The sequence below is a fragment of the Oryza brachyantha genome, chromosome 6 (assembly GCF_000231095.2).
Source record: "Oryza brachyantha chromosome 6, ObraRS2, whole genome shotgun sequence".
Lineage (NCBI taxonomy): Eukaryota > Viridiplantae > Streptophyta > Magnoliopsida > Poales > Poaceae > Oryza > Oryza brachyantha.
The window spans coordinates 21,672,682-21,735,756 of record NC_023168.2 but is presented as its reverse complement, the minus strand read 5'-3'; the positions used below and the strand labels follow the sequence as shown (position 1 = coordinate 21,735,756).

At 41.5% G+C, this 63,075-nt stretch overlaps 10 protein-coding genes across 15 annotated transcripts; 6 read left to right on the top strand and 4 right to left on the bottom strand.

Moving 5' to 3' along the window:
* Positions 1-3,058: 3,058 nt before the first annotated feature.
* On the top strand, positions 3,059-3,670 carry LOC102700352 (zinc finger protein 36-like). Its single transcript, XM_040525212.1, has one exon. It carries the CDS (start codon positions 3,059-3,061, stop codon positions 3,668-3,670), a length of 612 nt encoding a protein of 203 aa, XP_040381146.1.
* Positions 3,671-8,916: 5,246 nt separating this feature from the next.
* LOC102700071 (U-box domain-containing protein 15-like) lies at positions 8,917-11,227 on the bottom strand. Its single transcript, XM_040525394.1, has 2 exons — positions 10,309-11,227; positions 8,917-10,194 (listed from the first exon to the last, which is right to left on the bottom strand). The coding sequence occupies exons 1-2, from the start codon at positions 11,158-11,160 to the stop codon at positions 9,151-9,153; spliced, it is 1,896 nt and encodes a 631-aa protein (XP_040381328.1). The 5' UTR covers positions 11,161-11,227; the 3' UTR covers positions 8,917-9,150.
* Positions 11,228-16,076: 4,849 nt separating this feature from the next.
* LOC102703590 (cyclin-B2-2) lies at positions 16,077-19,838 on the top strand. The gene is made up of 12 exons (XM_006656450.3): positions 16,077-16,220; positions 16,918-16,964; positions 17,048-17,177; positions 17,266-17,328; positions 17,407-17,452; positions 17,889-18,017; positions 18,115-18,252; positions 18,341-18,430; positions 18,531-18,752; positions 18,876-18,974; positions 19,075-19,253; positions 19,348-19,838. Exons 2-12 carry the CDS (start codon positions 16,931-16,933, stop codon positions 19,493-19,495), a joined length of 1,278 nt encoding a protein of 425 aa, XP_006656513.1. The 5' UTR covers positions 16,077-16,220; positions 16,918-16,930; the 3' UTR covers positions 19,496-19,838.
* Positions 19,839-21,227: 1,389 nt separating this feature from the next.
* On the top strand, positions 21,228-25,713 carry LOC102703129 (protein LAZ1). 6 transcript variants are annotated; one of them, XM_015838720.2, is made up of 10 exons: positions 21,228-21,394; positions 21,642-21,672; positions 22,536-22,885; positions 22,989-23,045; positions 23,143-23,251; positions 23,332-23,516; positions 23,603-23,691; positions 24,436-24,697; positions 24,810-25,061; positions 25,149-25,713. In XM_015838720.2, the coding sequence occupies exons 3-10, from the start codon at positions 22,736-22,738 to the stop codon at positions 25,482-25,484; spliced, it is 1,440 nt and encodes a 479-aa protein (XP_015694206.1). In that variant the 5' UTR covers positions 21,228-21,394; positions 21,642-21,672; positions 22,536-22,735; the 3' UTR covers positions 25,485-25,713. The 6 variants fall into 6 exon arrangements, with proteins under 6 accessions (XP_015694206.1, XP_015694207.1, XP_015694203.1 ...); XM_015838721.2 differs by having other exon boundaries at positions 21,642-21,686; XM_015838717.2 differs by lacking the exons at positions 21,228-21,394; positions 21,642-21,672 and adding exons at positions 21,703-21,907; positions 22,131-22,144.
* An 891-nt stretch (positions 25,714-26,604) lies between these two features.
* On the top strand, positions 26,605-32,442 carry LOC102702855 (1,4-alpha-glucan-branching enzyme, chloroplastic/amyloplastic). The gene is made up of 14 exons (XM_006656447.3): positions 26,605-26,816; positions 26,929-26,994; positions 27,604-27,811; positions 27,953-28,022; positions 28,402-28,671; positions 28,780-29,686; positions 29,845-29,961; positions 30,118-30,180; positions 30,581-30,688; positions 31,152-31,253; positions 31,418-31,485; positions 31,568-31,649; positions 31,769-31,885; positions 31,968-32,442. Exons 1-14 carry the CDS (start codon positions 26,742-26,744, stop codon positions 32,211-32,213), a joined length of 2,499 nt encoding a protein of 832 aa, XP_006656510.2. The 5' UTR covers positions 26,605-26,741; the 3' UTR covers positions 32,214-32,442.
* A 4,142-nt stretch (positions 32,443-36,584) lies between these two features.
* Positions 36,585-37,788, top strand: LOC102702570 (NAC domain-containing protein 22-like). The gene has a single exon (XM_040525320.1). The coding sequence runs from the start codon at positions 36,714-36,716 to the stop codon at positions 37,518-37,520; it is 807 nt and encodes a 268-aa protein (XP_040381254.1). The 5' UTR covers positions 36,585-36,713; the 3' UTR covers positions 37,521-37,788.
* Positions 37,789-39,582: 1,794 nt separating this feature from the next.
* On the bottom strand, positions 39,583-40,818 carry LOC102699795 (chitinase 1). The gene has a single exon (XM_040525033.1). The coding sequence runs from the start codon at positions 40,796-40,798 to the stop codon at positions 39,833-39,835; it is 966 nt and encodes a 321-aa protein (XP_040380967.1). The 5' UTR covers positions 40,799-40,818; the 3' UTR covers positions 39,583-39,832.
* A 7,254-nt stretch (positions 40,819-48,072) lies between these two features.
* LOC102702294 (ATP-dependent zinc metalloprotease FTSH 1, chloroplastic) lies at positions 48,073-52,005 on the top strand. The gene is made up of 5 exons (XM_006656446.3): positions 48,073-49,349; positions 50,275-50,521; positions 50,613-50,796; positions 50,883-51,054; positions 51,561-52,005. Exons 1-5 carry the CDS (start codon positions 48,117-48,119, stop codon positions 51,780-51,782), a joined length of 2,058 nt encoding a protein of 685 aa, XP_006656509.2. The 5' UTR covers positions 48,073-48,116; the 3' UTR covers positions 51,783-52,005.
* Positions 52,006-52,325: 320 nt separating this feature from the next.
* On the bottom strand, positions 52,326-53,308 carry LOC102699518. The gene has a single exon (XM_006657297.2). It carries the CDS (start codon positions 53,306-53,308, stop codon positions 52,451-52,453), a length of 858 nt encoding a protein of 285 aa, XP_006657360.1. The 3' UTR covers positions 52,326-52,450.
* Positions 53,309-55,703: 2,395 nt separating this feature from the next.
* Positions 55,704-56,717, bottom strand: LOC102702015 (antifreeze protein Maxi-like). Its single transcript, XM_040525599.1, has one exon. The coding sequence runs from the start codon at positions 56,667-56,669 to the stop codon at positions 55,836-55,838; it is 834 nt and encodes a 277-aa protein (XP_040381533.1). The 5' UTR covers positions 56,670-56,717; the 3' UTR covers positions 55,704-55,835.
* Positions 56,718-63,075: the final 6,358 nt, after the last annotated feature.

Sequence of the window (63,075 nt, the reverse complement as noted above, 5' to 3'; positions counted from 1 at the left end):
ATATATATATATATTACAATGAACTGAACATGCCATGTATCCTCTCTATTCACTCCCTACTACTAGTCTCGCTCAAAAAGAAAGTGCCATAAGAATGTAGTTTACTGGTCACCGCTGACCGTGTTGTCTTCATTCTATGTTATCATAGTCAGTTTTTGAACACCTAAATGTGGGATAGATCAAATACAACAGTTTTTGTGTGTGTGTGCGCGTTTTTACAAAGAAAGCGATGCATCCTTAGGACGGGAAAGACACGCAGCAATGAGCAAGCCGGAGATCTCGAGAAGGCATAGAATTGGCGACGATTCTTTTACTATTTTCTTTCTTTCTTTTCTTGCTAGTTTTGTTCGTTTGCTCCGTCCGCATGCACAACAGCGGCGAGCGAACTGCCACCACCACTGCTTTCATTTTCACCTCAACTAAACGGGGCTGCACTGCATGCTACACAACCAGCCATGTCATGTGAAGTGAAACACACAAGCTTGCCCACGGAACTGCCCTCCCTGGTCGATACTCTAAACCGATGTCGTGTGAACCATTGATATTTACTTGACGATACTTAGGTTCTGTTTGGAGAAATTTGAATTATGAGAAGCATATATTTGTTTGCCACTTCTGAGGATCTAGAAAAGCTTCTAAACTCAGTTTATTTTTCAGAAGCTATGGACCATTGGGACAGTTTTGGGCAGAAACAGCTTTTAAAAAAAAACAGAGCTGTAAAGCTCTCAAACAAACCCTTACAACTCTTTAACATAGCCCATTCTATGTGCTTTAAGACCTGATGAAGAGTAAAAACGATTATATTTTTTTCGTTACGATGTGAATCTGGTATTTATAGGAAATTTATATTAAAAAAAATCGTAAGCTGTAGATATAGTGCATTGCACTGGGCATGTAATGCCAACGCGTGCATGTTAATTAACATCGATCGTATCGGCCGGTAGCTGCTTGCAGGTACACCTGTACCGTGATGGATCAGATCATCTTAAGAGGGTGTTTATATGGGACTATACTTTTGTAGCTCCGTGTCGTATCGGATGTTTAGACATTTATTATAAATATTAAATGTATATTAATTATAAAAATGAGAGCTAATTTGCATGACAAATTTTTTAAACATAATTAATGCATAATTATAGCATGTTTACTGCAGCATCACATAGGCTAATTATGAATTAATTAGGTTCGATAGATTCGTCCCATGAATTAGTCCAAGATTATGAATGAGTTTTATTAATAGTCTACATTTACTGTTTATAATAAGTGTCCAAATATTTAATGGAAAAGAGATTAAAGTTTAGTCTCTTATCTCAAACACCTCCTCTATATTTAATACTTCTAATCAACGTCCAAACATTCAATTCAATGTATTATAAAAAATTTTCAGCATCCAAACAACCTCAGGTAGGCAGGGACAAGAAGCACCTACTGATTAATCACTGCTATAGCTGGAGTGACGCTAAGTAGCCAACATGCATGCTTCCATGGCTGCATATCCCTACCTTATGACTTGCGCGCGTACAGACACACATTTCCTATATCAAAGCCTTTGACTACGCACTTGCTTCTATACCCGACCGCCCCTCCTGGCCGGAAAATTAAAACAATATTGTAATATTATCTAAATAAATAATTAATAAAAGCATATTTTTCATGAGATATATAAATGCTACCACTCTTTTGCTATAGGAATACCCATCTTAATTTATTTTTATAAATGGCTATCTATTAACATTTAGTCTTTACGTATAATTAAGAAGTTCAAACGGTAATATATAAAAACACGGTATAGGTAGAGTGACAAATTCACCCTCACTATTAAGCTAGATACTTTTCAGAAGAGTATATATTTGGAGGGATACAGTGTAACATTAGTTATGTATATTGATGGGACCCGATTGATTTTTTTTAATTCTCAAAATTTGCTACTTGGGTTCATCAACCCATCATGTTGAACAACTTTTAACTCATTACAGTCAAATATAGATATAGAAGATCGTGTTGTTGTCTAAATCAAACTAGAGAGAGTATGGAGTTAAAAAAAAATCTATTTTTGAAAATATAAGATAATAAACTTTTGTATAAAAACATTTAAAAAAACATATAATTTAATAATTCAAAACGCGTGCATGTGAAAGACCAGGAAAAATAAAAGAATACAAACTTATCCTCATCGGCCCTACTGATGACCCCACCCGCCATCATCTCTCTTATTAAATTATGTGTTTGTTTTAACAGCATGGTCACATCATCAACTCACCATTAATCGATCATGCAACTCTAGCATGACCTCTGGCCCCGATCCTAGAACGACGATGTCTTCTTTGCCAAACAATAATTTTTAGTACACCAAATATTTAGGTGTAGTCGGTCAATAAATTGCTAAAGAGCTGACCAGCTCGAGATTACTTGTTTCGTTTTTTGAAGTTTAATTTGCTTCACAAAAACCTTTATTTTGAAAATTAATAGATAAATTAGTTGTTGACCAATGATTGGCTAAAGAACCGGCTTGTTTTTTATTGTTTTGTCATGGATAAAAATGTTGGACACACAATATAAAATTTGGGGGTTAGTGTTTTTTCTTATATTGCAAGATATCCATCACTAAAATAATCGTTCTAGTGGTATTTGCAATTATAATGATAGTTTTGTAATAACAATTAAGCTAGCGATAAATTTACAATTATCCTTCAAGTTTCTGTTAGATAGGTCCATGTACTATACATATTGTGAGGGTGATTCTTCGGATGGTCAAACGATATATTTGTGAACAAAAAATAATTTATATATAAAACTTTTATATACGTACTTACTGATCTGAAAACCAAGACTATAAAATAATTAAATTACGATAAATTTAAGATTAGAATTTTTAAATTTTGGTTTATAAATATAATTAAAAGCGAAAAAGATAAGAATATGTATATATGATGGTATATGTATTAATTGTGTCTACCTACCACTGCAGCTGCGCCTATATATATGTCGCGCCGTGGGTGAGGCCGGCCCACCTGGCCGTTCAGGTTCATTTTGTCTCGCAGCTAGCGACACGACTAATATGGGTGGTGCTTCCGCCAAGGTGTTCGTGCACCACCATGTCCTCGGCGGCGGCGTGGCCGGGGGCGCCGGCGGCGACGAGCCCAGCAAGCCGTGGCTGTCCCTCAAGTCGGCGCACGAGGCGGACGCCGTCGCGAGCTGGCGCGACAAGCTGGCGGCGATGACCGCCGCCGCGGAACGCGACGGCCGGTTCCGGTGCCCCCTGTGCGACCGCCACTTCAGCACGGAGAAGGCGGTGCATGGGCACATGCGCAGCCACCCGGGGCGCGGGTGGCGCGGCATGGAGCCGCCGCGCGAGCCGTCCCCCGGCGAGCTCGCCGCCGACGGGAAGCGGTACCGGTACGTGTGCGCCCTGTGCAAGGCCCCGTTCGAGACGCGCCAGGCGCTCGGCGGCCACCGCGCCAGCCACAGCAGCAAGAAGGGCTGCTCCTGGCACGCCAGGCAGCTCGCCATGGAGATGGCCAAGCCGCCCAAGCACGATTTCAACCTCAACGATCTGTCGCCGGAGGCGCAGGCGGCGGCGGCGGCGGCGGAAGCTGCTGCTGCTGAAGCTGGACATGGCAAGGCTTCCAGTACAGATGAGGAGGCGGAGAAAGATGATGAACTGGCTTAATTAGCTAGGGCTTTCGATCGACGTGCTTGCGCGCGTTGTGTTGTCTGCATGCACCATACATACATACATACATACATACATATCCTTTTTATTTCTTTCTGTCTGACTTTTTGGTCCTCTTTTGGACTTGTTTAATTTCAATGAACTTTGTATTGTAAGCTCGACCGATCGACAAAACAAATAATTTAAGGTAATTTGAATGAATTCCTTGTGATTCGAATTCCTTTTGTCGATCGATCTGCTCCTGTGTTTCATAACAACAGTTGGAGTACAGGACTAGTGCTGCACGCGCGTGTGCATCATATAATGTCCAACGTGTGTTTGTTTTTGGGGTCGACCGGCAGGAGTCAACTTTTGCTACTCCACAACAAACGGACGTATGCACGGCTTATCTTATCTCGACGTAGATATATATATTAACATAAATTAATACAGCGGTATAGAGTTTAATTACTACATTCTTCGTTTTTTTCCCTCTCTCTTTTGGGTAGAGAGAAAGCGCATCAATTTTCTTCTGAAGCTCTGTGGTTTTCCTATTCAACCGTAACATGTCCACACCATTATTACTTATGCATATTTTAAGTCAATATATACATTTTTCTCCTAGGAGATAAAGCTAGCTGCTAATTAGTATATTCATTCATGTACTTGGAACATTTTATCGTAGCTGTTTATGTTATTTGAAACAATATTATCATTTCTCACACTCAATATGCCTGGTAATTAAGTAGCTGTGGGGAAAAATAATAGAGGTCTAGATAGCTATATTCTTTGCCTGCCTACATGCATGAACCTGCAGTAAGATATCGATATGATTGAGATATCGATGACGATAATGTCACCAATTATAAAAAATGTACGCCGGTTACCATATAAACTGGTACTATAGCAAAATATCTACCAGTGAGTGAGGAGAGCCCTGTAACTGGCAAATTAAACCAAAATCACTTTAGATATCGATCGACACGCATATGCATGCATGTGTGAGTGTGGGCTTCTGCTAGCTAGGCTAGAAATATTGAACTATGAGCAATAATGAAAAAAATCTTTCGGATTAATTGCTGCTAGCCATGGCTTAATTAATTAGTAACACCGGTCCATGCCCATGCATACATTTATTTATGCATAAATGGAGGATTTGGAGCAAGTCCGTCCAGTGTATATAATAATGTGGTGAGCAGGGAGGGGAGCGGGGGGTGGCCGGCCGGAAGGGGGACTGACTGGCTTAGCTAGCTATATGTACAAATGTACGTACGTAGCGCTATATACGTATACGTATACGTACGTAGAGACAAGAACCACCTACTAATACATACATATATGCATCTGCATCTGCTGCCGTAGGTGTCATATCCCTTGTGACTCCGCATGGAGAAAAAGAGCAAGTCCGAACGCCCGGCCGGTGATTTGAGATAGATAGCATGCAACCACTTTATAATTAATTTGACTGTATCCATGCCATCTTCACCTACAAGCTTTAATTCCATCGATCTAAATTCATTTTTTTTTGTTTTTAAATAATGGTTAAAAGCCTACCGTTGTTTCAAAGACACATGTACAAAGCCCCCCCCATAGAAATCATTGCCCTCTTTAAGTAAATAAGCAAACATATTGGACGTTGTTTTTTGTGTGAGGCAAGGATAACAAATCTTCACGATTACTTATGCACATTTAGTTAATACATTTTTCTTTTTCAAGATAATGTAAGTTTTATTAATATCAGTCAATTACATCAACAAGACACAATTTTCTCTTAGGAGATAAAGCTAATTAGTGTATTCATGTACTTGCAACTTCTTTTCATAGTTGTTTATGTTCTTTAAAACAATATTATCATTTAGTCATATCCGGTAAGTAGCTTTTTTGGAGAAAATTAAAGGTCTAACTCGGTCGATACATGTATATAAATTCTTCTAAATGCATGTATATAATTTAATTATTTGGTACGAGCTACCGGTGAGTTGAGGAGGACGACAAAACGGCTGATATTAACTACGTCCATATGTGAAACGGTTGCCCCGCTCACATGCACGCATGCATTTATAGGAAGCCTCCGCAGCTCACGTGCACGTGTGCACTTGGCCATATTATTTTTTGTCGGCGAGGGCCTCAACTTTAGTTTTGACCTATTAAATTTCTATGCATACACTAAAATTTATTTTTTTTCCATAGAACTTCCTACCGCCATATATAAATATATACTAAAATTGTAAAACTTTATACTCCTATTTTTTAATTAAAAAATTCTTTTCGGGAACATTCTACACCAATAAAATCCCTCCTACTTCAAAACTTTTTAGTCCATGTTGTTTTCTTTTTCACAAAATATGAAATTTGGAGTTAAAAGTTATATTATATTGTGCTACAGCTATCAAATAAATAAACAAAATCAACATAAATTAAGATTGGAGAAACATACTCCCTCTGTCCCAAAAAGAAACCAATTCTCCGGTTTCCGTATCCATCCGTCTTATTTGAAAAATTTTCAGGAAATTAGAAAAAAATTAGTGACACGTAAAGTACTATTCATGATTTATCATCTAATAAAAACAAAAATATCAATCGCAAAAAAAATTTGAATAAGACAAAGAGTCAAAAATTATAGGTAAACAGTGAAAATTTGGTTTATTTTGGGACGGAGGGAGTAAGGCACAAGGGCTATTCATGTAGCTCATCTGACCCATATGGCTCATAACTTCTATCTATATAAATCCTGCTAAGTACATCTATGTAATTATTTAGTAAGTACGAGCTACTAATAAGTTAGGGAGGACGATATCAATTCTTCTAAATACATGTATTTAATTATTTAGTAAGTACGAGCTACTAGTAAGTTGAGGAGGACAACTAGACGACTAATATCTAAACTACGTCCGTACATGAAACGGTTGCCCAACTCACGCACACGCATGCATTGATAGGAAGCCTTAGCAGCTCACGTGCACGTGTGTACTTGGCCATATTAATTTTTGTCGGTGAGAGCCTTAACTTTAGTTTTTTGGTAAGTAGAATTTTATACCTATCAAATTTTTATTCATACACTAAATTTAATTTTTTGTGAAACTTCCTACCGACATATGTAAATGTCTACTTAAAATTGCAAAACTTTATACTTTGATTGATAAAAACTTTCTATTTGGAAACATTCTAGCTACCCTGAAAAAAACCCTCCAACTTCAAAACTTTTTAGTCCATGTTGTATTGTTTTTCATAAAATATGAAACTTAGAGTTAAAAGTTCTATTATATTGTGCTATATAACTATCAAATAAATAAACAAAATCATCGTAAATTAAGATTGGAGAAACATAAGGCACATGGGCTATTCATGTAGCTCATCTAACCCATATGGCTCACCAACCCGCCGAGAGAAGTGTGGAGCTGAGCGTCAATTAAGTGCAGAGTGCCATAGCATAGCATTTCTGGAAAGCAAAAGCAAACATCACTATAGTTTCTTATTCTTCTCTTATTCTTATATTTATCCTTATAAGCTAAAATTTAAATTTTAAAAATTAAATTCGGAGTTGATTATGGTTTTTTTTATCATCGTATTTATTTTTTAACATTTGGTTTTAGATCAACTAGAACATGTTTATAAAAAAATTACCTATTTTTATTAATTAATAAGCAGTTTCGCTTATACTTATAAACACAAAACAACGAGGCTTTTGAACCGAGATAGCGCGAGGCATGCAACCAGCCAGTAAATTAAACCCAAATCATTCTAGATATTGGCGATTGTGGGCTTCTGCTAGGCTGGAATTGAACTGTGAGCCATCAAAACAATATTTTGGATGAATTGCTGTAGTCACTAATAACGGCATGCATTTACCCACATAAATGGACGATTGAGGAAGCTTTTAACTTTTTGCCACTCTCAAAAATATCATCTAACATATGGCTAATGTCATTTTTAAGAGTTATAAAAAATTAATTATTCTACGATTTTGAGAGTTACTTCAGTATATGAATGTAAAGATTCCAAACCCATAGCTTCGTACTTTATATATATATATATACACGTGCCTCTCTCTCTGTATAATAAAATTTATTTTGGTCTGGTGCAGTGACACAATGCCTGCGTGGGATGAGATCGATATGCTCCGTTTCCCAATTTTTGCTTTTGGTCTCAACCGGCCAGACACCGTAGTCAACTTTCGCCTCATACTAGTAACGTATACGTACAGGATATGTCGACGTCAGACAATTATGCTACAGAGTTTACTACGTTCTTGCTTTTTATTTTTGTTTGGATAATTTGTTTTCCTAAAACTACGTTGTAAGTACGATCTATCCCGTTTTACAATTATAAGACTTTCTAATATTTCATATATTCATATGAATTAACTTAATAAATCTAAAGATACGAACAATGTACATTAATCAATAGTATCATATAATATATGAAACGGATGGAGTACATTCATTTTCTTATATGGAGATTTTCTTTCTAAAAATACGCATACTGTTGGGCAAGGGCAAAACTATATGGTATGGTAGGTATGTCTTGGCATACCGTGCACTTTTACAGATTGCAAACCGGTATATACACTACAGATTGTATTTAGGGATGATTTTAACTTAGTCCATGAATTTAAGCCTTAACATGTTGCTAGTGCATATATATTGAATCACATTGTTTATTCTATAATTATTACTGATTTGTTAAAGTGGATATACCAAATTGTATACAATTTTTTAGCGGGTATATCCTTATCTAAAATTCCCAAATTCGCCACTCGTGCTGGGTATATCATTGTTGTATCAGCTAAGAGAAATTTTAAAATGTTTTAGCTATGCCTAGATTCATCTACATATAAATATTATATATATATATAGATATATGCATATGTGTAAATTTATTAATGTACATATGGATGTATCTCTTTATTAACGCAGGAATTGGTTTATTTTAGGACGGAGGGTGTATCTCTTTATTTATCCACCTGTGCATATACTGAGACATTGATTACAGAAAACTCCAAATGTAACATGAGTTTTTTCATGTTAACTTACAAATGAAGGTCACAAAGAATCAAAGATAAATAGTTTTTTTTTTGGAAAAACATATTAGCACATCCTACTAAAACGATTGAACTATTTTTTAATTAACTATTTAAACTTCCACGTTAGTGAAGTGACAGTGCAGTCTGTGAGGGCGCGGGTTCGTGGCTTGGAGCAAATCGAACGGTTAAAAAAATATCGAAAGTTGCAGAAAAAAAACCGCCGACTGTAATCTAGCTAGCAATTCGAAAATGATTTTATTGTTAAAACATCAACTAATGATTTCCTTTTATATAGAGTATTTACCATATATAGGTCAGACGAGTTACAGCAAACAAAATTGCAGTTTTATAATTTGTCACTCCTTCAGTTCTTTGGTGGATGAACCTAATATATTGATCCAAAAACTAGTACTATATTATATGTATACGTGTGTATTACTGTGTTCATGCTTAATCAACTGATCAGACGATGTTTTCATGAACACTTGCGAGCAAGCTGAATCAAAGAATTGGCCTTCCTCTGTGCTCTGCTTGTGCCGTTCTTTGCGACGTCGGCGAGATGATCATGGAGACCAGAGCAGAGCGCGTGCGCCATGAGAGCATTGTTGGCCAAGCCTAGCTCGAGCAGAACCGAGAGCGCGCACTCCTTGTTCTTGGGAGTCCCATCCTTGATGATCCGCACAAGCATGTCGACGAAGTGGTCCGTCCCAACCTCGGCCCGGCACGTGGAGTGGGACGCCAGCAGGAGGAAGATGGAGAGCGCCTCGTCAACCATGGCGGCCTTGTTGTCGTCGAGCAGCTTGAGCAGTGCGGGCAGGATGCCTGCCTCGATGGCCCTCAGCTTGTTGGGGTTGTTGAGCATGAGGTTGAAGATGGCGGTGGAGGCGTCCTTCTTGCCTCTAATGGTGCCGTTCTGCAGGAGGTCGACCAGTGGAGCTATGCCGCCGAGGGCTCCGATGGCGACCTTGTTCTCGTCCACCATGGAGAGGCTGAACAGGGCCGCCGCCGAGTTCTCCTGGCCCTCCACGCTGCCGTTCCGGAGCACCTCGATGATGAAGGGGATGGCTCCGCCTTTGGCGATGAGGAGCTTGTTGCCCTCGTCGATGGAGAGGTTGAGCAGCGAGGTGACGGTGTTCTCCTGGATCTTCTTGTCCGGGTAAGGGAGGAGGCCGATGAGCGCCGGGATGCCGCCGCTGTCGGTGACGAGCAGCCTGTTCTCGGGGTTCTCCTTGGACAGCGTCCGGATCTTCTTGACGGCCTTGCGCTGCACGTCGAGGTGAGGCGACGAGAGGTCCTTCACCAGCGACGGGATGACCACCTTGGGATCCTCCGGCGGCTCGGGCGGCGGCGACTCCCCGATGAGCTGGATCTCCACCTTGTTCTTGTCGCACCATTGCATGATGAGGTTCTTGAGCGCGTAGTTTGGCGCCAGCGAGAGATGCGCCAGCGGCTGCTGCGTCTTGGGGCACGTCTTCTGCCCGGCGTCCAGCCATTTCTGGATGCTCCGGCGCTCGTAAGTCTGCAGAAATTCAGGATGAGATTATCGAATTGAAGAAGCTCATGCATGTCCTACCTCAGGATGCAGAGGACATGCTCGTTAAGTCTGCAGAAATTCAGGATGAGAGCGACTTGCCCGGCCAGTGGCGATGATGACGGGGTCCGTCATGATCTCGAGGGAGATGGGGCAGAGGAAGTCGTTGGGGATCACGAGGGAGGGGCACTTCTCCAGGTACTTGGGGATGGAGACCTCGCCGAGGATGTTCTTCTCGTCCACGCCGGCGATGGCCTTGAGGCGCTGGAGGAGGTCGACCATCTGGCTGGTGCTGTCGGCGCGCTCGCTGCTGTTGATGAGCTTCTTGATGGCCATGGTCTCGGCGCGGAGGTCGGCGAGGCTCTGCAGCTCCAGCCTCTTGGCCAGCCTCTCCAGGATGGGGCGGTCGGCGTTGTTGCCGTCGTGCTCCTGGCTCTGCAGGATCACCATCAGGTCCATGGCCAGCTCCATGTCCTGCGTGTCCGTCCGCTTCTTGCTCCGCTTCAGCTGCGTGTTGATGAGCTCCACCTGCTCCTTCACCTCGTCGGAGACGCCCAGGTCGGCGTAGGGCATGCCGTCGAGCGCCGTGTTGATCTTCTCGTAGACGGCGCGGAACCTGCCCATGACGGCCTCGCTCTCGAGGGTGAGGTAGATCTTGCTGCCGTCGTGGCAGCAGCGGAGGAGGCGGCGGGCGGCCTGGAAGGCGCGGCCGAGGAGGGCCAGGCGGTGGTAGGCGTCGTCGGAGAGGGGAGGGGCGGACTCGCGGAGCTCCTGGACGAGGGGGAGGAGCAGCTGCAGCCAGCGGAGGAGGTTGAAGCACTCCTTGCGCTGCGACTGCCGGAACTCCTGGAACGCGCGCGCCGAGTTCGCCGTCGCCAGCAGCTCATCCAGCAGGTCCCCGTCGGACAGCTGCCGCCCCGACGGCTCCGCCTCCGCCACGCCCGTCCGCAGCATCGCTTGATCGATGGCCAATCCAACCCCAATCCCAGCTGGATTTGATTGACGACGACCACCACCACCACCACCGCTCCAACTTCGATCCGCATGCAGCTGCTTGCTACGTTAATTGCCGGCTTCACCTCAATTCTAGGATCGGAGACATGCATGCATGCATGCTTCCTTCCTCAAATTACCAAATTTCTGCTGCCACTTCATTTCAACATAATCTAGTAATTTTTTTTTAGTATACTCCACTCCATATTGTTGGGAATCCATTTCATTAGGTTTGTGATAAAGTACTTTTTTTAAGTATAAAACATTTTAGCGTACAATATTGGTAATTCCAAATTAATATATAGAGACTAGATATACCAAAGGTACATTACATGCTACCAGAAAATACGGCCCGTTACCTTCCTAAAGATAATAAAATTGTCCGTAAATATTTCTTTGGAATAGCGCCATGACATTTCGATCTGGGCTAAACTCTGACCAACGATTGCAGGGAGAATATTGTTTGGGTGAATTAGTGTAACAGTACGTACGTGTAGCCTGAACTTTTACTGTGCTTCCTGGTAGTAGCTTCTTCTGTGCCTAGGAAAACAAAGGCCTTGTTTAGTTCACAATTTTTTTTCCAAAAATATCAAATCAAATTTTTAGACATTTAAATAAAGCATTAAATATAGATGAATCAAAAAACTAATTACACAGTTATAGAAGAGATCTTGAGACGAATCTTTTGAGCCTAGGTAGTCCATGATTAGCCATAAGTGCTACAGTAACCAACATGTGCTAATGACGGATTAATTAGGCTCAAAAGATTCGTCTCGCGGTTTCTTGGCTAGCCGTGAAATTCGTTTTTTCATTCGTGTCCGAAAACCTCTTCCAACATTCGGTCAAACATTTGATGTGACACTGCTCCCAAAAATTTTCACAATCCAAACACCCCCAAAATAAAATTGGTGGAGACATAACGGTAAAGTATGGGGATCGACTGGGCTGGACCATGTCCATCCATGTGGCCCAAAAAGCAACGGCAAACCAACGTGCATTATTAAACCATCAGCAGGAAAGGGACGGTATAATATCCATGAAACATTCATTCATTCCACAATTTGCTTATGATTTGTCCCTACTTTTCCACAAGTTTTACTTCGACCTGTGGCTGTGGATAACAAAAGATCTTGGCCCACATCCTTTATACTACCTCCGTCCTATAATAACTTCATTTTTCGTTTTTTCGTGTTCAACGTTTGAAAAATTTATACAAAAATTTAAAAAATTAGTCACGTAATAAAGTACTATCATATTTTATCATCTAGTAAGAAAAAATATTAATCGTAAAAAATTTTAAATAAGACAAAGAGTCAAAACATTGTATAAAAAACTAAAAAATAATCATATTTCGAGACGAAGATAGTAGATGCCACTCTCTTTCTCCATGACAAATGGGTCCGGCCAGTCCACCTTAAGTCTTTTTCTTTATGTAGATTATTATGACACCACACCTTCTTCCTCCGATATTGACATATAATTAGCTCCTCAGCATGTTATTGCAAGTTTGAAAGTTTGAAGGAGAAAGTTTCGACGGTTTGAGTTAAAAGTTTGATATCATAAGTAGGAACTTGTATATATTTGAGTAGAAAATTTGGAAATCGGATAGTTTTGGCTTGAAAGTTCAAAATTTTGGGCATAAAGTTGTTGAGGTTCTGGTTGAAGTTTCATATTTTAAATTGAATGTTTCATGAGTCAAGTTGAAAGGTTTAGGCTATATGTTAAATTTTCAATAAAAAAAAGTTTGCAATCCGAGTTGTAATTCGGATTAGCTCCAACAACTTGCTCTAGCATCATTGGAAACGAGAAGGAAAAACATGTCTCCCCTCTCTTTAGAGTTAGGAGTTAGGAGGGACTTGTTCATGGCACGTGAATATGTACCTATTAGAAATCCTCTTTTAGGGTTAGATAGACTCTACCTTTGAACATGCTCTCATACTAGCACAATTCGAAAGACAATAGTGTCTATAATATTCACCGATGTTGTCACACAAAGAAAGTATTAGTTCTGCCCCAAAATAAAAGGTATGTATTAGTTTTCCAAGATTTGGTTTCCTATTGTGGTTAGGCCCATTAAGACTGGACAATCTCATATTAAACAAAATGAAAAATATCCAACTATGGTTTAACCCATCCTGGATGGTATATATTAAACAAAATAAAATATTCCCTTGTATTGTTTAGACCATTAATAGCCAACCACCTCATATAAAAAAATGAAATAACAATTCCAGCTATGGTTTCACCCATTAACAAAATAAAATAAAATAGTCTTCTATTAATTTAAAATACTAAAATATAACATTTTCTCCTTTCCCAAGTGACCCATGGCAACCAACATCATTTTCGTCGATTCTGCTTGATTCACTTTCCTAGTTGTCGACCAAGACTCTTCCATCTACCCACTTTATTATTCTGAGCAAATTCTACCGCCACCATCACCACTATTCTTGCGGGTTTCGCTAGAATTGGTTGTCTTCTTAGCCGTCATCGTTATCCATCATATCAATCAATATCAAAATACCCTAGCTAGCTGTGGAGGTGACCATACCAACCATCGTCTTTGTTGCGGTTTCCACTAGATTTGGTGGTTTTCCTAGCCGTTGACCCGGGTCTTTTCATCATCCCTCTTTATTTGTTCTTACGAGAAAATTCTACCCTCCCCCCAACCACCACCGTTGTTGTTGTTGTTGTTGTTGTTGATTTTACAAGACTTGGTGGTATTCTTAACCATCAACCATGTGCTTGTATGGGTAAATTGTTCCACCACATATCAATCGAGAGGTGCGAAGGTGCCCATGCTAACCACCGTCGTTGTTGCTAAATCCACTAGATCTAGTGGCTTTTCTAGCTGTTTAGCACCCATACATGTGTCACCGCCACATCAATCAATGGCAACAAGGAAGAGGCGGCTGCAACAATCATCTATTCGTATAGGTAAATTACTCCAGCTCCATATCAATCAAGAGGTATGAAGATGGCCATGCAACTACTGCTGTTGTTGTTGAATCCCCTAGATCTGGTGGCTTTCCTAGCTCTTTACGACTCCTACATGTGTCACCACCACATCAATCTATGTAAACAAGGGGGAGGTGGTTGCAACAATCATCACTATCATCGTTTCTAGATTTGCTTGATCAGGGGGGCACTCTATAGTGAAATACACCGACGCCATGAAGAATCAATGCCGTTGAAAGAAGCCACAGCCACATTATGGAGATGACTACCCCGGAGAAGATGATTCCATCAATGGTAGTTTAGTACAGGCCTGTGTAGCACTAATGTTTACTATGACATGTACGATGGTGAGCGCTCAAATCATGACATCCTCGTCACCTCAAAGGGGATAGATGTGAAGGTATGTCCTTTTTTTTAGATAATGCAGGCACCTCTATTGATTACTGAACATCAGAACGAAGCATCTCCCGAATACATTCCGAAGTCTCATTATGATAGATATTATAGACAAAGTGTTCAGAGCAATGAGCTAAGGTGTGTGCCTCTACATTACATAACCGACCGACATGGATAAAATAACAGGCATTCATCTCGGCGCTGATCTTCTTGATGTCTTCGACCAAACATCCCACCCATGACCAATCTCACAAAGATGTCCGATGTTTTTGGATGACAGACAAACAGTCTGAAGGTATGCCATTAAAACAATTGTTGCTCCACTCAACAGGTTGGTCATTCTATTTCTTGATATTTTTTTGTTGGACGTGATTACGTGAAGTTGATACTTGCCCTAGCTTAATTTATTTATAATAAACTTTTTTGTGCAAACTCTTCCCTGTTGGAATTGTTAGCATTGGCATTTTAGAGCTTAAGAAATGTATAGTGTTATCATTTGTCATGTCCTTGTCATTTTTTTTTTCAAATTGTATTCACAGCCTTATGCGCTTGAGACTTTGTAATAATTGTTTGTGGCTTTTGTTGAAACAAATGTCGTGATTCCCATTATCCTAAAAAATGAAACGCTTAGTTAACACTGCTCATGCCCTAGCTTTGTGAAGTTATAGCAACCATCTAGGTTAATCTAGTGAAAAAAGTTACTTATTCCATTTTTAAATGTGTGACTTGGTTGTTGGCTAGATCATTCGTGTTATTTGAAAAATAGTGCATATGTGTAAAGATATATCATACTTAAAGCACCTTCCATAATAAACAAATCAGAAGAAAACAGATGTTGGTCAAATTTCATGTTTAAAATTAAACATCTTTGTGCATTTAAACACAAAGGTAGTGAAAGAATCGTTTGCTGCAAAACGAAAAAAATATATGGACAAGCCAAGATTTATGGGGAATTATAAAAGTTAATACCATGATTTTAGTTGTACAATAGATTAACCAAGGCCATGAGCTTGTACTGCTGTAGGTAGTTTCCATTTGCAAAAACGAATGTATTGCACTTCGAATCAAGCAAATATTTGTGAATAAATACTTCACAGGCCAGGGTCCCCTGTGACAGTATGGCGCATTTAGAGAATTCCCAAAACGAGTGACTAAAAATAGCCTCTACTCCTTGTTAATACCAGTATAGTAGTATATAGAGTATTATTAAAAATTACTAAATAAAAGGCTTTTGGTTGGAGATGAGGAAGGAAGAGAACAGCTGCTACTGCTATTTTTGAAAGCAAAGCTCACATGTGGGCATCGGGGGGTAGCCGTTAAGGCCTCCCCACCACTCCTCCGCCGCGGGATGAAGATCGGACGACGGGGATCCCACGACCGTTGCGTTTAAACGCGAGAGACAGGGGGCGGCCGCCCGCTTCGCCCTTGCCTTTTCGGCCAAATTACGCCTCCTACCTCTCCTTTTTTATCTCTCCCCTGTCTCCCCCCTCCTCCCCCTCCTCGTCTCTCCGCCTCCGCTCCAACCACCACCGGCGGCAGCAGCACCAGCTCGCTCCTCCTCCTCCTCCTCCTTGGGCAGCTGGTAGAACAGAGAGAGGAGCGAGAGTGACAGGGACGTGGCCAATCTTCCTTCCTCTCTCGTCTCCGCCCCGAACGAACTAGATCGAGTAAGGCTTCTTCTTCTTCTTCTTCCTGCGGTGTGTCAGATGGATGGATGGATGCGTTCTTGATGGCGTAAGGCTTTCGCTACACGTTTCTTGATGCGGGTTTTCCAGTTTTGATTGGCTCCCTGAGCTCGATTTTCTTTGGATCTCCGCTTACATGGAGGAATTCAGGGAAAATATTTTAGTTAGATGGGATGAAAGCGAGGAGTTGGTCTGGTGGGATTGTTGCAAAAGATTTCATCTTTCGTGCTTCCGATGGGTTCTTCCGCCTCGGTTTCTACCAAGATTCCACAGGAAAGACGACTCCGGTTCTTGGGGGAGCTTCTTTTCCTGGACAGCGTTTCTGAAACTATATTCCTTTTTGTGCGTGTTTTTCTTTTTCTTGGTGTGTAATTTCTTCGCTCTTTCCCCTCCGATGAGAGAATTGAAGCACAGCAAGTCTTCTGAGTTGGAATTCGGAGGGTTTTCATCTATTTCTTTTCCTGGTATCTGCCATTTTTGAGTTCCTGTGTTGTATCGTTGTCAAAACTGGAATTTTTAAGGCGTCGAACGAAACACCACGAGCGATTCAAACAATAATGTCTTGCCATTTGTAGATCCGTGTGCCTCATAATGATACCTGCTCATATCACTGCTTGTTTCTTCAATTTCTGACACGGTGTTTGAGTTCTGACAAAATTTCGGTTTGTTTTTTCTACAGTAGAACGTCAGCGATGGAGAACATGAGATCTGAAAACTACAACCAAGGTACCAAGTTTGTCCTCATCTGGAATTTAGTCTACTGCTTTGCAGGCTAGTTTTCTGCTCTAACATATAATTTGTGGACGAAGGTGTTTCAATGGCGGGCGTCAAGCACGCGCCGGAGATGGCAAACAACAACCGGAGGGCCCTGCGGGACATCAAGAACATCATCGGGGCACCTCACCAGCACATGGCTGTGAGCAAGAGGGGTTTGCAAGAGTAAATCCACTGAACTTTGTCAAACTCTGAATTCTAATCTGCTTTTTACAGGATATCTAATGGGTTTGAATTTCTTTCCATAATTCAGTAAACCTGCTGCCGTGGATCCCAAGAACCAAGCTGGATTAGCTGGACACCGTCCTGTTACGAGGTTCGACCTGTTCTTGCCACTTACCTTCTGTACTGAATTAAGCGAAATATTTTGTGAAAATGTTTGCTTTTTTGACAGGAAATTTGCTGCAACACTGGCAAACCAACCTTCGAGTGCTCCTCTGGTAATTTACTCATGAAAGCCATTAAAATTGTTGCTATTTTAATACCGCTGCTGTCTTAATATGTCAACTTACCCATCATATACCCAATGATTTACTAATTGCTCTTTGCGTTTGCTGTCGTTGTGAGATGCTCTGTGAATGTGTGTTTCTATTTGATTCTGCACATAGGAGCTCGAAATGGCAAAATTGAGGTTGTAAATGCGATATTAATTGCTTATGCACTGCATCTTCTAATTTAAATGAGTGATCCAGAATCTAGTTCAAATGGTACCGCTATAGAACTTGAAAATTTGACCCTTCCCCCCTGTCCATAATTAACATGTAGAGCTGCATGTTTACGAGGCATGTTATTTAACAATACAACAATTCTGTGAGTTTCTTTGAACAAATAACAGTAGTCAAGTGGTCAACTCATGAAGTTGTTCTTATTGTGCAGGCACCCATTGGAAGTGAGAGGCAAAAAAGAAATGTAGATGCCGCTTTTCATGGTCCTGCAGATATGGAATGCACCAAGGTCATATCTGATGATTTGCCATTGCCAATGATGTCTGAGATGGACGAAGTGGTAAGGGACATGATACACATATACTTGGAACGCATTCATTACCAATTAACGTTTTTTAGGATTCGTCACTAATCATCATTCAAATTTGTCATTTCAGATGAGTTCTGAACTGAAAGAAATTGAGATGGAAGACATTGAGGAGGCAGCACCTGATATTGACAGCTGTGATGCAAATAATTCTCTTGCAGTAGTTGAATATGTTGATGAAATTTACAGCTTCTACAGGAGGAGCGAGGTAACTTTTGTGGAACCTGGATAGGTTGTTTTAATGTGTTACCAAATTGTGAACCTGGGTAATCTCATTGTATATTCTGTGTGCACAGGGGTTGAGCTGTGTCTCTCCTAGTTACATGTTGAGCCAAACTGACATAAATGAGAAGATGCGTGGCATTCTCATCGATTGGCTGATAGAGGTAAGCATGAGCATTTTATTTAAGCAAATTCTGTGCTGTGGTATTCTTCATGATGTGGTTTGGAAATTCTCAGTTTCTGACGCTAGCTTGTACAATGCAGGTGCACTACAAGTTAGAGCTATTGGATGAGACCCTTTTCCTTACTGTGAATATCATAGACCGATTCTTGGCTCGTGAAAATGTGGTGCGAAAGAAGCTTCAGTTGGTCGGTGTGACTGCCATGTTGCTCGCCTGCAAGTACGAAGAAGTGAGCGTTCCTGTAGTGGAGGATCTTATCCTGATCTGTGATCGCGCCTACACAAGAGCAGATATTCTTGAAATGGTAAGAACGAATAGTACTATCTTCAGAGAAGTAACAGTGTCATTTATATTCAGAGCAGATATTTCTGTTATGAACAAGCTAAACTACTTCAGAGAAGTGAAAGTGTCATTTATATTTATGCAGGAGAGGATGATTGTGAACACCCTTCAGTTCGATATGTCAGTTCCAACTCCATACTGTTTCATGAGAAGGTTCCTTAAGGCTGCAGAATCTGACAAGAAGGTAAGACAACACGCTGTTTCATCCATCTTGTAATGCTTAATGATCTTTGATGGTATGAGTGCATTCTCTGACCCCAAGTGCTCACTATCTACTGAAACAGCTCGAGCTCATGTCATTCTTCATAATTGAGCTGAGCCTTGTCGAGTATGAGATGCTCAAATTCCGGCCGTCGATGCTGGCGGCTGCTGCCATCTACACTGCCCAGTGCACCATCAATGGGTTCAAGTCCTGGAACAAATGCTGTGAGCTGCATACAAAATACTCTGAAGAACAGCTGATGTATTATAACTATCCCCCTAGTCTTACATTTCAGTATCATGTTAACTGAACTTGTGCTGTTGTACTCACAGTTGAGGTTAACTTTGCCTTGCAGGGAGTGCTCTAAGATGATGGTTGAACTCCACCAAAAAGCAGGCCATGGGAAGCTTACTGGGGTTCATAGGAAGTACAGCACATTTAGGTATGGCTGCGCTGCAAAATTGGAGCCAGCCGTCTTCTTGCTGAAGAGCGTGGCACTGTAAAACTGATTGGCTAGTTATACACACTCTGACTACTTCCATGGAGAGAAAGGGAATGAGAGGTGTATATATAGAGGCCTGCTTTGATGAAATTACAGAGATGAGATCTGCATATATGCAACATCTGTTGCAAGGTTATTTGATGGGTCGGGTTGGCGCAATGTGTGCCTTTACTTTCAATAACTTTAACATCAATGATACATTGATCTGCGTTTGGGTGTTTTAGGTTGATTCCAATTGAATCTGTTGGAACTTGATTTTATGTTGTATCTAAGAGAATTCTTCATTTATTCTGTGGTACCTGCAATTTGACAATAAACATCAATTGAATTTCCTGTTCAATCATCTTGAGTCCCTCTACTGTGGTTGGTGGCATCTTGCATGCTTTCAGTTATGTTTTATGAGCGAATTTCTCTTTGTGCCAGTTTGTTACAGAAGTTCAATTTTGAACTCTTGTGCCCAAAATTTGCTTTGCCTTTTGGCTGGATAATGGCAGCTTGAGGATGAAGCAGCCAACCAGGCATGGGCAAATGCCACTGATGCTCAGACTAAGCTTTGTACTTAAAATGATGGGGATACTTTTCATGATTCGGCGTTGACACCTCAGGCCTGTTTAGTTTGTTGTGAATATTGGCAATGCTAAAATTTTGGTAGATAACAAACTAAACTAAACTAAACCCCAACATCACAATGTTACCAACATTTGTTCATTGTAGAAAGTTTTATTCATAAAACCATATCAAAAATTGATAAGTTATCAGACTAAACACAACCTATAAATCTTGACATTTGATAAATTTTTTGGTGTACCAAATTTTGGTTTTACCAATAGAGAATGGTTTATTTAGGCAACCGAGTGACCATGCCCGTCATACCTGAACATTTCTAGACAATCGAAACCTAGAACAGTAACTTAAGCAGTCGATTCCTTCTAAAATGAAGCTATTTCTACGTCACCATTTGTCCAAATCGAAACTATTTATTCACGTACTTATCATTTCAACTAATCAACCATTCTCTATTTATTTTTTCCACCTAATATCTTCTCAACTGATCACAAACATTTTTTAATCATTATAAAAAACTTTCTTAATTTCATACTCATCTTTAGAAATGGTTTAAAGTCTAAAGGTCTGACCAACCAAAAAAGGTAGGAAACCATATCGTAGAAGCACTTTAATTCTGCAAAAAAAAAAAACTTACCGAACTTTTGTCTCTGACGTTGTTGACTTTTTTTATACATGTTTAACTATTCGTTTTATTTTTTTTTAAATATGTAAAGCTATGTATGTGTAAAAGTATATTTAATAATAAACATTTATTTAGTAATATATATATATAAACATTTATTTGTAAATTATTTTTATAAATATCCATAAAACAATCACTCCCTTTACGAAGTATCTGATTAACATGAGAGTGATATTTTAAGTTAGCGGCGTAAGAGCTGAATATGTTCAGCATACATATATGCACCTCTTGTATATAACTAAATTAAATTAAATCCGTAACATCGATAAACAATCAAACTGAATGAATAAATCTGATCAAATTTATTTTGAACGTCAATATAAGACGCAAAATAAAAAAAAAAGTTACAGACAGTCTTAGAGATAACTGGAGAGTTCTGGAACAAGACCATCAGATTAAGAAAGAACGAAAGGAAGCAAATTTGTTTAAGAAAAAGGGAAAAACACGGCACGATCTAATAAAACAATACTGTACATCAGATTAGTCGCCGTCCGGTCCGGCGTCTCCCCACGTCTCGCCAGGCAAGCGTCGCGTCGGAGCTCCGCCACGGCGAGCGCCGGCGAGACGGGCGCCGGAGGGAGTGGCCGACGTTGACTCTGGGTGAACGGCACCGCCCGCTGGCTCCGGAAGAAACGACTCCAACCGCCGCCGGTCAGGAATTATTCTCTTCTGTATTCTGAACTAACCTTTTTTTTTTCCTGACCCTTTTGTCTCCTATTTTCAGTTTCTGGTTTCCAATATTCTTCTTAATCATTTCCTCTTAAAATGTTCCAATTCTATATATTCAACTGATTTGTTGGAATTTTATTTTGTATTTTGCTTCTAAAATATGTCCCCCCCCCTATGATTTTAATTTCTTCCCCCTTCACCTTTTTAAACATTCAATTTTTATTTGCAGGAAGCACTGCGCAGGAGCTCGTGAGTTGGAGGTATTTTTCACCTTGTGAGTTCGCAATAATATCCTACTATGTAAAATTATTTCGGCTCCAGACACAAACAATCCTAATAGAGATTAGCTAAAAGAAGGGAAAGGAAAGAAAGTTGGGTAGAGACCTAGATAAGCAAGAAAAGAAAATAGAAAAAAGAGACAAGATAGGATGACGATGGACCCAGATCAGCATAGACTCCACGATCTTGGAAGCATGTGCTGATGAGATTTCTCAGGTTCAATTTCTCGTCGCAAATCGCCGTCCCCTCTCTCTGTCTCTGCTAACTATGATTCTACTCCACCACTCACCCTTCTAATCTGACAAACAATGATCTAATCTTTTCTCCACATGCAACTGCCCATACTTTGATCGTTTGATTCTTCGGCCTGCGTGGCTAATCTTTCAATCTCGTCTTTTATTCCCCTCCCCTCATCATACATTGGCTTCCTGCGGCACAGATCCGATTCTCCAGGTTTGTGTTCTTTCAGGCCGTACTCTCTACCTTTCTCCCATTTCCCCTCGTCGATTCGTTGTGCCTCCTTGGGCGGATTCTCTATTTTGCTCCTCAGCGGCTCACTCTACAGGGTATTAGCAGTAGAAGAGATCGGTTTTATATGGGAATTTGGCTGAAATTTGTTTTCTTTTTTATGTGTTTCTGATTCGTGGATATTCTTTCGATGAACCTCCCTTGCCCCAACAATTGGAATTGATTAGAAAGCCACGGTTTTGTTTTGCTTAATTTATGAGCTTCGTTTTTCTTCCAGACTTAAATTCCACCGGTCCTTTCTACGGAGGATATGTCCTAGCTGGTCCTTCTGATCTGATATTTGCCCATAACAAATTTCATCTTTTTGTATTTGCAGGTGAATACCACCGTGCATTTGGTGGAACAACAGAAAGCTACTACCTTTTGGTGGCTGCCTGCTCAAAAAGGACTCCAGTATCAGTTGGGGCCTGTGAATTATGGTACTTTATAAACCATATTGTGGATCAGGAGGAGGCTGTGAATGTATAGGTGGCTCAAACTGTGCCATGCTTTGAGTAGAATTGTAAAGAGAGGGCAATGGAATTGGCAGAGCAACTATACTCAGTTTTCAGGGGCTATGCACCGCCTGTTTGGGCTTCAATCATCGCTGGAATTTTTGTCACCGTCTCACTTTCTTTATCTCTGTTCTTGCTGTTCAATCATCTGTCAGCCTACAAAAACCCAGAGGTTTCAATCAGCACTTACAATTTGAAACAATGTAAATATTTGATGGAGCTGTATTTGACTTGCTATTAAACTCATTGATGCCATATTTGCGTTCTTTCTTCAGGAGCAGAAGTTTCTTGTTGGTGTTATTCTCATGGTCCCTTGCTATGCGGTTGAGTCGGTAAGGTGCTATGCTATGTCTTTTTTAAGATTACATTGACAATGCTGGATGAGACATTTTTTACTCTGGCAATAACTTCTTATGATTATTGCCCCAGTACATATCATTGGTGAATCCATCAATTAGTGTTGATATTGAGATTCTGCGAGATGGCTACGAGGCATTTGCTATGTACTGTTTTGGGCGGTATCTAGTTGCTTGCTTAGGTATTCCTTTTTCAAGTAATTTCCATTCCAACTGTTATTATGATTACGTTAGTCCTTATATGTAATCTTTTCATTGCTAGGTGGGGAAGATAGGACGATTGAATTTCTGAAGAAGGAGGGCAGTTCAGGTTCTGATGTACCACTTTTGGACCATGAAACTGGACAACGATTTGTCAACCATCCTTTTCCAATGAATTACATGTTGAAACCATGGCCTCTAGGAGAATGGTTTTATTTGGTTATTAAGTTCGGGCTTGTTCAATATGTATGTGGCTATTATCTCCTGTTCATTTTAATTTTGAAATATGTGATGGAAATTCAAACTATTGCATTCTCCTGTTCCTGTGACAGGTGATCATAAAGACAATCTGTGCTATTCTTGCTGTGATTCTTGAATCCTTTGGAGTGTACTGTGAAGGAGAGTTTAAATGGAACTGTGGGTAAGAGGCATAATTTTCTCTTTTATGCTACATTTGCTAGTTTGCTACTACCTTCATTTCATATTGTAAGAACTTCTAGAAAGTCTTACATTATGAAACGGAGGGAGTACCATACAACGTTTGTCTTCACAGCTCCTTAATCCTGTTGAAATTGTGTTGTTTTGTTCTAGCTTATGTTTTATTGGGGTGCTGGCGTGCCCGGCCTCTGTATGTGTCATAATTTCTTTCTTCTTAATGAAATGACATGCAAACCTTTTGTGTGTTCTCCCAAAACAAACTATGGGTATGCTTGCATCTTTCATTAGTGATATATCACTTCCTGCCTCCTAGGGATCACATGCCCTGACTCCATACCTGTTACTCAATTTCAACTGGTGAGTTCAAGCAACATTTATTTGTTAAATTCTGCAGTTATATGTTTCACAGACAATTATATGATTGCCTTGAATAGCCTTTTTATCTGGCATTAGGTGTTCTATCTCATTAAATTATTTTCACAGGCTTCACACATGACTTTCACACCATAGGAAATATGTCCATACATAACTCACCCTATGCACTAAGACTGCAAATTTCTGAAACCACTGTCTCGGTGGACAAATGACATGCTAACATTGGTGAACTAGTTCATGCATCTAGTGCTATAATCATGAAGCAGTTAGAAAACGGTGTTTCCCATTTTTTTGGATTGATATTCAATAAAATACTAGTTTGCTGATGCTGAACTAATGAATTATCTACCAGGTACTCTTACACCGCTGTGGCTCTTAATTTTAGTCAGTCATGGGCCTTGTATTGTCTGGTTCAGTTCTATGCTGCCATAAAGGATGAGCTAGCCCATATAAAGCCTCTTGCGAAGTTTCTGACATTCAAGTCGATTGTCTTCTTAACATGGTGGCAAGGTATCGTGATTGCATTGCTGTACAATTGGGGCTTGCTAAGAGGTCCTATTGCTCAAGAGTTGCAGTTCAAGTCCAGTATTCAGGACTTCATTATCTGCATAGAGGTGATCAATTCCTATTTTATCATGGCAACAAAGGATTGTTGTTTATTGATGCTCATGTTTTTAATGTCCATTTGAAATAAACTCTTAACTGTTATTTTATCATCCAATACAGATGGGCGTGGCTTCTATTGTCCACCTGTATGTTTTCCCTGCCAAGCCATATGAGCTGATGGGTGATCGTTTCATCGGAGGGGTTTCAGTTCTTGGAGACTATGCTTCAGTTGACTGTCCTCTAGATCCAGATGAAGTTAAGGATAGTGAGCGCCCAACCAAGGTTAGGCTTTCCCAGCCACCTGATCGTGTCAGATGCTCCACTGCCATAAAAGAAAGTGTTCGTGATGTCGTACTTGGAGGAGGCGAATATGTAAGATAAAGACGCTTGTTGCTGTCTCACTTCATCAATTTTACTTAAAAGTATGCTTCTTGTTGAAACATTGACTGAATCTTGCAGATTGTGAATGACTTGAAGTTCACCGTTAATCATGCTGTGGAACCAATCAATGAAAAGCTGCACAAGATATCCCAGAACATCAAAAAGCACGAGAAAGAAAAGAAGAAAACAAATGATGATAGCTGCATAAATTCGCATCAAACCTTGACCAGAGTAATTAGCGGTATTGACGATCCACTCCTGAATGGGAGCTTAAGTGATAATAGTTGTCAGAAGAAAGCACGGAAGCATCGCCGGAAATCTGGGTACACAAGCGCAGAGAGTGGAGGAGAGAGTAGCGATCATGGATTAGGTGGGTATGAAATCCGAGGGCATAGATGGATTACCAGGGAGTAATTGCATCTTTGTCTCCAGCGAGAATTTTGCCCTGAATCTTCCTTGGCTGCTAAAATTCAGTAACCAGGAAAATAGATGACAAAACTCAGATTTAGGTTCAGACCTATAGGATCTCTCTATGATGACACTGCAATGCTGCAAATTGAGCTAGCAGACGGTGTCCGGGTTATTCATGCCTTGTAAAGGACAGACTTTTCCACGAAAGTATATAAGATTCTGAATTGAGGAAGAAATGTCTTGCAAGGTTTAGTCTTGGTGCTTGCCTGTTGCTGCTATATATTGTTCATTCTTTCGTTCTTAATATAAAGGAGAGCGTCCTTTTACTTACCTAACATTGGATGAATTATTTGGACCGTAGGTTTGTTTATGTCATAATCCAATCATTGAGATATAACACCATTTGGGTTTGGTTGAGTTGAGTTGCGTCAGATCAGATGATGACAGGATGATAGCTGCTCTGAACTTGCAAATGCTGTAACATCAATTTTAACACTACCCATATATTTGAAGTGGCTACTACTTGTTTCATTGCAAAGTTTCAAGCACTACATACGGAGTACGCGTAAAGCGTGCAAGTGATTACCCTCCAACGATGCTATGAGTCACGAAGAACAAGATCAGATGGAGAGCATTACGATCACGCCACTGAACTGCACACAAAATCCAACCGTGTCTAGATGCTTAGATAGACGTGAGAGTTTGCATCTAGCAACGAATACGTTTTTCACTTGTTAAACAAACTACTGTATACCTGTTTTGTTGCTTTTAGAAAAAGGACACGTAAATACACATGTTGACAGAAAGCAAAGCTGCTTTTACCTTGTAGTATGCATCTGCTCTGCCGACACCTATGAATAGCAGCAAACAAGCAAGCTCAGCGGATGAACAAGCAACGATGTCAGCACACAAATCTTTTGTTTACTTTACTTTACTTTTGTGTTTATATTTTCATTGAAGGAAAAAAAAAAAAAGAAGAAGAAGAGGAGAGGCACGTGAAGGCCCATAGCCAATTGGCCTAAAGGGTCTTGGGCTCTCCCTGGCCGTCCACGTGGCACCAGGGTGGCCCACAGATCCGTCCACGTCACCGCTTTGGCTTGTCCATTTCTACTCCTACTGGAGAAGCGCAGAGGAGGAGAAGAGGACGAAAAATATCACGCCGCCGGCGCTGCCGCCCTCCGCTCCGCCGCTATAAATCGCCGCCGATTTCAAAGCCTCCGGAAATGGGACTCGCCTCCACCGCCACCGCCACCCGCCGCAATGCTGTGCCTCACTTCCTCCTCCGCCGTCCCGCGCTTGCCCTCTCCCGCTGATCGGGCGGGGCCGGGAATCACGGTCTGTTGCTCTGATTCGTTTACTATTTTGTGATATAGCTTTTTCCCCTTTCTGCTTCCTGCGGTTGGTTTCTTGACGGTGGTGGTGGTGGTGGTATTCTCTCTCTCCGCAGGGTGGGGCTGGCAATGTTCGCCTGAGCGTGCTATCTGCTGCGGCGCGTCGGTCGTGGCCTGCCAAGGTAACATTTTTTTTAATTTTCTTTTTTACTTACATAGGTTTGGAGATAAGGAAGGAGCGTATTGTTGATGGATACGGAATTTGATGCTCGTCATTGTGAGAAAAGGTTGGATTTTTGTTGATTGGAATGCTGTATTGGGTTCAGCGGCGGTACCGCGAGGCCGATGGACAGATGGATGTGGCTAGGCTGCACCCTCGTCCCTAGCCTGAGGACACATTGGCCTTTTTAATTTCGTTGTTGAATGTTGAGAGTGATAATTGAGGGCCGAACCTCTACTAGAACCCTAGCGCGTGCGGCGGCTGAGCAGGGTCAGCTTGCTTTAATCTTGATTTGTCCCCTCCTTTTTATTTGATTTTTCGATTTGTGAATATGGATAGAAAGGAGAAGGAAAAGGCGTCAGCATCCGCATCTCAAAGTAGTAATATGTGCCCTCATTGGCCATAAAGGATTTTGGTTAAATTTATTCTGTGTTTTTGTTTGCAGTAGATCTTGTTTTCGACCAGCTTTACTAGATAAAACAGTTTAGCAACTGGTTATCACAATGCAATATAAAATATAAGTGATGGAAGACGCTTCAACTGAATCTAATTATTGCCCATACTTTTAAAGGTCAAGACCAATTTCTCAGTTCCTGTGACTGTGCAACAAAGCACAACTATGGTGACTGTTGAGGAGGATGTCGACCACCTTCCTATATACGATCTGGACCCAAAGCTGGAGGGATTCAAGGATCACTTCAACTATAGGATGAAAAGATACCTCGACCAGAAATGTTTGATTGAAAAACATGAGGGGGGCCTTGAAGAATTTTCTAAAGGTTAAGTTCAGTGCTTGAATTTAATGCTTGTCTTTGTAGTGCCTGCAGAACAAATTCAATACTTGTTCATACAATAGCTAGCGTGCTACTTTCTTTGCGTCATGTAACTCTGATGTGGTTCTGTCATTCCATGTTTTGTAGGTTATTTGAAGTTTGGGATTAATACAGTTGGTGATGCAACTATATATCGTGAATGGGCACCTGCTGCACAGTAAGTTCTAATGTTGTCATCCAGCTACCCGGCACTTGCTAATGTTTGTATATTGTATGGAATATGGATCGCCGTTGAAGTTGTTTATGAACTACTTGTCACTTTTGTTTGCAATGCCATGCCTTGTCTGGTAATAGCAGCTAGCAGAAAAATAGTTCTACAACATTAAAATCAGTGCCGGTAACAAAGATGTACATTGCAGCATGTGGGGTAGAACACAATGCCCTGAAGAGAGAAAATTATGTTCTCTGTGTCTGATTGTGGTTGGTTCTGAACTTGTGAAGTTGTGATGACTCAATTATCACTTTTGTTAAGATACTTACAAGTATTTGCGATGTTTAATGCATTTAACTTGGAGGTTTTTGCTTAATGGATGTAGAGAAGCACAGCTCATTGGTGATTTCAATAACTGGAATGGTGCAAAACACAAAATGCAGAAGGATAAATTTGGCATTTGGTCAATCAAGATTTCACATGTCAATGGGAAACCTGCCATCCCTCACAATTCCAAGGTTAAATTTCACTTTAGGCATGCGGGTGGAGCATGGATTGATCGGATTCCTGCATGGATTCGTTATGCAACTTTTGATGCCTCTAAATTTGGAGCTCCTTATGATGGTGTACACTGGGATCCTCCATCCTGTGAAAGGTCCTCTACTTCTAGTGCCTTGAACTACATTTTAAAGCATTAAATATGTGGGAAACATAAACACACAAAGATTTGCTGACATGATCATTGCTGATGTTTATCTTGCAGGTATGTGTTTAAACATCCTAGACCTCCAAAGCCTGATTCTCCACGCATCTATGAGGCTCATGTGGGGATGAGTGGTGAAAAGCCGCAAGTAAGCACATATAGAGAATTTGCAGACAATGTGTTACCACGCATACGGGCAAATAACTACAACACAGTTCAGTTGATGGCAATTATGGAACATTCCTACTATGCTTCTTTTGGGTATCATGTGACAAATTTTTTTGCAGTCAGCAGCAGATCAGGAACACCAGAGGATCTGAAATATCTTGTTGACAAGGCACATAGTTTAGGATTGCGAGTTCTGATGGATGTTGTCCATAGCCATGCAAGTAATAATGTGACTGATGGTCTCAATGGCTATGATGTTGGACAAAACACCCAGGAGTCTTATTTCCACACAGGAGATAGGGGCTACCATAAACTCTGGGATAGTCGTCTGTTCAACTATGCCAATTGGGAGGTCTTAAGATTTCTTCTTTCTAATTTGAGATATTGGATGGATGAATTCATGTTTGATGGCTTCCGATTTGACGGGGTTACGTCAATGCTATACCATCACCATGGTATCAATATGGCATTTACTGGAAACTACAAGGAGTATTTCAGTTTGGATACTGATGTAGATGCAGTTGTTTACATGATGCTCGCAAACCATTTAATGCACAAACTCTTGCCAGAAGCAACTGTTATCGCTGAAGATGTTTCAGGCATGCCAGTGCTTTGTCGTCCAGTTGATGAAGGTGGAGTAGGTTTTGACTTCCGCCTGGCAATGGCCATTCCTGATAGATGGATTGACTATTTGAAGAACAAAGAGGACTGCAAATGGTCAATGGGTGAAATAGTGCAAACTTTGACTAACAGGAGATATACAGAAAAATGCATTGCGTATGCTGAGAGCCATGATCAGGTATATTATTGTGGAAGTTCACTTATTGGTAGCTAAATCAACACATAGCTGATTGCTTTGAGTTACTTAGATATTGCATAGGTTGTCAAATTGCTACTTCATATCCAACAGTTAGTTGCTACATGCTTATCCAACTGTTAATTTCACACACTTTTCAGTCCATCGTTGGTGACAAGACTATAGCATTTCTCCTGATGGACAAGGAAATGTACACTGGCATGTCAGACTTGCAGCCTGCTTCACCTACCATTGATCGTGGCATTGCACTCCAAAAGGTTACTTTTTCCCTAAACTGATGTTGATTTCATGGCACTAATTCAAGGTTATTGCAGTATTCTCCATATATTTACTAAGATTTCTCGTTATTGTTTGAATACAGTGTGCCCTGATCCTATAATATTTTTTGGCTACTTGTGCTTCAAATATTTCAGATGATTCACTTCATCACGATGGCCCTTGGAGGTGATGGCTACTTAAATTTTATGGGTAACGAGGTAACATCTTAGTGATATGTTGAAAGTTGTTTCCTGTTAATGTGTTTCTTGAAATGTTTAGTTCCTTCCTATTCTTCTTTCTCTGTGGGGGTTGAATGGGGTGCATAATGAGTTAGCCTGCTTTTTCTTAGGATACCCAAGTATTGACAGCTAATTTATAATTGCCAATAATGGTGCTGGTAGTTAATCTGAGTTCTCATTAACGGCCTGAAAAATTTTATACTGTTATTTTCTCGAGTGGCACAAACATGATAGAGTTGTAATTTTCATGTCTTTATGCTACATATAAAATGAGTTCCTTTGCATGAAATAGGCTGTATGTACTGTAACCATAGTTGTTGCCTCTGGGAGTTCTTATATCTCTTTTCTAACTCATAGTGATTCCTCAATTTCCTTTTAGTTTGGCCATCCAGAATGGATTGACTTTCCAAGAGAAGGCAACAAGTGGAGCTATGATAAATGCAGACGCCAGTGGAGCCTTGTTGACACTGATCACCTTCGGTACAAGGTTATGCATAAGCATATCCATATAATTTTATAGATATATATCTATGGTAGGACCTTTTGGTTGTTTGCCATCATTTGGTTCAAATGTTCAGCTTGGCATTTACAGTGGGTTCCTATCTTTGGAATCAGGTTCAGATGTCCCAAGGAACACATTATTTCAGTCCTTTCCTATTAGTATAGAAAATTACCTTGGTAACCTACTGTTTCATTGGTTTTCACACATCACTAATGTAATGGGCATGTATTTTCCATTCATAACTCAGCATGGCATTTTCCAAAATTTATTCTAAGATAAAGGAAAAGTTTAGGAGCTTGTCCTTTTGTTCAAATGAACTTCTTTCTCTGCATCAAACAATTTATCCTTTATGAAGTTTTCGTATTTTTCTCCAGCATTTTCTGCATTCAAGCTTGCAATTGGTCTCACCTAACATATCTACATTTGCAATTGCACCAATGTTGAACAGTACATGAACGCGTTTGATCAAGCAATGAATGCACTCGATGAGAATTTTTCCTTCCTATCATCATCAAAGCAGATAGTCAGCGACATGAATGAGAAAGAAAAGGTAATGACAATAGTAACTTTAGTATGGCACTTGTTGCTTGTATGTTCTATGTATTCAAATGAGGTGAGTTGTGCAGGAAAGCACAACGTGAAATTCTACTTATGTGATGAGAACAATTAACTCTTAAAATACAACTGTGCAGTTAACTCCAAATTTCTTTTCAGGTTATCGTCTTTGAACGTGGAGGTTTGGTTTTTGTTTTCAATTTTCATCCCAAAAAGACTTATCAGGGGTAACTAATTTATTTCAAGCTTTGCCTTTTGAAAAATACTCTGTTCAGTGCTTAATATAATCTCTACTTGCAACATGTGCAGTTACAAAGTCGGATGTGACTTACCGGGGAAGTACAGAGTAGCTCTGGACTCTGATGCTTTGGTCTTTGGTGGCCATGGAAGAGTAAGCAGTGATGGCAGTTTGTTTTGCACTATCTCTTCTACATTACACATGCTAAGGAAGGAAGCACCAAAGTTGCATCATATAATCTTATTTGCCAAACTGATCTTGTTGCACCACAGGTTGGCCATGATGTGGATCACTTCACATCTCCTGAAGGAGTACCAGGAGTACCAGAAACAAATTTCAACAACCGCCCTAACTCATTCAAAGTCCTTTCTCCTCCCCGTACTTGTGTGGTAAAGTTGATTCACTGAATTTTTCGCAACTAATGAATCACAAACAACTGCAATGTGGCCTCACAAAATGCCTCGCTATCAGGCTTACTATCGCGTTGATGAAGATTGTCAAGAGCTCGGGAGGGCAGGAGCAGCTGCTTCTGGGAAGATTGTTACGGAGTATATCGATGTCGACGTTGCTGAGGTCAAAAGGCCTACTACGAAGGAGGGTGATGAAGCAACAGATGGGGAGACTATCTATGGTGGCGGGAAGGGTTCCTGGAAGGATGATTCTGGGAAGAAAGGGATGAAGTTTGTGTTTCGGTCTTCTGAGGAAGACTGCAAATGAAGCACCGGATTTCTTGATCAGGTGGCTTGCCTTGGACTTGTTTGTGGTTCTTTGGCTGTTGTTATCTGCCTATGGATGACATGAAACTTCATGTATAGTTATCCAGAAAGGAAGAATAAGCAGTGATGATGTGACCTTACACCTGATCTGCATAGTGAATGTTAGGATAATAGCCAGCTCTGGCTGTGTGCACAATATAAAAAATAAAGCTTCAAGCTTTCATCCAGAATAAAACTTATGTTCCTTCGTCATCTCATCTTCCTGTAAGATGATGGATGGATACATTGATATGCAGAGATTTCTGTTACACATATATTAGAAGTGCTACTAACTGAAGAACTGAGGAATGTTCAGGTTCAACCCTGTTTATTTTCCTCAGATCTCAGAGCAGACTTGCTTTTAGCTTGGAGAGCACTCACTCTTGACTCAGGTGTGTGTGTCATGGTGTCACTGCGATGACTGACACACATATGTGACATCTTGTTATGCCTCTTTTTTTCTCCGGTTTACGTGTCAGCTAACGACCTCCTCTTCCAGGTCTTGTTCCTCCACAAAGAAAAGTGCCATCATCATTCGCTGCACTGACGCACCAGCATATCTGCTCACACACACTCTCACGCACTCACATCACAACACTCAAAAACTACTACTACCACAGCCCCATATCAGAGTCAGTGCACAAGACTTGGACCGTTTCAAAGTACAACCGTGGACAGCTGCTTGTGGCGATTGGTGAGAGGCTGCGATTACATTACATGCACAATAGGGCAACTGCAACCATGGACTTGACTTAAAAGGAGATAAACGACGACTTGTGCAGGATTGGATGGAGCCCATCAAATTAAGAACTGGTCCGAATGATGTGAGTGCATGCAAAGCTCTCACCTCTCCATTCTATTCATTGTGTTCATCCTCTCTTGATTTTTCTAACTAGAGCTGTACAGCTTCCGAGCTCAGCTTGTTGTCTCCTAGCATCAGACAAGTCAGTCCATGCGACCTGTCAATCGGTCATACGGCACTCCTCAATTCCTTATATAGTATTTGTCATGTGTTTCCATAAGCCCACATGAGCAGCCTTTTTTTTTCTTTTAAATTTTAATGCCTGCAGATGACTGAAGAATATTACCACCACTCAGAAACTGAGAAAAAAAATTCAGACTTGACAAGTAATTGAGATCCAAATATAACACTTTGGCGTTCAGACTTGAGAAATTCAGATGATACTTAAATATTCAGATTGCTAACTAGCTGGATGCATCACCTTACCTATGAATGAATGAATGAATATTCATCTTCCACTCGGTTTCCCTTCTTGGTTCCTAATAAAGCATACCTTTTGGAGTAGAATTTCCAGGCCAGGTTGCTTCCCAGGAAGATAGTAGTACATGGGAAGCAATCGCTTTAGCCTTTTTCTGATTTCAACATGCACTCATGCCTAGGAAGCCGAATGCTAAGATACCTGAAAAATGAGTCCACTTTAGCAAGCCATTCCTTTGTGGCCCAACAGCCGCCAAAACTATAAGCAATAATGATTTTCCACTTGGAAAATAATATCGTCAAAAAAGAATCATCTTAAGAGACTTGGAACAATTCAACACGGTTTTGAGAGAGAGAAAGGTGTAGACTTGAAGAAATAAATGGAGAAAGAGTTGGAGATATCTGAAGAGAGCACTATCAGGAGGACACCGGACATGTCGTCTTCTTGGAATTTCTTGTGGAAGTCATGACCTCCTCGCACGACTAATGGACACACAAATCAAATGGGGTCGAACCATTTTTGCTACTGCCATCTTGTTGAAAAATGAATGGATCATAGTGGAAACTAGTGGTGTATTTTTTTCCTTCTCGTGAAAGACTTAAACATGGTACTTGCCATTCACTCTTCAAACACTTGCTATCTTTTACCAGTTCAAAGTATGTCTGTCAAAGTAAAGCCATCCATATCAAAGCTTGGAATCCCACAAGCAAATGCAGAACACCCTATAGTTATCTTTACACACTTATTAACAGTATTGTATTATTGTTATTTATGAGCACTGTAAATCCAGCATTTCAAATACAGCTTTGGTCGTATTTAGTTCAGAGTTGCTAGTCCAAACCCACTTAATCAAGGAAAATTCTCTTATTGATAACACTTAAATTTTCCTGGAAAATTATTAACAGAAGGTGTCAAGTTAGAAATGTGAGCAGAGCTATAGGTAGGAAATAGTATACTCTCTCCGATTTTTTTAATTAACGTACTTAAATTTTAGATTTACGTTTGATCATTTGTCTTATTTAATTTTTTTTTCAAATATACAAAATTATAATCATATTTAAAGTTATTTTAGTAATAAATCAAATTATAACAAAACAATCAATAATTATATAATTTTTTAAATAATACAATGGGGTAAATGTAGATTTAAAAGTTAACGACGTTAATTAAAAAAAGAGATATACTTACGGGTGCATAGGGCTTAACTTAGGGTCAAGAATGGCTTTCTAAATTATTCTTCAGGAGTCATGATAGGTGGTTTCTCTCCGCATCCTTTTGAAAGAGACATCGACCAAATTTTATAGCAAAGATACATCTTCCAATTATCTCATCACGAGCTTGACTAATAAATTGTCTAATTACGATAACCTATCTTTAATTAGTATGCCTCCACTGGACCAAGTCTCCTAGCACTTTGCAGGCTTGCAGCCGCTCACTTCTCCCTCGCATTCACTGTATATCAAGATGTTTTTTGTAGCCTCCAGTGCTGTAATTGCAATGGTTGTTCACTCTGCAGTGTGTGTCCAGGATTAAGCAGTCAAACACTAGAAATGAGCCTTAGTGACTGGGTGCAGTAATTAATTTAAGTGTACTTTGACAGATATTTTAGTTGTCATACAAAGTATATAAGATCACTAAATCTAAACCGTGCTTGTCATTTATATATTTAATTGCTCGGATTAATTCGGTCAGTGTGCTCGATGTTAGAGAAGTACAACAGTAATATATATATATATATATATATATATATATATATATATACAATTTGTTACCTATTTTTTTTTCATTGACTTGCTTTTCTAAGAGTGGTAGTAACATAGTAAAATTTATATCTAACTATATATTTTTATAAGTATATTAAATATTTCATTTCAAACTTTGGTAAGATATATTAATCAATTTATCTATTTTAAAATGATATATGACACACAATTTTATCCCAGAGTTATATATTTTTAGTTATAACTTTATTCTTATAGAATTTCTATTACTCATAGTGGTGTAGTAGAATAAAATTAGATCCACCGGATCCAAAGCCATGGACGGCTCACAATTATTCGAGTTATATATATGTGTATATCAGCGTTCGAGGGAAATTGTTCCACTGTATATTTTTAGGCAAACTCCATTCAGCAAAATATAGTGGAATTTTAACAGGGAACACTACCACAGGAAAGACACAAACTAACCCTACAAATTTCCTTTTGGTACGATTTGCAACAGGCTTGTACATCAACTTGGCATTAGACCTGGTCCATTCCTAATCTCTTTTCATCGTTCTCTCAGAAAAAAAAAAAGGAACACGGTAATCTGGAATGCCCCACTGACACTGAGGTCAGCTATCTGCCTGAGATTAATTAACAATCAGTTAGCTAGTCACTTGATGTAGCTGTATCTAACTAAATTGCAGTGGAAGTTAATTTAAGTAACCAGGTAATGGGCGGGCCAAGTAAAGTAAGAATTCCATCAAGTGTGTTTGATCAGCTACTCTTGAGTTATTACATAAGTACTAAACTATCATATCGTCATTGCGTATAACAAAAATGTTTAGTAAATAAAATTATCATTAACATATTATTATCATTATTATTCGTATATATCAATTGGTGTACATATTTCTTACTAATACATTGATATTTATTCCCACTTTTCTTCTGTATAGACGGTGGGGAATGAATGACATGTGGCCTTCTCCCTACATTTTCAAAAAGGATGGGGGTTAGGATGGTGGTGATATTTACAACAACGTACCACCACCATTACTTCTTTTCTAAAAGAGTATATATCTTAATGTTGATTAGCTGAATGATTTAGCGATAATAGTTTATGGGTAAGAATGGCAAAGTGCTATAAAGTTAAAAAAAAATAATTTAAAATTTGGAAAGGGGTGCATTAAACCATTATATTTTATAAAAGAGAAAAATTAGGCGGGGGCGGAGTCCAAGTCACCCACACACAGTCTGTGTTTTGTCCAGTAAAAGTCAGCTAGTATGTGTTTGCGACAATGGAACGGAATAGAATGGTGACCACTTGGACTTGCTACTCACTCCAGCTCCAATGGCAGCCTATATATACCAAACCACGGCGGCGAAACAAGTACAAGTACAAGTAATCCATCCTCTTCTCATCTCACCTCTGCAGCAGAACAATCGATCGATGAACTAGCTAGGCCTGAAAGAAGATCAATCAAGAAAGAAAGAATTAAGGTGCAAAATTAGACTATAAGCTGAATCGAGATCGAAATGGAAGGAGGGGGGGTGGAGCAGCTGCCGGGTTTCAGGTTCCACCCGACGGAGGAGGAGCTGCTGGAGTTCTACCTCAAGCAGGCGGTGCTGCACGGCCGCAGGAAGCTCCGGTTCGACATCATCCCCACGGTGCACCTCTACCGCCACGACCCGCGCGAGCTCCCCGCCCTCGCGCGCATCGGCGAGCGGGAGTGGTACTTCTTCGTGCCCCGCGACCGCAAGCACGCCGCTGGCGCCGGCCGCCCCAGCCGCACCACGGAGCGCGGCTTCTGGAAGGCTACCGGCTCCGACCGCGCCGTCCGCTGCGCCTCCGACCCCAAGCGCCTCATCGGCCTCAAGAAGACGCTCGTCTACTACGAGGGCCGCGCCCCTCGCGGCACCAAGACCGACTGGGTCATGAACGAGTACCGCCTCCCCGACGCCATTGCCGCCGCCGACGACGACGACCCCAAGGACGACATGGTCCTCTGCAAGGTGTACCGGAAGGCGGTGTCGCTCAAGGAGCTGGAGCAGAGGGTGGCCATGGAGGAGCTGGCGCGGACGACGTCCTCGGCCTCCCACAGCACCGGCTCGCCCGTCGACTCCTCCTCCATCTCCTCCTCTTCGGACGCCGCCATGATGATGAAGAAAGAGGAGGAGGCGCCGGCGCACGAGCTGGTCCGGCCGGCGACGCTGAGCCTGCCGCAGCTGGAGGTGGGGAGGCAGATCAGTAGTGGGTTGGAGTGGATGCAGGAGCCATTCCTGCGGAGCCCATGGATGGACACCTGGTCGCCCTACTTCGCCAGCAGCCTCCTCAACTTCTAATCCTCTACCTAATCATTTTTATTTTTACTAGTAGTAATTCACCAAGAAGTGAATTACTCAACCATAAATTTTATGATCAATCTGCAGAGGTCGATCGACTATGATCAGTTATTAGTTACTACATAATTGAGATCGACGCATGCATGGTTTCTTAATTATTGCAGCTTCCACATGTACATAGACCGGCAAATCAAACCAATGATATATATGGCCAAAGTCTGAGAGGAAATTTCACCCCCAAAAAAAACTATATGTATTTTGCTCATTTTACCGCAAAACTACGTATTTAAAACTTTATCTCGCAAAACTGCAGATCTACATACTAGTGTACCTGTTATCATAAAACTATAAGTTTTAGTCTTGCTCCAAGAACGGCGCCCTTGCACATTACATACGGAGCTCACCTGCAATATTAAGAACTTATAGATTGTTGGCTGCCACATAAGAACTTACGGTCTCAGGCTCAGCATACTTGATTGCTGAAGTATCAAAATGCACAAAGTCGACCCTACTTAATTGATAATCGTCGTCACCTATTGACGAGCATCTTGAAATTTTATGAGACCGAAGTTGGTCCCATTTGTTAACAGTTAATGCTGAAAGTTACTCAACATCTTTTTTATTTCTCCCGAGAGAACTGAGGCCTCGTTCAGTTCCAAAAACATCAAATCGAATTTTTAAACACCTGAATAAAGCATTAGACATTGATGAAAATAAAAAATAATTGCACAGTTATGGGAAAAATCGTGAGACGAATCTTTTGCGCCTAATTAATGCATGATTAGCCATAAGTCTACAGCAACCCACGCGTGCTAATGACGGATTAATTAGGCTCAAAAGATTCGTCTCGCAGTGGAATCTGTAATTTGTTTTGTAATTAGACTTATGTTTAATACTTCAAATATATGTCCATATATCCGATGGGATGTTTTTGCAAAAAAAAATTGCAAAATGAACGGGGCCTCAACTACTATATCCGTTTCATATGGTACGACTTTCTAGTCCATTGAAAAATGCATATATATATTACTCTTCTATTTCACCAAAATTCTTACCCAGATTCATATAGATGCTAATGAATTTAGACATATATATAAATTATATATATTTATCAATTGATGAATTTAGACTATAAAATTTTACAATATGAAACGGAGGTAGCAACATCTGTATAAACAAATGTGGCACGAGACATATGGATGATTTCAATGAAAATGGGCCGTGCTGCTAAGTAAGCGGCGGAACGGCCATAGTAATTTAGCGTTGGGCCCATCCGGATGTCCAACCAGGTCGCAAGCTAACTGCATATAAAGGCCGAAATTATATTTAGAGATGGCAACGGGTAAATACTCATCGGGTACTGTTATCTCATATCCATATCCACTGGTAAAATTTTATACCATTAAAATATCCATACCCGTCACGGGTAAGAAAATTTCCCCATACCCATATCCGCTTGGGTAAACCTTACCCATCGGGTTACCCATACACCCGCAAAAGTTTAAAACAATCTAAATATCACATTTTTCATATAGTATATGCATAGACGCTAGATACTTAAGGCATCACACATTCATATAGTGTGGTGGAAAAGGTATGGATGGTTTAAATACCTATGGTTTTGGTTAATTAGGCTAGGCTAATATGATATTAGGCCATGACATACATTTAAACTTTCGGGTATTTATTACATAAGAACATTTCCATACCCGCGTATCCATCGGGTAAAAGTATTTGCACAATTACTTACCCACGGGTAATATATTTAGCTTATACATACCCATCGGGTGTCGGATCGCAAGTCCCTATTGCCATCTCTAATTATATTCCATGATTTTTGGATTGGTTCACAGTTATGCTGAATAGTTCTATATTTGTGGATAGCTAAGAAATTGATTCATCATTCTGAGAGACTTCTTATCTCATTTGCTAGCTTTTACAGTAAAAAATAATTTACAATCTTAGGATATATTGGTGTCTAAACTCGTGTAATTTTTTTTTTTGGCTCAATGGGCAATATAAAGGCAAAACTGCCAAAACAGTACTTTGTATAAAGGCTTTATTGAGTAATTGAACACGTTTGGCGGACACAATAGCCTGCACATATTATCTTCTTAATTAATAATTGGAGTACACAGCATGAATAAACTTTCCATAAGCTCCACGTGCATTAGTTAATTATTGATTGTATTATTTCGCCTGCTCCGATGAACAATAGTTCATCGGTGTAAATATATATAATCCATGCATGTATAGTAGGAGTAGCTAGCAGTAGCACTCGAGCAGTGGTTATCACTGACTAGAGATTAAGCTCAGGAGTTAAACGGCTTCTGGTTGTCGCAGTCCAAGTTGGCGCCGTAGCTGACGCCCAGCATGTCGCAGTAACGCTTGTAGAACCCGATCCGGTCGGCCACGCGGCTGTCCGCACCATGCCCGCACTCCAGCCCGCCGTTGATGATGTTGGTGATCACGCCGTAGCCCGGCACGCGCCCCGCCGCCTGGTCGTTGGCGGAGGGCGTCCACTGGCCGGTGATCACCGCGTGGCACGACGGCTTGGGCGACTGCGCAGTCATCCAGAACCACAGGGCCGTCTTGAAGGAGACGGTGGCATCGGAGGCCACCAGGTCCGGGTTGCCGAGCAGGTTGGAGCCGATGGCCTGCCCCGCCGGCCCGTAGTTGTAGTTGTAGGAGATCTGGATGGGTCCCCGGCCGTAGTACTTCTTGCCGGCGGCGCACGGCCACTGCGAGCTCTGCACGCAGTAGTCGGGGCCGGCGCTCCCGCCGTTCTCCTCCTTGAAGCAGTAGCCCCAGGAGTAGGGGCCGTCGGGCGCCGTGGCCCACCCGCCGGTGGTCTCGTGGGACGTCTGCGCCAGGAAGGCGGCGACCTCGCGCTTGCGGGTGTCGGCGTCGCCCGTGGCGGCGAAGGTCGGGAAGGCGCTGGCGGCGGCGACGAAGGCGTCGTAGGTGTAGAAGGTCTTGGCCGGGCACGCCGCGTCGTTGCGGTGGAGAAGCATCTGGTCGAAGAGCGTGCGCGAGACGATGGAGGCGACGCCGTTGCCACCGGTGGAAGGAGGGGTCGGGGTCGGGGTGACGCCGCAGCCGGAGCACTGGCTCTGGCATCCGGCGCCGCAGTAGTCGGAGGTGGAGCCGCACCAGCCCCACTTGCTGCAGCAGAGGCAGTTGGGGCAGAGCGCCCCGCCGGCCTGACTGCCGCACTGCTCGGAGCGCACGGCCACCGCCAAGGCCGCCACCATTAGATTTAGAGCTAGCGTTCTCATGCAAACTTATGTATAGTAGCTCGCTCAGTGGCTGATCGATCAGTGGTGTGTGCAACAAGCCTTTTTATAGGCCTTCAATTGGCAGACATGTTGATATTTTCAACCACAATTTGCCAACTCTGCCAGATTACCAGTAGCGTACGTACCGGCCGGATAGGTACAGTTCTACGCAAGCCTGCCTGCGTCTATTACTTTATTAATAATATTTTCTCTGTATTTTAATAAATAAACTCGTTATATATATATATATATATTTATTTATTTCAACACACGTTTAACCATTTATCTTATTTAGAAAACCTACATATTATTATTTAGTTTGCTGTTTTTAAATTCATTAATACATATATTTCAATTATATTGAACGGTATGGTAAAATTTCACTATGTTATTTATTAAAATACGAAGAAAATACCGTCCTATGTCCAACCAAATGTGCATATATCATTTTTGAGAGTAACGAAACTGTTCTGCTCAGTCGCAGGCCATCGGAGCTACATGGGTGGCTAGCTGGACACCAAGGATGGACTGATTGGTTAGAGCATGGAGATGGCAGAGGCTTAATTAACATGCATGCATCGTCAGAGTTGAGAAGAAGAATAGTGAGAGCAGGTACAATAGCAGCCTATACACCAGCTATAAACATATTTTAAAGAGATAAGAGAAAAAAGAGAAGAGAGACCGTAGCGAGAGACCGTGTGCTACTAATTTATAGGCAGCTGGACTCCAAGACACAGTATGTGTATAACATATGGGATCATGTATTAATGTTTTGTAGGTAACTATTGTATGAATTGGCTATTAGATTACCTATAGATAAATTGGAGCAGTCAGTTAGCTATGCTATTGAACTTGCTCTGAAAGGTGGGAGAAAATTAAGGGAAGGAAGGGGAGAGGATAGGCAGGACTCGTTCGTCGGCACTGTAGTAGTATTTTTGAAGGTAGGGAACTGTTCTATTCAACGGCACGTTTACCAAGCATCTAAATACTACTAGTATAATTTTACAGAAACTTATAATAATCGAATTTCTAGGATTATCTTTTAAATATATATATATTTTTAAAAAATATAACAATTAATCCAATCATTTATAAGCTCAAGTGGAGTAACTGTAATGAATCATTCAGTTATTCAAAAAAATCTATTCTATTTAAGCATAAAATAGCACATATACGTACCTTGGTCAAATACATATCTATATGTTCTCTGATGAGATCGGATCTGTTCAGTTCAGTTACACGTGGAGATAAAAGCCGGTCAGAGTTTGCATATATTTCCATTTCCATGCTACGTATATATATACACGTATATATACGTGCATGGTCAGCTTTGACGATTGATGCCCGATCAATCATAGCGGCCAGTGGTCGCATTGCGTGTGGAATTTCTACGCAGAATTAATTAATTTCTACGCCAGCTAGCTAGCTGGAATAGCTATATGTATATGTGTGTATATATATCATCTATTGGAATATTTCCTTCTTTTCTTCTCGATCGTTTGCAATCAATCCAAGTCTCGTACACAAGAAAAGAAATTGCCACAGTAAATAATACAGCTGCCAAAACGCTAAAGGCCAAGTCTATACGCTAATCTCTGCGAAATATTACATCAACAAATTGATATACTAATTTTAGTATTTCTACGAAATCAAGTTAACACATTGCAATACATAGTTTTAATTAAATAGTTTATTTACATTGTCTAATATTAATATAAAATTTAAACTCTATAAAACAAAATTTAATTCAAACTACTTTATACAAACATGTTTTGCGCATCCAACGTTTTCTTATACTACATGAAATTTTGTTGACGCTTACATATATCAAATAAACAAAAAATTATGCAACTCTCAAATAACATAACTCAATACATGTAGCGCAACTGTGCAAGACTACTTGATTAATTTTGGGATAGATATGCATGATAGATATATTAATTGGACATGTGCATGTGCAGTGTGCATTATCTATCATTCGCGTGCGCGTAGCTAGTCGTCGTTGATCGCAACGTCACAGTCGTCTGCACGTATACATGTAATGTACTTGTAGTTGGCATGCATACATACATACATACATACATACATACATACATACATACATGTATGTATGTATGTATGTATGTATGTATGTATGTATGTATGTATGTATGTATGTATGTATGTATGTATGTATGTATGTATGTATGTATGTATGTATCCTTCCTAGCTTGTCCACTAACGCGTGCATGCATGCATGCATCTCAAATACTATATGGGTGTACTTATCTATGCATGATCTGGTCCATATATACATGAGTGGTCAAGTTGATGTTCATTTACTGATCGAATTACAAATCGATCATTAAAACGGAGTAGCAAAGTGATGAGCTAGCAGCATGTATCATACACTACTAATTATGCTGCCTAGGAGTAGCAAAGTTAATTGTATAATTTTTTAATAAAGACAAATGATTAAGTGTTGTCCAAAAATCAACTATATCAAATAATAAAAGCCAAAGGAATTATGCTACCATGTACTAGCTCAGTCGTGAATATTATATATGCATGTTAATGTCTCAGATAGATCAGTTCAGTTTAGTTCAGCTATTAACAAATCGAAGGGGGAAAAAAATTGAGTCAAGAAAGTTTCCACATGTTCCATGGTGACCCATGGACAAGTCTTTGTTGTATGCATGGCCATGCATGTAATATATCAATTATATATTATGCATGCATGCACTGTAAATTGGAGTGTATATGTACGTAGATTTGACGATAGGGAATTGAAGGTAATAAGCTTTGACGAGATTGATGATCAACAATCAAACTTAGCAGCCGGTCGTACTGCACAGCTAGCTAGCTGTAGCAACAACAATATTGTATGGCCGGCCGGTATGCTTGTGGAATTTCATTCTAACAAGTCATCGATCCCAGACATTAAGCAGCTGGCAGCTAGCCAGTTAGGTTATATATACAGTATATCTGTTAAATTGGAGCCATCCGGCCTCTCCTTTGTTACGTAGTCAATCAGTCAATTTAATCCTAGTGTTAATTAGCTCAATGCTGATGATTCGATCATTTCCACACGGATCACTTCCGAATATCTATCTGATCAGGCCGCAGATGAAACTGGCCCACGATCGAGCTCAATACGGCCCAACCCGAAAGATTAACGTTGCTTCTATTCTTGGGTCCCAATCTATCTATCTATTATCTATCTATCTATTCTATCTATCTATCTATCTATCTATCTATTATAATATAAAGACAGCCCAAAAAGGAGGCTCCACGTTCGTTCTGAGAACTAGAAATTACCACGTTAATCGGAGAAAAATAAGAAAATAAATAACCGTTGGATTGTGATAAATCTATATCAATGGTTGTAATTTAATGAGCTGAAAAAACCGCAGATAAATCTGGTGTGCTGATTATACAGGAGATAAAAGATAAGCGAAAAGAAGGCTCCACGTTCGCTCTGGGAGCTAGAAATTACCACGTTAATTGGAGAAAAATAAGAAAATAAATAACCGTTGGATTGTGATAAATCTATATCAATGGTTGTAATTTAATGAGCTGAAAAAACCGCAGATAAATCTGGTGTGCCGATTATACAGGAGATAAAAGATAAGATATTAACTAACTTAGCTCTAACTAACTCCTCGATAGATAATGCGTCATCATACATGTTCGGTACGTGAGACCTCCATACAAACTCACGTGTATACGCGTATATGCACGTAAGTAAATAAATAAAATGGAAGCAACACTGGATACTAGAAATTACCATATTGATTAAAGAAAAAGAGAAAAATCTACACCGTTAAATCATGATAAGAAAAATCTATACCGCAAAATCATGATATATCTAGATTATATGATCTAGATTTGTTATATAAAAGGAAATCAAACAGATTACATGGACTAGGCCCGTACAACCGGGGATAGTCTTGCGCAAGAAAAGGATCAATCTCCGTATTCTTGATCGATTTGACGCGCACTAGAGAAGTGCGACGAGGACCTCAAGATACTACGGCGGATCATCGCCGCCGACATGCGCGTAGCCGCCACGTCCAATGTCCCGACGCCAGAAGCCACAGGCAAGGGATCGGACGACCAGTGTAAGGATGGTCGTGACGCCGATCCTTCGCCGTCGCCGATCGACGACGCAGAAGCCGCGGTCCGAGAAGCATTACCCAAGTCTTGACTCCGTGCTGGACGCCGTAATCTCCCTGAGATTCCCATGCAGGAAGCGGTCGTCTCCCTAGGCGGATCTCGATGCAGTTCGCAAGCTCAGCTGCGGTATCGCCGCCGTTGGATCGAAGATCGTGAAGCCCTGATGAATTAATAATAATTTGCACGTATATAACAAATATTTGTGGAGATGACGAGGATGGAGAACGAGATGGAGAAGCTGGACGGCAGCATCATGAAGTTCACCGGCGACGACCTCTCCAACCTCACCCTCGCCGACATCAACGACCCTGAGCAGCAGCTCGAGTTCTCCGTCACCAAAATCCACGCCAGAAAGGCAAGTATGTATATATACATATATGAATCAATCATATATTCTTCAGAATTCTGAACGATCAATTTGATTATGGTCCAAATGCTATTGATTAATTAATGCGCGGTCATAGCACTATAGCAGTAACATATCCATTGGATTAACATATAAACATATAGTATCATACATGTATATATACGACGGACATAAGGCATCCTTTCATCATTCCTTTTGTTGCACCGTATATTGAAACAAGTGAGCTAGCTCCGTATAGTGAAAAAGCAAAGTATGCTAGCAATTTTAGATTAATCAAAGAAAAATAATTAAACTTTTAGATTATAACTGATGTAGATTATAACAATTTTGTATTTGATGTATATTATCATATAAAAATACAATTATATCAACAAAAGGAAGATAAAAATTGCATATGAAATCCAATTATACCTTTAAAAGGTTTTCTGTGGAAAGTAGAATTATATCTATGAAAATATAATTTAAAAAATTTATATCACATATAATAGTATATCAATTATCCACATTAATCAAAAGGGATATTATTCCAAGCCGTTAGATCTAGATTATAAATATTAATATTTTAATTAAACTATGTCTAAAATTTTGACTTGGTTGATTTTTTTTTACCTATGGAAATTTTGAGATATTACTGTTTTGACGATGAATCCAACTCTATTAGTTTTGTTCTAGGAGTTGGGTGTGAAATCCAATTATATTATCGGTTTTATATATATATCATAATTTTGTTTACGAAAATAGAATATATATACATATATAATTCAATTTTATTTTAAATATATACACAGTATGATCGTGCTAACTATATATATAGATTGTAATGGTTGAGACGAAGGAATATATATATACAGTAAAGAAAAAATAGCTGTGCATATCCTATTTGAAGCCGTAAGCTCTCATTGAGTCTTTGCTCATCGTATTGCTACGGTAACAAAATTTTAAAGATATACAAGATTAATATTCTATGAAGTTATGATAAGAAAAATAGAGATAAAAAAAATCATACTCATCATCGTAGTATTTCATTGTAGTTAAAACAGTAATTGTATTTTATAGATACAAATAGTCTAAAGTGATAATTGGATCTAGCCGTGCAAATTGCGCGGGCTAACATGTTAGTTCCTTATTATGCTCCAAAGGCGGATGTTCGAGCACAATCGCTCATGGTTTGTCAATTTTTGGGTATCCGCATGATATTTTAGAGCTCGTATATGTAAAGTTTATATATTTAATTCTTTGTTCGTACTTATATTTGGATTTAGTTTAAACTTAAATATTTACAAGTGTAATTTTTTTTGCATACACCAAAATGATATAAATGATACAATATACAACGGATCCTAATATTTCGCTCTATTCAATATTTTTCACGTCCCCCACCCTGCCATTGATGATGTTGGTGATCACGCCCCCGCCACCTGGTCACCGGCGGAGGGTGGCACGACGGCTAGGGCGACAGCGGCGTCATCAAGGCCGGCCGGTGGCGTCCGACGCTACCAGGTCCGGGTTGGGTTGTTGAGCAGGTCGTGCGGTGCCCCGCCGGCCGGCGCACGGGCCACTGCAAGGTATTGTAGGCGGCCGGGGGCGTTGCCGTTCTCCAGTATCCCCACGGCCACGGGTAAGGTCTGCGCCAGGTACGCGGCTTAGCTTACGGGTGTTCGTGTCGGCGAATTGAAGCTCGGGAAGGCGTCGTCGCGGTGCAGCAGCAGCAGCATCCGGTTGAATAACGATGGGGCACGCGACGCGACGGACGCCGGCGCACTGGCTCTGGCATCCACCACCCACCCAAACTCAACTCTCGCTCGCTGCAGCAGAGCTAGAGGGAGGCAGTTGGGTGTTTGTTGGGGAGCATGCAGATCACACCGCCGCCCTGCACGCCCACCACGAAGGCATGTAGGTGAAGATTTAGATGTAACCCAATCGATGAAAACGCATACCAACATGTTTTGGATTCAAAATCAGTACTGTATGAAGCTATTGATCGCTAATACAACTACAGAGTGGTACTGCTACTGGTGACCTTCTAGTACGACTTCATTTTGGTCACTTAAATACTGCTCCCTCCATTCAAAATATTTATAATTAATAATAATATTTTATCAAATTTATCAATTATTTTTTTATTTAAAAAATACTTAGTTTAAATACAACACAAATGATATATAGATTCTCGTCAAAAAATATTATTGTAATATCATTACCTTATTAAGTTTTATAAATTTATCTTAACATAAATTTGCTTATCGAAAATTTATAAGTTTAACTTAAATTTTATTCTAAGATATGACGGGAGAGAGTCCTGTGTATCACGTAGACATATTAGGTGTGGCATAGCAGTAAAACGCAGTTGGAACTCTCTTCTCGAGTTGTTCTCTGGACCTGAACGCCACACCTCACACAACACAACAAAAAGTAACACACATACGTATGTCTCATCTTTCTCACACACAGAAAAGGCTCCTCCCGAAAATGAAGAATAAGAAGAAAAAAAAAAGAGATAGAGAGAAAACCTTCATTTCATTTTCCCAATAAATATCTGTCCAAACTCCAAACAGAGTGTGTAATAACCTCATTTTTTAAATCCGAATTAAAATCAATTAATAGAAGAAAGATGGGGTGAGCGAGGTAGATAGAGTATACACGAGTCTCAGGATATGACCCCAAACAGCAATCTATGGCTCTCCAGGCCTCCACGTCACCACCCTTACTAGTAGCCTATAGATACCACCACCCACCCATCTAGTTCTTCCCTCTCCTCATCACCACCACTCCACTCCGGCTCCGGCGGCATCAACCATGGCGCCGCCTTCCCTCTCCTCCGCCTCCCACCTCCTCATCACCGCCTCCCTCCCCAAGCCCACCCCCTCCTCCCTCCGCCCGCCCCGCCTCCCCCACCCCAAGCCCCTCCCCGCCCTCCTCCTCGCCCTCGCCGCCTCCCCCACGCTCCCCGCCCTCGCCGACGCGCCCGCGCCACTCCCCGCCCCTGCCCCGACCCAGGAGCTCCAGCTCGACTCCCCCTCCCCGACCGCCAACCCCTTCTCCAACGCCCTCCTCACCGCCCCCAAGCCCACCGCCACCGACCTCCCTGAGGGCGCCCAGTGGCGCTACAGCGAGTTCCTCAGCGCCGTCAAGAGGGGCAAGGTCGAGCGCGTCAGGTTCTCCAAGGATGGGGGCCTCCTCCAGCTCACCGCCGTCGACGGCCGCCGCGCCACCGTCGTTGTCCCCAACGACCCCGACCTCATCGACATCCTCGCCACCAACGGCGTCGACATCTCCGTCGCCGAGGGCGACACCGCCGGCCCCGGCGGCTTCCTCGCCTTCGTAGGCAACCTCCTCTTCCCCTTCCTCGCCTTCGCTGGCCTCTTCTTCCTCTTCCGCCGCGCTCAGGGCGGCCCCGGCGCCGGCCCTGGTGGCCTCGGCGGGCCCATGGACTTCGGCCGCTCCAAGAGCAAGTTCCAGGAGGTGCCCGAGACTGGCGTCACCTTCGTCGACGTGGCCGGCGCCGACCAGGCCAAGCTCGAGCTGCAGGAGGTCGTCGATTTCCTCAAGAACCCCGACAAGTACACCGCGCTCGGGGCCAAGATCCCCAAGGGATGCCTCCTCGTTGGCCCGCCCGGCACGGGGAAGACGCTGCTGGCGCGTGCCGTCGCCGGGGAGGCCGGCGTGCCCTTCTTCTCCTGCGCCGCCTCGGAGTTCGTCGAGCTCTTCGTCGGTGTCGGCGCGTCCAGGGTGAGGGACCTGTTCGAGAAGGCCAAGGCCAAGGCGCCTTGCATTGTGTTCATCGATGAGATCGACGCCGTCGGGAGGCAGCGTGGTGCGGGGCTCGGAGGCGGAAACGATGAGAGGGAGCAGACCATCAACCAGCTCCTGACGGAGATGGATGGATTTGCCGGCAACAGTGGTGTCATTGTGCTCGCCGCCACAAACAGGCCCGATGTGCTGGACGCCGCGCTTCTTCGGCCTGGGAGGTTCGATCGGCAGGTCACCGTCGACCGCCCAGATGTTGCTGGCCGCGTCAGGATTCTTGAGGTGAGTTTGTCATTTCTCTCAATCTTGTACATATTAGTCTGAACTTTTTATGAATCAATTGACAGACTTGCTTAGCTCAGTGCCATTGATGATGTTTAATTGACATTTTTATAGTACCTTTACCTTGTCCACTGAGTCCAAATCAATTGCTTACAACACAATAAACTTACGAGCAATTTCACGGTCCTTGAATAGGTACCGAGAGGTACTAAAAATTTAGTGTAAAATTTGGTACCTTCTAGTATCTAAGGGACCAAGAGGTACCAAATTTTATACTAAAATTTTGGTACCTCCCGGTACTTTCTCGAGGACTGTAAAATTGCTCTAAACTTACATAAAAATCGAATTTTGCATGAGCTGACTCAAAATGTACCATCGTTCATTTAGTTTTGTTGTACCGCCGATCACAATTCGCAACATGAATTTGCTTTGCATCCTACTTCGAGATACTATCTATAGTTTAACCGATCACAATTCACAACATGAATTTTCTCTTGCATCCTACTTTGAGATACTATCTTTAGTTCTACTGTAGAATGATCTTAGCTTGGAGCAAAAGTTAACTCGTTGTGGTGAGTGTATCTAATTAGGAACAGCTATACTTGTTTATGGAACTTTATGTGGTTCATATATATGTTGGTTCATACCCATATGGGTACTGAGCAATTTCTTTTTGAGTAGTCCATTTCATCCTCCTAGAGGGATGTTGGTTTTGCATTGATACTTCATCTTATCTTTCGTGATCCATAACTTAGAATCTCAATGTATGCCAAGTCTACTACTAACCTTTTTTCAATAGGCTATGCTGAGATACATAAAAGAGTGCCTTTCTGAATGCTGATCGTATTTTCCTTATAGATTGTCTATTTGATGAGCTTTTATTTATAACAATGCAAAGTTTACAAAACATCATATTATATAATAGGTTCACTCGAGAGGAAAGGCACTGGGGAAAGATGTTGACTTTGAGAAAATTGCTCGGAGAACCCCTGGTTTCACTGGAGCTGATCTTCAAAACTTGATGAATGAAGCTGCTATTCTTGCTGCTCGTCGTGATCTGAAGGAGATTAGCAAGGATGAGATCTCTGATGCTTTAGAGAGGATCATTGCTGGGCCTGAGAAGAAAAATGCTGTTGTCTCAGAAGAGAAGAAGAGACTTGTGGCTTACCATGGTAATTCTGTCACCGTAACTTGTGCCTGTAGCTGAAATTATCCTCGAGTGCAGAGATTCCTAATCCATTTTTGGACTCTTCCAATTTGCAGAGGCTGGTCATGCCCTTGTTGGTGCCCTCATGCCCGAATATGATCCTGTTGCTAAGATTTCCATCATTCCTCGTGGTCAAGCTGGTGGACTCACATTCTTTGCTCCAAGCGAAGAAAGGCTTGAGTCAGGGTTGTATAGCAGGAGCTACCTAGAGAACCAAATGGCTGTAGCTCTTGGTGGAAGGTGGGGTTTTAGTGAATTGTTCATATCTGCATCCACTAGTTACTGCTGTTGTGCAAAATCATGAACTGTGTGAATTTGGTTTGCAGGGTTGCTGAAGAAGTGATCTTTGGCCAAGAAAATGTGACAACTGGGGCCTCTAACGACTTTATGCAGGTTTCACGTGTTGCAAGACAGATGGTTGAAAGATTTGGATTCAGCAAAAAGATCGGACAAGTTGCAATTGGTGGACCTGGTGGAAATCCTTTCTTAGGCCAGCAGGTAAATCGTCAAACTGCTACACTATCAAGAACAGAAAAAAAAAAAAACTTTTGTCCTGGAAGCAACATCTCTAGAAATTAACTCGGGAACTAGACGTGCAAATTTCAACAATGACAACATACGTGGCCAACCTTTCTTGTCCAAGTGTGCAATTAGTGTTCTGAAGTCTCTAATGTCCTATAGGGACCATTTCAAGTTCAGTAGGTTCCTTTAACCTGGATGAACAGTCTAGTTAGTGTCTTCCTGTAACTTGCTACTCACATAGTCATATACTGCCAATGTTGTCATCATCAACACACTTGGTCTATAAAAGCAGTGGCAAAATCAAAGAGTAGCGCCAATTAGGCTCACAAGTCTTTTGTGTGGCTGTGAGTAGATACTGGTTACCCTGCTAGACGTGGCATTCTGTCTCACCTGGGTTGGCTTTGCTTCTTGGAATTTCTAGGGATAATTCGTAGTATCTGGATGAATGGTAATATGATATTTTTCATATCCTTTGGTTGCAGATGTCGAGCCAGAAGGACTACTCGATGGCCACCGCTGATGTTGTGGACGCAGAGGTCAGGGAGCTCGTGGAGAAAGCCTACTCAAGAGCAACCCAGATCATCACGACACACATCGACATCCTCCACAAGCTTGCTCAGCTTCTGATGGAGAAGGAAACGGTGGACGGGGAGGAGTTCATGAGCCTGTTCATTGACGGCCAGGCAGAGTTGTTCGTCGCTTAAAGTGCGTTTGATGTATACTCGTATGTTTCCCTTGGGTGCTCATACTCAGGGGAAATGGAGAACGCAATTTGTAGGAACCACATCGATTTAGGCGAGGTGTTTTTGCATACTTGTATAGTTCATTGTAAAGAATACATACTGACATTGAGCAAGTAAACTGTTGCTGCTTGCGATTATAGCACCACTGACTAATCCAGATTCCTCTCTACTCATCTGCACTGAAGACTTCAGACTTGTCGCAGTCGTAGTTGTTTCATCCGTCTGGACTATGAGTTTGAATCCCGATTGAGTTGATCGGCATCAAGAAAATGACATGAATGCAGATTAGTATTCATTAGCGAATATGTAAATATTGAACAGAGTGAAAAGATGCGCGGCTGGAATCATTAGCAGCTTCACTGGCTAGCTTGTTCTAATCATGCATATGGGTGCATGATTTATCAATCTTTCGATCATACAGGCCCATAGGCATGCATATGAGAAATACTGATGAGCTGCAGACTTAATTTGCCAAAAGGTATTTCCAATATTGTTGCAGTAATCACATAACACATTAGCTTTACCCCATGAATATGTTGGTTAAGACCTAACATTAGTCCCTTAATTATGTGATAGCCAGCTTTATTCATTTAAATTTGTTTGCCTGGCCACCAGCTTAAATTTTGTGATTAAAATGTTGGCGTGTGAATATTGAGCAGTGAAACCCTAGCCTGCACTAGACTCCTAAACACCTTCTCGCTCTCGCTCTCCAGCTCGCCGATGCACTGCTCCAGCTCCTTCAGCTTCTGCAGCGCCGCCACTCCCCTTTGCTCCTCGCAGCTCGGCTGCTTCTTGCTCCTCGACGACGAGTGCATCAATGGCGGCAGCCTCTTCTTCGTCGGGGGTGCTGCAGCCGCGGCCGCCGCGGCGTCGGCAAGGGAGCCGACCTCCATGAAGACGGAAGCCGACGCCACGGCGGTGTCATTGATGGCCTCGGCCACCGTTCTGGCCACCTCGAGCTCCGTGGCCCCGGCGTGGTCGCTGCATGTCGTCGTCGTGGTCACGCTGGCGCGCGCGCACCTCGAGGCCTCGCGCGCCACGGCGGCGGCGAGCTGGGCGAGCTCCTTGTCCACCTGCCTCTGCGCGCGCGCGGCGGACGCGATCTTGGGCTGGTCGCGGCGGCGCACGGCGGCCTGGAGCTCCGAGGCGTGCTGCCTGAGGGCGAGGAGCGCGGAGAGGAAGGTGCCGAAGGCGTCGGCGAGGACGAGGAAACCGTGGAGCAGGTGGTCCGTGGAGGCGGCGGCGGCGAGCGGCAGGTGAAGCAGCTCGTCGAGCACGCAGAGCAGCGCCCTGACGTGCGCCAGCGACAACGGGTTTTCGCCGGGGTTGGACGTCCAAGAGCGCAGCGCTAGCAGCTGGTCATCGACGTGCGTGAGAAGCGGGTGGGAGTGGCACGGCACACTGGCCGACCTCACGTGGCCACCGGCGAACGGTCTGGCAGGCCTGGCAGGGCTCGGCGGCACGCTCATCGTCGGCGCCGGCGCCATCGATCGATGTCTCTCCGGTCAGCTGCTCCCTAGCTGCGCGATCGATGCAGGTGGTGGTAGCTGAGGAGAGGAGGCAATGCAAGCGTGCGTGCGCGAGGAGTATATAAAGCTAGCTGAGCAGGAGCAGGGAGAGGAGACGACGGCGGCGCTGATGAGGAAGAAAGGATCTGGTCGATCGAGAGAGGTTTATATATATCACCATCTCAAGTAGCTGAGATGTCCATACGTACGTGTGCAGTGTGCTACTGTACGAAAAGCCATGCATATGTAAGCAATGCAGGTCACCGACGAATTGAAGCTGCTTCGAAGTGGACGCGTCACGTACGCCCACCATACCTTGCTCTACATGTACATGTATGTTGATGTTGCCATGGCTGCCGCACGCTTGCTACCATCTGGGACAGTATTCAGGGGGAGTAAACGCGTAGATTAATAATACAACAGGCTGCTCTTCGATCTGATCTGATCTGTGGATCATATCATATCAAACCCAACGTACATTTCACACACTCTCGGTTAAGATCGAGTAAATTCAACAAGGATCAACACCTGCAGCTAGCTAGCTATCAGCTTTAATTTGCTGAGCACAACTTCACTCCAAGTTTTCAGTTATCAAATGTTGTGTCCTGCTAGTACGTAGCTTTGCTCCGGGGTCACTGCAGCTTTCACGAATGCAGTCTAGGTAGCTAATCCAATTTGGAGGATACCGTTTGCAACGGTTGGAACAGTTCCAAGCTAGAGTAGACGTACGTTTTGCAAATTAAATGGAGTTTCAGCTTGGGGTTGGAGCTTAATTAGTACTGGCTGGCAGGCACAACGTATAGTACGCAAGCATGCCAGCTGTGGATGTCCCTCTACTCTTGTTAAGGCTTCCTTCCTGATTATTTTATACAGCACGCACGAGAGCGAATCTTATATATCCATCTTAATTCGATCGTCAGCAAATAAACCAGGCCATCAAAACTCAACTAGCAGCTGCTGCCTAATTAGCTGCTTAATTGACCTAGGGAAGAGAAGCCTTGCAAGCATGAACCATTTTATGTTTTTCTTTCTGTCTAATTCACACTTAACAGGCTGTATCCTGGAGATCAGAGATGGATCATGGTTGCATCACTCATCCATGGCTACCAGTACCAGGCGATGCGACATGCCAGCTAGGCCTGCCCTCCGTCTGCAAATCATATATACTTGCATGATATCCTAAGCCTGTGACAGCTCAACTGACGAGACGATACAGATACATCATCGATGATCGATCCTGGCTAGCTAATTGTAAATCCTCAACTCAATTAGTTTCTAGTGGCTCAACCTCAAAGTCTATTACTTTTTATTAGTGTTGATATGGATTAAACATTTAAACCGTGTACCTAGCTAGATCAAAGTAGTCTGGATCGACTATACACATCAAACTAGAATGGCTTAGGGTAGATTAGTTTTAGTTAGTTTGGTCTTAAAGATTCCAAATGTCTCCTATGAGCGTGTTAATTAGCTGTAACCCTCGTGCAATTAACCACACAACAGCGGCGCAGTCAACACATAGCTAGCTAGCCAGTACTCTCCCATGCATCTCTCCACTAGCTAGCTTTCAAATATTGTTTGACTTGAGCGTGTAAGTTTCACGTTTTAACTGTTTGGATTTGTAGAAAGAAAAAAACTAAAACTATGTTTTGACAAACAGAACTACGGTAGTTCAGTTTGTTGATCCAGCAGTATGATATGTTGTTTTTACAAGATGATGCTCTGGGCAGTAATTGTGATGAGCAGATTATAGTTGAGTTTTTCCGGGAGGCATTGAAATGGGAAATGTCTGAAATATACAGTAGTAGTAGTACTTATCAAGTAAAAACACATATATCCGTGCTCTGGAAATGAACTGTAGTAGAGAATAATCACGTTGTCTCTTGTGTCTGGCACTTATTTTTTACGTGGCATCTAAATAGTCGTAAAAGATATAAAGCTTTTGACATCCTAGCTATATCAATACTACAAACACATAGGCTTAAATTCAAGCTATACGAGATGAGAAAAAACGACCTCCGAAGAAGTAGCTTGCTTCATCTCATATTACTCTGAAAATGATTTGACAATGCTATGTATCAATGTATGCAGTATGCCCATAACCAAACCATCAATTACTGAACAATCTCTAATGTCCTGAATGCAATTAGATCCCCTTAAGGAAAAAAAATTGGACAGTCTGCAAATAATTGAAATGGAAGGCAACTGCGTAATCACACTGTGATGGCCATTTGATGTCCTCCAGATTAGTAGATATTAACTCATTATAGGTGTTTCACTGCATGCCTGGAATGAAAAACACTTTGTTTCGTATGCATAATCAAACAGAACTGAATTCTGATGAAAACACACAGATGTATGGCAAAAATTTGTCCTCTCTGTATTAATCTGTACTCAGTTTTGTATGTACAGTGTTGTAGTCAAAGTGTCAATGATACAATTAGTTTCCATGATGATAGATCGAGCAGTCAGCTAGATGTACATTTGTGGCCTTTGACATGTTTGGTTTCTAAAAAGTTGGAGTCTGAATGTTGAGCAGGGCAACCCTTGTGTGAAGAATGCCCCTGAACACCTTGTGGCAGCTGCTCTCGGACTCTTCGATGCATCGCTCCAACTCCTCGAACCTGTCGAGAGCCACCTCGGCCGTCTCCGGCGAGGCCTTCTTGGCAAAGGCAGCAAACGCCGGCGTCTTCTTGCAAGAGGACGCCGCGGCCGATGACATGGACGCGGCAGCGGAGAACACGGCCGCGGACGCCGCGGCGCTGGCGGCGGCGGCGTCCATGAGCGCTGCGGCCATCTCGGTCTCCTCGGCGGTGGCGCCTAGACCGAGGCGCGACGGGTACTTGGCGGTGGCGGCCGCCGAGACGGTGGAGGCGAGGCGGGAGAGCTCCTTCTCGGCCCTGCGCTGGGACCTGACGGCTGAGGCAAGCCTTGCGGCGTCGCCCCTCCGCAGCGCGGCCCTCGCCTCGGCGACGTCCTGCCTGAGGTCGAGGAGGGCCTCCTGGAAGCCCTGGTGCGCGTCGGCGAGTAGGAGGAAGGCGTCGAGGAGGCGGTCCGCGGTGGCGGTGGCGCGGCGGAGCGTGTCCTGCGGGTCGGGGAGGAGGAGCAGGTCGGCGAGGGCGGCGTGGAGGGCGTGGATGTGGGCGAGGCCGGCGGAGAGGGAGGAGGCGTCCTGGATGAGCCAGGAGCGGACGGCGGCAATGTGGCTCTGGAGGTGGGAGAGGAGCGGGTGGGAGCGGCAGGGCAGGCTGATGGAGCGGACGTGGCAGGGCGCCGCCGCCCGGGGCTTGGACCTCGCCGGACTAAGCGGGAAGGAGATGGAGCGGCCAAAGCTGGGAGCCATGACGTTGATAGAGCTTCTTCTTCTTCTTTTTCTCGTCTTCTTGGTGCGTGCTTGTGCTGGCTGGAATGGATGGAGATGGCACAGCACATACATACATATATAAGCAAAGGTGGAGAAGAAGAGGAGGTTGGCAATGGCACGTGGTGGTTGGCGGCAAAGGCAATGAGGGGATGCACGTGTGGCATGCAGTGGGGCATGATCCGCGAGGCGCGCGGGGGCGGCGCCCATGACCACCCATCCCATCGAGCTAGAGCTAGAGCTAGGGCTAGGGCTAGGGCTAGCGTTAATTGAGTCAGATGAGTTTTACTGGGATAAAACTTTTCTTCTCTTCTCTTATAAAACTTTCTCATTTACTTACCTTATTAAATCATCAATTTTACTAATATATATGACACTTATATGACACCCTATAAAATATAGATTGAATGACCTGTAACTCCGGCAACCTCACCATCATCGATCAGTTGTATACTAGAGCTAGGTCAGGGAAGGCGATGCATGATGAGAACAGTAACGGTCTCTAATTAAGCTCTCTACTTACCTTAACTGCATGCTGTTGGATTAGCTTAGCTACTCATATCGATGGACCTCATCATCATCACTAGTATGCATGCATGCAATCAAGCATGCAGCTATATACTAATTTTTAAGCAAGCTACCAGCTAGCCAGCCAGCAACGTGCAGTAGTTGTGAGCAGCAGGTAGCTGTACATGTATGATGTATGTCAAGTAAACAATGGTAGCTCGCACGAGGGGCCGATCGAGCATCTCACTACATAGCTCGACAACACATATATATAATTAATTATTCATAAGCTAGACAAGCCGGCCTATAGCAAGCTAATGACATGGGTTATATATAGTAGCTTTGGTCGATCGATCGATGAGCTTGCATTGCTTTGCTGGCTCACTAATCCAAGGCCACCAGATCGATTTGACGCGGTCGGACACGCGGCGCTCGATCCGATCAAACGCAAATTAAGATCGGATCCAAACACATTAGAACTACAGTATACATGCATGCCTCGATATGATCGATCCATCTGTACGTGCTGCTAGTATATACGATCTATCCTAGTAGGGATTATTGCAAGTTGGGGAGACATGAGATTCCAAATGTCTCGCGATCTGAAATCATGCCCATGTTCCATCCATCGTTCGTCCGTCTCATTTTGCTTGCTAATTATAATATCGACCGTCTATCTACGGTCGTCGTAGTCGTCCTTGTCTATCCTGTCACCGTTTAGTTAGAGCTAGCTAAAGACAAATTAAGACAGCTAAGTAGCTTAATTAGTCACCCCTTCGATGGACGGCCTTTGGGTTTGTTGAATGGGTCTCATCCATCTTCAGCCTAATGTTAATTACTACCTTCTAGCATGTCATTAAGAATGGCTTGCGCCGCCTAACGGCAGCTTCAACAGACAGTGAGAGAAACAAAATTATTAATTATGCTTCAAAACAACTCACACGCACGGGTAATCAATAATACATGCTTGTCTGCGCCTACTCAATTTATACAGTAGTATATGCTTCCACTAGAAGCCAACAAGCCGTCCATGAGATAGCTTAGCTTGTTCCAAGTTTCCTATCCTGGAGGAGATCAGAAAACAAGACGTGCAAGCCGGCCAGTATCTAACTTAGACCTTAGACAAGCTTAAAAATTAGTGATTACTTAAATTGGGTTGTGTGTGCTTTATTTTTCCAATTCTATGCATGTATGTATATCTCTAAGTTTTCTGTGCTTTGTTATATATATATATTTTTTAAAAAAATATGTGCTTTGTTGTGACTTTTAAAATTAGGTCTTAATACTGCAAAGTCAGTTTTTTATTCTGGCCCACCCCCGTCGCGCGCAGGTGGGCTAGAATAAGGACTTCTTAGGATAACCTTCATTCGACCATCCGTCTGCAAAGATAATTTTTACCCGTGTAAAAATTAGGTCCGCAGTACATAGAGTGTATAAGATATACAAGAGATCATGATACATTTATTTAATTAATGCCATGAATGCAATATTTATGAAACAAAATCCTATTTTCTGTTGAAGTTTCACCAGGAGTCTACATTTCCATTTTCAAGGTAAAAAGTAGTTCCTGTCGGTTAAAAACCAGCAAAAGAATAATGAAACCAATGACTTTTGCAGTCCCATCTTTTTTATTCTACTTATGGTTATAAGCCAAAATTTAAATTTTTAATCTTAAATTTAAAGTAGATAGTTTATTTTTCAGACTTGGTTTTTAAGTCGCTAAGAACACACATATAAAACTTATATTCATAAATTATTTATTATTTGCTAATGTTGAATAATCACCTCCTCATAAATTCTGTATGAAAACCAGCTAAAACCGTCCAGTTTTCATAAACCGTCGGTTTTCTTGGTTCCCAGTCGGAAAAGATGAACCCTGATGGCCACAACCTATATTTAAAAAACATTAAAGTTAATTGCATTACGCCAGAACGTCATGTATGTGACGGGATACCACTGATAAAAAAACAATTGGGACTTGTTGAACCGATAATCAACAATTTCTTCTAGCATCTATATCAAAGTTGTTGGGAAACGTCATGTCTATATATTTGTGAAAAGTGATAAGTATGAATTAGAGAAAATACAATAAGTGATATAAACACGTCCTAAAAATTAACGTATAATATTTGTGTTTGCGTAGAAAAGGAAGAAAAGCATGCTACATATATTTATAATCAGTTAGACTGCAAGATTTGTCTACGTATGTGTATATATGCACTTCAATTCAATCAATCACTTTCTTTATGTGTGTTCGTTTTCATCGAATTTCTCTTTATGTATGTACGTTCCATGTTTAGATTGAGGAAATTTCAAAGAAAACCTCGAAGGTTTTAATCCCTGCGGGAAAAGTTACTGTTGCTGCGTCTAGTTCGCAGGAATTGTGGCGAACCAAAACGTAGGAAAGAGTTTCCTTTTCCTAGATTTAAAATCCAAAACGTAGGAAAATTAACATATACATGCAAAAACTTCGAGCTACATCTTTTCGCTTCTGCTTATATCTATAAATCAAAATTTAAATTTTCAACCTTAAATTTAGAGTAGATTTTAGGGTTTTTTTCACTACATTTTATTTTTCAGTCTTAGCTCTTAGTACATCATTAAAAACACGCTTATAATTTTGTTATTTATAAATTATGTTTTATTTGCAAATATGTCGTTTGATTTTTTTTCCTGAATAAACCAACCGACCACCCCCTTGAACGTTTTCTTTTATTAGATAAGAGAGGATGGGAAGGCTTGATGATTAGTATTATTACCGTGTTAAAAGATTAATTCTTCCACGCCACACCCTTTCATGTAAACTTTCTGTATTTTTCGGTCCTCTATTTTACATGTGCATTTCTCTCTCTTTTTTTTTATGACATCTGTTTTCCTTCCATCCAAACCGGGGCCTAAACAGAAGGACGAAACCACCAAACAACATTATTAGGCTTAGTACTAGAAGGATACTAAATTAGGACACAACATAATATAAAGATGTGCTCAAGCAAATCATAATTAATTGTTTTACGGATAGCGCCAAGACAGTGCACATGCAAATGTATGGCGATATGCACATATATCTCTAAGAAGGAAGGAAGGAGCACATATAACAAATTAAGTTCAATTTTGGCCCGGCACGTTCCTCACAAATTTCAGTTCATCATCACCACTTGCACGCCTCATTAGTTACTCGATCCCTCCGTGTGTTAAAGACATGAGAAAGTTAACTTAATTTTTTGTACGAATTTAATTATTCATCTTATTGAAAAAAACTTATATAATTATTATTTATTTTATTATTACTAAATGTATTACAATTAAAACTTACATTTCTACATATTTATACAAAATTATTAAGTAAGATTAACAGTCAAACGTATGCCAAAAGAATCATCATTATCATCTATACAGATGGAGTATTATTTAGACGGTACTACTAGCTTAGCTTAGTTTATATGACAGCAACGATCGATATTGCACGAATGGGTTGTCGTCCCAAAATATAATTCTTGGGTCTCTTAACCTCTCCCAACGGCCAGTAGATTAACGTTGAATTGATCGATTATTATGTAGGTAGCTTGTGCACGCATGTGTCTGCGTACGTGCGGTTTATTAGATTTTTTTCAGATCGATCGACGTGCCTCCCCAACGATCGACCGAACGACATTGAATAGCTTTGCTGGAACATGACACCAACAGATCGATATCGTTTGATACACAAGTGTAGCTGAAGCCTGAATGATTTGAATCTAATTATTCCTACTTGTTCTGTTAATCCAATCGAAATCGTACGTACTGCTCGATCATTGCATGCTTCAAGCTTGGCACCAAGCTACCTTAATTAGCTAGGTGCTGCATTGATCATATATCTCTCCATGAATAATAGCATGCATCCTGACTTCCTGACCAGATTAAAAGATAGCAAGCTACACGACCCCTGACTTAATTGGTACTATTGGATAATCATGAAGATACAGATAACCACCCAAATTTAATTTGGGAGGAAGATTGGATTCTATGATGATTTGTACATTTTGCACGAATGGGTTAATCATTTGCCAGCCTCAATAATACTGGTTTATACTCCTAGTTAGTTGAGAAAATTTTGTTGAGATTCCTTTGTAATTAATTTTGATTTTTAGTACGACATATACATATTATGAAGCTTGAAACTTATGGCCTCATTTGTTTTCTCTATCACAAATATATGGAAATATACTTTTTTTAAAAAAAATATATATGGAAATATACTGTTCACCTTATTATCTTCAGCAAAAAATCATGTTCATACTACGAGTTGCACAATTACTCTCCCTTCTTATCAAAATTTAAGATATATTTATATTTTGTTCTGATACAACAAAACTTTGACCGCCAATATATTTACTATTATATTATTAGTATGGCGCAAAGTGTAATTCTAAAAAAAACTAATAGCATCAATTTTCTGTGACAAAAAAAATATATTATAAGTCACTGTTGATGAAAACCTTATCCTAATAAAACAAAATACATTTTATAACATTAGTTTGTAAGAAGTGTACAAATAGCATGAGCACCATCGTTTGGTGTGATGGTAAAGTTATGGGTGGGTGGGTGGTTCAAATCCTAGTGTCCGTATTTGTTATATATATCCTTAGTTAATATATAAGCCGAAAGTTAGTAGTTTATAACATAATTTATTGAAGATTGCTTGTAAATTTGTAGTGAATATGTGATAGCTTTATGTAGAGAGTTATACACTCATACTTCCTTCGTTTTAAAACAAACATGCTTTCTCAACTTAAAAATTAACATATATGGTCAAAGATTGCATGAAAAATTGTGGAGAATATTTGGAGGTTTCTTGTGGATTAGCAGGGAAGATTGCAGTTGACGTGATAAACGAGTTTTGCCAACTCGTTGTAGATCTAGATCTTGGAGATACGGTTTAATCTGGCATAACCATACACCACGTACGAGTTGTTTGCGATGCTTAATTTGTGAGTGAGTACTAGCTAGTTTGGGGTCAATGCAATGGTCGGTCCAGATCTGAGCCACGACGCGTACATGGACAGCGTCATGCATGAGATGTGTCATATAACAGTTTAATGATGAGCTTAATGTGGTGAGTGTAAATTGTGGCTAGCGCTAATCGAGGTGTTCTGAACTTTTAAAGGCAGATAAATCTTTCGAAAACAGAGTAGTATTCTTCTGTATGTAACCGTGTTTGGAAACAGAGTTTAATTCGAAGTTGCGATCGCCTGCATGCTGCAGAGACAAACAAGGATTCTATGTCATCTTATAATTAATTAAGAACCCGTGTAATACATAACCGATCGTAAAATTTCATCCCTATTCAGTACTAGTATTTTGCACGCTTCACGCTCGAGAAGACGGCCGGCCGGCCAACACGAGCGAGCGTTGGTCGGGCATGCAGCGCGCGGTCGACAAGATCCGCCGGCCACGGCCGCCCGCCCGGTGCATGTGTGCGTATGCACGTGCGCCGTCGTCTACCATGCAGTACGTACGGCCGTACCACCAGCAGCAACATGTACATCTATCCATCGTCATATCATATCATATCATTTGTTTCTTAATTTTGTCCTTTTCTTCACGCCTCCGGCCGTCCGTTTGGATCCACACGGCTTCTTCTTGCTCCTGTCCTCGGCCTTGTGTAGTTGTAAAAAAATTTTGACAAAAAAGTCATGTCAAACGTTTATCTGAATGTTGAAAAGAGTTTCTGGACAAGAATGAAAAAACGAATTTCACAGCTCTCCTATAAACCACGAGACGAATCTTTTGAGCCTAATTAATCCGTCATTACCACATGTTGGTTACTGTAGCACGTATGACTAATCTCATGTACTAGGTAGACTCAAAAGATCCGTCTCACGATTTCCCCTATAACTGTGTA

Excerpts from the sequence above, each read along its gene's own strand:
- LOC102699518 (XM_006657297.2), bottom strand. The coding sequence starts at position 53,308 with ATGGCGCCGGCGCCGACGATGAGCGTGCCGCCGAGCCCTGCCAGGCCT.
- LOC102702570 (XM_040525320.1), top strand. The coding sequence starts at position 36,714 with ATGGAAGGAGGGGGGGTGGAGCAGCTGCCGGGTTTCAGGTTCCACCCG.
- LOC102702855 (XM_006656447.3), top strand. The coding sequence starts at position 26,742 with ATGCTGTGCCTCACTTCCTCCTCCGCCGTCCCGCGCTTGCCCTCTCCC. Across the intron at positions 31,254-31,417 it reads ACATGAATGAGAAAGAAAAG|GTTATCGTCTTTGAACGTGG; the intron begins GTAATGACAATA and ends ATTTCTTTTCAG. Across the intron at positions 31,486-31,567 it reads CCCAAAAAGACTTATCAGGG|TTACAAAGTCGGATGTGACT; the intron begins GTAACTAATTTA and ends CAACATGTGCAG.
- LOC102700352 (XM_040525212.1), top strand. The coding sequence starts at position 3,059 with ATGGGTGGTGCTTCCGCCAAGGTGTTCGTGCACCACCATGTCCTCGGC.
- LOC102703129 (XM_015838720.2), top strand. The coding sequence starts at position 22,736 with ATGGAATTGGCAGAGCAACTATACTCAGTTTTCAGGGGCTATGCACCG. Across the intron at positions 23,252-23,331 it reads GTATCTAGTTGCTTGCTTAG|GTGGGGAAGATAGGACGATT; the intron begins GTATTCCTTTTT and ends TTTCATTGCTAG. Across the intron at positions 23,692-24,435 it reads GAGTTTAAATGGAACTGTGG|GTACTCTTACACCGCTGTGG; the intron begins GTAAGAGGCATA and ends ATTATCTACCAG.
- LOC102700071 (XM_040525394.1), bottom strand. The coding sequence starts at position 11,160 with ATGCTGCGGACGGGCGTGGCGGAGGCGGAGCCGTCGGGGCGGCAGCTG. Across the intron at positions 10,195-10,308 it reads TCATCATCGCCACTGGCCGG|ACTTACGAGCGCCGGAGCAT; the intron begins GCAAGTCGCTCT and ends GAATTTCTGCAG.
- LOC102699795 (XM_040525033.1), bottom strand. The coding sequence starts at position 40,798 with ATGAGAACGCTAGCTCTAAATCTAATGGTGGCGGCCTTGGCGGTGGCC.
- LOC102703590 (XM_006656450.3), top strand. The coding sequence starts at position 16,931 with ATGGAGAACATGAGATCTGAAAACTACAACCAAG. Across the intron at positions 17,178-17,265 it reads AGCAAGAGGGGTTTGCAAGA|TAAACCTGCTGCCGTGGATC; the intron begins GTAAATCCACTG and ends TCCATAATTCAG. Across the intron at positions 18,253-18,340 it reads GCTTCTACAGGAGGAGCGAG|GGGTTGAGCTGTGTCTCTCC; the intron begins GTAACTTTTGTG and ends CTGTGTGCACAG.
- LOC102702294 (XM_006656446.3), top strand. The coding sequence starts at position 48,117 with ATGGCGCCGCCTTCCCTCTCCTCCGCCTCCCACCTCCTCATCACCGCC. Across the intron at positions 50,522-50,612 it reads GAGACTTGTGGCTTACCATG|AGGCTGGTCATGCCCTTGTT; the intron begins GTAATTCTGTCA and ends TCCAATTTGCAG. Across the intron at positions 51,055-51,560 it reads ATCCTTTCTTAGGCCAGCAG|ATGTCGAGCCAGAAGGACTA; the intron begins GTAAATCGTCAA and ends CTTTGGTTGCAG.
- LOC102702015 (XM_040525599.1), bottom strand. The coding sequence starts at position 56,669 with ATGGCTCCCAGCTTTGGCCGCTCCATCTCCTTCCCGCTTAGTCCGGCG.